Here is a 72,089-nt window from a genome sequence, read left to right as displayed (position 1 = left end):
TTTTAAGATCCAATTTTAAGTGTATCTTTTTTACATGATCATGGTCCCTGAGAATCTAGATTTCTTAAATTCAGTGATTGTATGTGATGAAGTCAGTCCCCAGCTTTTCTGAGTAGGAGCAGATCCTCAGAGTGAATCAATTGTACTCATGCAGGGGTGTTAAACTGTAACAAAAAGACCCCAAAACGCAGCTCATTTTTCTCTTCGGGATGAGTAGTTGGGCTCTGTCCAGGCCAGCAGTCACCCAGGCTGACTGGACAGCCCTGGTGTCCTCCTGGGTGTCCTCACTGCACCTATTTAGGCTGGGTGGCTAGGGGTTTCCAGTTGGCAGGAAAGGAGAAAATAGAATGTGGAGGAAACACATCTATTTGTTTAAGGGCTATAGCACAGAAGGCACACATGACTTCCCCTCATGTTCCACTGGCAGAAACATAGCTGCATGGCCACCCAACTGCCAGCCCCGTGCTCAGCTAGTTCCCCTAGCGAGAAGAAGGGAGAACACATATTGCATATACTGATGTGCACCCACCAATCTCAGCCACACACATTCAAACCCCTTCTCTAAAGAGACAGGAAATGCACAGGTCCTTGCACTTAAAGATTCTACATTCTAGTAGGAGGAGGAAGACCTCCAACTAGAGGAAAGGGAATTTTAAAAAAATTAGGATTAAAATATCTAAAAAAAAGGAAAGGGAATTTTAAGATTGGAAAGAAGGTTGAGGGGTGCCTGTGTGGCTCAGTAGGTTAAGCATCTGAGCCTTTAGCTCAGGTCATAATCTCAGGGTCTTGGGATCAAGCCCTGCATGGGGCTTCCTGATCAGCGGGGAGACTGTTTCTCCCTCTGCCCCTCCCCCTGCTCATGGTTTCCCTGTCTCTCTCTCTCTCTCAAATAAATAAATAAAAGATTTAAATAAAGAAAGAAAGAAGGTCGATGAGACAGTGGCAGAGAGGGACTAGGGGTGGTTGGCACCAATCATGTAGGTCATAATAGTAATGTCTAGGTCATTATTGTATGCCTCCTCCCCCATTCCAGGTCTCCTACACTGCATCCATACCTAGTGGTCCACAGGACATTGATGAGAAGGATCACCAGTCCTTACATCAGGATATGCTATTTCAAGGTGTACGTAAAGTCTCGTTAACCTTTTGTCTGTCAGCTTTCCTGCCTTAGCAACAGTCCGGATATTTGAATTGACTTTGACTGTTAATAAAAACTGGCAGCTTTCTTTCAGGATCAGAATTTTGCATTCATCCCAAATGAACAGTGCTAGCAAACAACTAGCGATTATTAAGTGCCTGATGTGACAAGATTTTGATGTCTTAATTTAGTTCCCAGTGGGAGGATACGTGTCACCCAAGCTGCCTAGTACCACAAAGGGAGAAATGAGCTGTATATGGAGCCTCTAGGTGACAGTCTCGGGACAGTCAACACACCCAGCAGAAGACAGGGGTCCTGCATTATATGCAAGGCATTAAGGGAAAAGAGCTAGAGAAAAGAAAAAAAAAAAGGAATGCTTATAAACTTAAAGAAGATTGACTCCTTATCACAGAGGATAATTTCAAGCTTTCTACCTGGTTTAGAGATGTAATGTGTATGAGGGATTGCCTGAAAGCCACATCATCCAACCCATTTTAAAAATACAATTTAGGGGGTGCCTGAATGGTTCAATTGGTTAAGCATCTGACTTCAGCTCAGGTCATGATCCCAGCCTTCTGGGATCAAGCCCCACATGGGACTCTGCTCAGTGGGGAGTCTGCTTCTCCCTCTCCCTGCCTCTCCCCCTGTTGGGTTCTCTCCCCCCACCCCCATGTCAATAAATAAAGAAAATCTTAAAAAAAATTTAGATATTACTAATTTTTTGGTTTCCTAGACTGTAAAAAAATTCAAACCATGTTTTCCAGGTCTGCAGAGAATTGTTTCTACTGCATTGTGCCCTTGCATCGTGCTATTTGTCTTCTCCTAGGAATGGTCAGAAATAGCTTTAAGGTTCATTATTGTGTCTGCTGCAGAGATTTTGTTAAGGATACAGTGTTTGACATTAATCAGAACTCCCACAAAAGCTATTCCCTTCAAAGCTTAGGGCCAGGGCTTAGTGCCAGGAGAAATTTTGCACACCCTAAAGATCTGGTATGTTTTCTTCTTGTAACATTGAGAATCATATGACTGATTTCCCCTTTATGCTTTGGCAACCAGGAAGCTCAGTACCAAATTCACGGTTTGTTTAGTAAGTGCATAGAACCTAAGTGACCTGCCATCTAATATTGTTCTTTGCTTTTTGCTCTCAGAACTCACCTTTTCTAATTTATATATGTTTTGGTCTAGATTATGATTTGCACATAGAAAGACACATACACATCACATGCACATGTACCTTTCTTATATGAAATGAGAAAGGAAATATGGATAAATGAAGAAGGAAACTAATGCACATTAAAATTTGAATTATTCACATCATTCTATATTTACTTCCAATTTTAGCCTTCCATGCACTTATTTCCACATAATTATATTCAAATAATCACAGATGTAAGATAGAATAGGGAACAAGATTAGAAGTTATCTTTTTAAAGGCACCTGTCTCTTCATCACTCTATACTTGTGGAATTTCTACTGCCTTCCAGCAGGTGATTCTCCTATGTTCAAATACCTCCATTGAAGGCAAGCTTACCATCTGCCAATGTGACTCATTTCTGGAAAGTTCTGATCATTAGAAATTTTCCATATGTTGAGCCATATCACTTCACCTTTGATTCTACCCTGATGGGCCACATAGTAAATGTTAATTCTCTATCCATAGCTGGTAGCTTTTGGAGTAGGCTATTATATCCTGCACAATCTTTTTTTTTCTTTTTTTTTTTTTTTGACCAGATACTCCAAATACTCTGCAGATGATAAAACCATAAATCCTTTTATTAGTTGTCCTGGTCACTCTCCTCTAAACACAAACCCTATTCTGCTTATTTCCCTTTTAAAGTTAGTTTAACAGAACTAAACTCAAAACTGTCCAAAACGACGCATCCTTGTCCTTCATTCTAAATACATTCTAAATACATGTTAGCTCTCTGTGGAGTGAAATTGTAACAATGACTCATGGTGGGCTTTCTGTGAGCCAAAGTCCCTAAATCTTTTCCCTAAATGCTAGGGTAAGTTACTTTTTCTTCAACCTGTTTTTGGGCAATTCATCTTTTTGAATGTAAGTGAAAGGTCTAACATGCCCCAAAACTTTCTTTTTGGTATGTATAAACCATAACTTAGAACTGGGCAAAATTATTTTAGATTTTTGTCCCATAATCCAAGATATTTGCTCCCCTTTTTGGCTTTTTGCCATTCACAAATTTGATGGTCTGAGCTTCTATATCACCAGCTGATGCAGGGATAAAAAGCTTACAGTGAGCAGCCAGGATCCCTGGTATATGTTAGCAGGGACTTTCCTCTAGGTAAACACTTCTACTTTTAAAATAGCATAAGGAACAACATGGAGGACATTAGGAGAAGGAAGGGAAAAGTGAATTGGGGTAAATCGGTGAGGGAGACGAAGAGTGAGAGACCGTGAATCCTGAGAAACATACTGAGGGTTTTGGAGGGGAGGGGGTTGGGGGCATGGGGACACGGTGGTGGATACTAAGGAGGGCACGTATTGCACGGAGCACTGGGTGTGGGGCATAAACAATGAATTTTGGAACACTGAAAAAAATAAAATAAAGAAATACTTGAAAATATAATCTATTTTTAAAAAATAGCATTCTGTCTGAGCTATTTATTATTCGTCATTAATCTTCACACTAGCATCCAAGATAAAATTTAGTAATCATGTAGCGAGGACAAATGATGTGTCAAGCATAGTATTACGAGCTCTTACATGCATTTGAAGATTCAGTTCTTCACTGAATCTCTAAGACGAAAATGTTAGATAAAACAAGGCCAACACTCTCATGCCAGACTCCTGGTTTGCTGATTTGTATGGAAACTGGAAAAAGTTAAGTTCTAAGATTGGTGATGATGAACTTAATATGTAATACTCGATGTCTATTGATACTAAACGAAACTGATGGGGGCGGGGGTGCCTGGGTGGCTCAGTTGGTTAAGAGTCTGCCTCTGGCTCAAGTCATGATCTCAGGGTCCTGGCATTGAGCCCTGAGTTGGACTCCCTAGTCAGTGGGGAGTCTGCTTCTCTCTCTCCCTCTGTGCTCTCTCTCTCACTCTCGCTCTCTCAATTAAATAAAAATCTTTTCTTAAAAAATGAAATTGATTGGGAATGCCAAAAATAGTGAACTCTCCTTAGACATAAGCCTTCAGATATCATGTTCATCTGGAAAGAAGAGTAGGATTAAAGAGGATATGAATCGCTAGAAAAAAACCCAGGAAGATTGTCTCAAGAAGGCGAGATGTATTAGAAATTTTACATATTTTTTTCATCTTTGAGGAAAGAATCCACCTTATGACATGTAAGTTAATTTCCCAACTCAGGCTTTTAAAATATTTTAGAGACAGAAATGCATTATCTACACAAATCGGGGATCATCTCTAAGCTCTCCCTTGCTACTCAGCTAGTTTCTGATGGAGCCACGATCACGCGTCCGCTCTTTTCTCTAACAATGAAGCCCTCATTGCTCCGTCTTGCCTAAGAAGCTAATGTGATAGGCTTTTAAAAATGCCTTGTTGAGTCCCAAGGCACCACTTTGTGTTTCACTTTTTTCTTAGTTAACATGAGGTCATACAGACATTTCCAGAATCAGCTCAGTCTGCGAGCTCACCATTGTCTCTCTTTATGAAGTATTCCATCTGAGTTAATCGACCACTGTTTATTTAGCCATTCCCCTATTGTTGGCCATTTGGGTTCTTTCCAATTGCTAATTATTATAAATGGGCTTTGAGGACTGGTAAGTGCTAGACAGATGGAAGGCTTTATCATTATTCTTTTGTTATCACACTCCCAGGATGCAGGCATTTTTCTGTCTTCCTGACCTTCTTCTTCCTAATGGCATTCTTATAAAAGCATCAACAATCTGAAAACACATGCTTTCTTAAATCAACCGAGGCTGCACTCTTTATTTCTTTTTCTCTTCGAGGTTGATAGAGAAGTCCAAAAATTGTAGATCTGCATCTGTTATTCTTCATGGAGTTGCTAATCAAATGCCACATTTTCCCTTCCCATCTTTACTTTGGTTCACTTTCAAGTAAATTCATTTCAGTTCCCCAGCCATCCATCATTTTTTTTTTAAAGTGTAAAAGTATAACTTTTAAAAGTAAAAAGCAAGGAAAAATAGAAGTTCGGTGGCTTAAAATTCTGAAGTAAATGCCCAGGAAAGCAAAATATGAACATTTGGATTTCAAACATAAGACTTACTTTCAAAACTCTATTACGTTGAGTACATAATTTACTGTTTAAAAGTTGGAAGAATATTTAAAATTAAGTAAAGGAGAACAAAAAAGTAGAGTCATTGCTACTAAGATCTTGGTGGATTCCCTTCTAGTTTTCTTTTTCTCTGCACGATTTCTTTCTTCCTTTCTCTCTTTCTTTTCTTTTCTTTCCTTTCCCTTTCTTTCTTTCTTAGATTTTATTCATTCATTTGAGAGAGAGAGAGAGGAGACAGAGAGAGCACAAGCAGGGGGAGAAGCAGAGGGAGAAGGAGAAGCAGACTCCCCAGTGAACTGGGAGCCTGACATGGGGCTGGATCCCAAGATCTAGAGATCATGACCTGAGCTGAAGTCAGACGCTTAACCATCCGAACCACCCAGGCGCCCCAAGATTTCTTTCTTTACATAGTTATTTGCAAAGTTTTAGAAGTTTAATTCCTTCAGAAAGTTTTTAGGCTGTGCAAAGAGTGGAAAGAACACAGGCTGGAGCCAGGACCATTTAGGTGGAATTGTTTCTTAGGGCCAATCCTGCACTGATCTCATTTTACCTGAGTGACCATGGGCAAGTCCTATCAACCCATGACTCTAAAAATATGGTGGCTTCCTGAATAGAATCTCTTGGGAAGATTGTTACAAATTTATATTCCTGTGTCCTACAGCAGCCTTAATGAATTGGAAACAGAAGTGAGAACTGCTGCCTACCCTTTTTGGAAGATTTTTTTTTTTTTTTTAAATAAAAAAGGGTGTGGGGTTTGGGCTAGGTTATCCAGGGTAGGAGCTCTTGTCAGAGGGCTCCCTGGAATGGGGAGGTGAACTTCAGGAATCTAGGAATTTGTTTGTAAGATTTTTTCCTTTGACGTGTATGCATTTTGTGGATGGAAGGTCTGTAGCTTTAAACTTGTATAGATTTATCAAAAAACTCCTTACTCAGCAAGATGTCTGAGCCTTTATCGATCTAAGACCTCTTCCAGAAATTTCTGTCATGGTCATCTGATGGCTGCAAGAAGTACCATGTTGTTCCCGTGAACAAGTAACAATCATTTTTTATTTAACACCTGCTATTTACCAGGCACTGTTTTAGGCACTTTTTTTTTTTCTCTCCAAAGAAAGGGAGTGGGGAAGGCAGAGGAAGAGGGAGAGAAAGAATCATTTTCTTTTCTTTCTTTCTTTTTTTTTTTTTTGGAGAGAAAGAATCTTAAGCAGGCTTTGCACCCTGGAGATACAGACACGGGGCTCAATCTCACAACCTTCAGATTATGACCTGAGCAAAAACAAAGATTTGGAAGCTTAACCAACTGAGCTACCCAGACACCCCAGCTTTAAGCACTTTTGGCCAATTATCTAATTTCAGTCCACTGGACAATGCTATGAAAAAGGTCCTGTCATTCTTCCTCTTTTAAGAATGACCAGACAGGAGATGCCTGGGTGGCTCAGTGGGTTAAGTCTCTGCCTTCTGCTCAGGTCATGATCCCAGGGTCCTGGGATTGAGTCCCACATAGGGCTCCTTGCTTGGTGGGGAGCCTGCCTTTGCCTGTGCCTGCTGCTTCCTTTACAAATATATAAATAAAATCTTAAAAAAAAAAAAAAGAATGACCAAACAGGTGACGGGAACTCAGCTCACTTCTGCATGATCACACAGCTAATAGACGGTATAATTATGATTCAAAACCACATTGGCTGCTTTTCGAGCCTACACGAATAACAGCAATCCCCCTTATCAGCAGGGGATATGTTCCAAGACCTCCAGTAGATGCCAGAGACCCTGGATGATACGGATTCCTATTTATACTGTTTTTCCTGCACATACATATGTATGATAAAGTTTAATTTATGAATCAGACACAGGAAGAGATTAACACTAATAACTAAATAATAAAATAACACAATTATAATAATATACTGCATATTGTTACAAGAATATGATTTTGCTATCTTTCCCTGAAAGTATCTTATCTGTACAGCACTCACCCTTCTTGTGATGATGTGGAATCATAAAATGCCTACATGAGGAGATGAGGTAAGGAGAATGACATAGATGGGACCTGGCATTAGGCTACTACTGACCTTCTGATGTGTCTTGAGGATCATCTGTTGCCTGACCACAGCTGACCACAGATAACTGAAACCATGGAAAGCCAGGTAGTGGATTGGGTGGGGGCAGGGGGGAACCACTGTACTAAGAGTACTAGGTACTTAGCACTATGTATTGAGAATACTAAGGGTATTAGTACTAATATCATTTCCAATAATACTGTCAGTAATGAATAATGGTAATTAATGCTAACAAAACTCGTCATATCACTACTAATAGTACCATCTACAGTAGAGCTAATGGAACTGAAAGTGTGTACCAGCTGCGTGACCCTGACCAAGGGGACTCCTCCGTTTCTTCTGAGAACCTCTGGGAATCTGCATTCCTTCATTTGCTCCCTGGGGACTGTAAATGGCACCTGTCTCCTGGGGCCGCTGGGAGGAGCGGGTGAACCGATGTCTGCAGAGAATTAGCCGCCAACTAGTATTACCGGATAGTTTTTTTTTTTTTTAAACCATGGCAAAATATATATAACATCAACTGTACCATGGTAACCATTTATAAATGCACAGTTCAATGGCATTAAACCATTCACGTTGTCGTATATTTACAGAACAGATTTTGTTTGTGTTTTCTAGACTGTTAGAATCCTTAGCACAACATCGGGCACGTTGCAAGTATTCAACAACCTTCATTCAGCTCTTGGCCTTCCCTGACTTGGGGCCCCTCCCCAGCCTGAAGCCTCAAAATTCTACCAAGCTGCAGAGATTTTGGTGCACATTCTTTGGTGCAGGGGGAGGCAGAATGAGGGGAGTCTCTAAGTGACTGCGGGCACGTGACCTAACCTCTTTCTGCCTCAGTTTCTTCATCTGTAAAATGGGGATTGGAGTGGCAGGTCCTAAATAAAGTTGCTGTGGCCACTGTTACCTGAGGGAAGCTCTCAGAATGGCTCCAGCCCCGTCAAGCACTCAGTAAATGTGGGGACAACTTTTATTATTTTTAGGATCGCCTCTGTTCCTGGGAAGAGCCTGCTGGCACGGGGGCAGAGGAACTGGAGGCTGGCGCTGGCTCTAGATGGCAGCCTGCCCTTGCTCCCTCCCCGCCGCCCGACAGTGGGCGCTCAGGGGCGACAGCAGTGGTGTGAGGAGGAGGAGTGAGGCCTTCAGGCGCCCACGGAGCTCTTTGTTCCATAAAAAGCTTCGACTCAGGCTGTCATAGTGGCCTGGGTATTTCTGTGTCTCTTCAGCTTCTATTTTGAGTGCAGAATTGGCGTGGGAATGTTTTCCTTTATTTCAAGCCCTAAGTAGTTGTTGGGTAACAGCTGTTTTTAAAGATAATCTTTGAGGCACAGAGATGTTGCTGAAAAAACAAATTTCCTGAATTCAGAAAAGTCTTCCCTGTTTGATTTGCCTGATTTTACTTTTCTCCAGGTCTTTACTCACGCTGTTGCTTCTTCCAGGATTCTTTTTCTACCCCGGCTCCTGCTGTTCTGCTCCTGTCAAAATCAGCCTTGTTAAAAAAAAAAAAAAAAAAAAAAATCTGCCTTGTTGTTTTGCTGCCAGTTCCTCTGGTTTCCTCACAGTATTTTACTCTGTGGGCCTGGTGTTGCCCTGGGACTCTGGTGTTGGTTCATTCTGAAGGAGTCTGTCCCCATCTGCATCGCTGGTTCTGGAAGACCCAAAGGCCTTGTTTGATTCATGACCACTTCCCTCACTGTCATTAGGGAGAAAACTATAGTGAATGTTTCCCTTTCTCAGTTCAACATCCAGACACCCTGTTTGGGTTGATGGGGGGAATCCTAAATAGGTGGGTGCAAGGGTCCCGCCTCTTGCACAGAAGCCAGATGAGGAATGAAGAAATCCCTATTCCTTGTCCTCTGACTGGGAGAACCCAGGCAAGACCTTGGCCAAGATTAAGAGTCCTCACCGCTGCCCAAGCCTGATTCTGCAGCCTTCCTCACAGCTTTCTAAACTACCAGAGACTCCAGAAAATTCATTCTCTGTTTAAGTTTACTTAATCCTGGCTTTCGTTGTTTATCGCCAGGAATTCTCACTAGTATAGCATCATAAACCCAATGAAAACTTCAGGGATGTTTATAAACTTCAGTTTGCTGAAATCCCACATAATGACCATCTGTTGTCTGTGTCTCCTCCACATTCTGGTACCTTCTGGCACTGGCAGCCTGATTTTTCCATCTTTCATTTCCAAACCATTATCCCCACTGAGTCCATGTGGTTCGAGTGGAGTTGACTCCACTCCTGGCTGCAGGTGGTGGTGGTGGGGGGGTGTCTGTCTGGCCCAGACAGCGCACCCTCTGGCTGTCTTGACTGGTTCAGGGATGGGTGTGTGACTTCATCCAGGCCAATGAGATTCGGCCCCAGGACTTCCGCCAGAACCACTGAGAAAGAGATGGGTCTCTTTGCTGGGATTGCTAGCCTCATGGTCCAGAAGGCTGGGGTTCCCGGGGACCGCCAGGAGGGTGGATCAACCTGAAAGCCCCTGAGGGTAAGCCGGTGCAGAGGAAAGCAAAGCTGAGAAATCCTGATGACGCTGTTTGAGGAGCTGGAGTGAAGAGAGCCCGAGCTGTAACATTAACACCTACCATGTCTTAAATACTATGTACTAGCCCTGGTGCGAGCATTTCCCATGTTCTAACCATTTCTGTAGGCTGCCAGCACAAAGGACTATGGACTGGGCAGTTTAAAACCACAGGCATGTGTTGATGCCCTAGCTCTGGAGGGTAAAGGTTCAGATTCAAGGTGTTGTCGCCAATTTATATGTTGAACTGTTAACCCCCATGGTGACTGTATTCGGAGATGGCGTTTGGGAGGAAGTCATTATAGTTAGTTCAGTGAGATCATTGGGTTGGGCCTTGATTTGATAGCATTAGTGTCCATATTATGAGAAGAGACACAAGAGAGCTCTCTAGCTTTCTTTCTGCCACATGAGGACCTACTCAGAGGCTGGCTTTTGGCAAGCCAGGGGGAAAACTCTCACCAGAAACTGACCCTTTTGGACCTTGCTGGACTCCTATCCTCCAAACTGCCAGAAATTAAATTCTGCCGTTCTAGCTACCCAGTCTATGGCAGCCCACCCAGACTACTAATGCTACTTCTGACACCTACAGGAGCCCTTCCTTGCCTCTTACAGGTTCTGGTAGCCCCAGGTGTCCGCTGGCTGGCAGCTGAGGTGCTTCAGTTGGAGCCCTTGGTGCCCTCCCTTGTGTCTCCCTGTGTATTTTACAACCCCCCACCCCCCATAAGGATAGCAGTCACATTGGATAAAGAGTCTACTCTCCTCCAGCAGGATCTCATCTTGACTGATGACACGTGCAAAGATCCTGTTTCTACATGAAGTCACATTCTGAGACACCGAGGGTTAGTGCTTCACTGTATCTATTTTGAGAGGGCATAATTCAACCCATAGCACACATGTTGACTTACTCAGTCCCCACATCTATGAAGTAGGCATGATTTTTATCATCATGCCCTCACCCAGATGAGGGGGGTGAGGCACAGAGAAGTTAAGTAACATGCCCAAAGTCCTACAGGGAGGAAGGATGTGAGGAGAGTCTGGAGTCAGACAAAGTGGTGACAAAACCTCCACATTTAGCTACTGCACAATTTAGCCTGGAGACATGATCCAATCAATTCCCTAATTTGCTTAGGCCAGTTTGCATTCGGTTTCAGGTCCTCATAATGACTCCTTCTTCCTACCATTGGTCTGACCCTTTCCTGTGTCCAAGTTCTTATGAAGAGCTTAGCTTCAGAACTCACACAGGCCCGCCCCTTGGGGTCTACTCTAGCTTCTACAATTACTTCTTCCTCTTCCTTCCCCCTCCTTCCTCCCCATCAATACTCTGTGCATCAGCTGCTAGCTCTCAGCTGGATTAGAAGGAAGCCAAAGGAGTAAATCGATACAGAGTGAGGTGTGATTTATAGATTGTAATTTTCCTAGGAGCTTTTAGCTTTTAGATGCAAGTTGTTAACCCGTTGAGTATCTGTCTGCAAGTTCAGATCTGAAGATAAGGAGATGGATGTGTTCAGGCCAAAGCAAAGGGAGATCTTTCAGGGCTGACATTGTCTTTATTCCTTTAACAATTCCAACAATTCCAAACAGATGGCATGTGTGGGAGTGTAGTGTGAGGGGCCTCTTGTTGGGGTATAGTTATTGACCTCTTTTGGAGAGTGGCGATCTTAATGTACCTTTAGAGTCTTATATAGATGAAAATTGTTTTTCTTTCTTTCTTTCTTTTTTTTTTAAATGTTATTTATTTATTTGACACAGAGAGAGAGCACAAGCAGGTAGAGTGGCAGGCATGCGTAGAGGGAGAAGCAGGCTCTCCACTGAGCAGGGAGCCTGATGTGGGGTTCAATTCCAGGACCTGGGATCATGACCTGAGATGAAAGCAGCTGCTTAACATACGAGCCACCCAGGAGCCCCCGAAAATTGTTTCTTTAGTCAATTCAAGATTTTGTCTTTTTTATTTTTCCATAAAATCTCTTCCCTTGGAATTCCTGTTGCCTCATATCAGTCTTTAAAACCTTACTTATAATTCAAACACAATTCACATGTCTTATACAATAGAGGATACATTTTCCTCTAACATCTATGATTACTGTGATCAGCATTAAACAAACACAGTCAGATTTAGATGCTTTTCTGTTTTTTTTTTTTGTTGTTGTTGAAAATCTCATCTTATGGAAACAAGGGCGGGTCTGAAACTTACCCCCTCTTAACTTTTTAATCTTCTTAACTGAAGCTGGTCTGACACACTAGTTAAAGATGCATAGAGTCAGAGGGACTTGGATTGGAATTTCCGCTTGATATTTATTTGTCTGGGACCTTAGGCAGATGAGCTAACCCTGATCCTAGTCATAACGTGGAAGTATTTCCAAATTGCTCTGAGGATTAAAAGATATAGTGATTCTGAAGCTCTTAATTCGACACATAATAAGCTTCAAAAATGCTATTATTTTTATCTTTATACCCATCTTTCAACAGAATAGAGTAGCTTTCATGCAGTTTAGTGCTCAGCAAATGTGGAAATTCTACTGGTTTGAGTACAAAATTCCCAGGCCAACAGGGACAGTAAATTTTTAGATACTTGTGCCCTGAAGGGGAGGGTTATATCAACTTCAATTTGCATGTATAAGTGTTCATTTCCCAGTGATCCCGTGAACTGATATAAGACATGGTCCTCTCTGAGGCTACAATACTTACCTTTTGTTAAGTGAGGGAGGAGAAAAATGCAAAGAACAATGTTCTTGACTAGGCAAAAAGAGGGATTTGGTGTGCAAATAGACAGGCTTGCTTTAAATAGGAACATGAGCCCGAGAGGGATCATAGGAATATATGGACAGAGAATCCAGCAGGCAGGTAAGACTGGGTGGAGGAAAAGTGTGAAAGTGCCTCTTATTTTTTTCTGTGAAATAACCAGATTCTCTAGGTGTGAGTAGGATGAGGCAGCAGTGTTAGAGTTTGGAGGAGGGAGGGAGGGGATGGACTAGCTGGCTAAGACAGTGGATGGACTGCAGAATGTGGTTTGGTAGCCAGGTAGCAACTGGGGCTTTGGGATGGCGATAGGATCAAGGGAAACCAGCCAACATGGCAACTTATTTATTTATTTATTTGTTTAGGTTGGTTGAATGGATAACACTGCAGAGAGGCCAGTGGGTTGGACTGAATTAGAGCTACGCTTTAAACAAGAGAATATGACACAGCAAGAGAAGGACAAAGGAGTCAAGATGTGTTCCCAGAGGATTGCAATGAGGAGTGAGTTAAGCTAAGGGAGGAAGGAAATGAGACATGGGAGACAGTGAAAATGTGGTAGGATAAATAGGATAAATTGTTTGACTTAGAATAATTCACAATTAATATCTATTTTGGAGATTATTTTATTGCCTGTGTATTCCATAAGACCATATGCTTCATGAGAACAATGACCATGCTGTTTTTTGCTGAACATTGTATCCTGGGCTTGAATCAGTGATTGACTCAAAGAAGCACCTAGTGATATTATTTGAATACAAGAATGAACAGTACTTTCTATTTATTGAAGAGTTACTATGTGATAGGTATTTTTTGTTAAGCACTTTGTAAACATTTATGCTTCATAATAACACTGTGATGCAGGTATCATTATATGTCCTTTTGTAAATAAGGAAATAAGATTAGAAGAATGGTTAATGGACTTTCCAAATGCCCTCTAGCTGGCTGGAATCCAAATGAATTTGTCTGCAGAGTCTATGACCCTATTACTGATGCCTGATTGCCTGCCATGTCCTTCTACAGTTAAAAATGTTTTCTCCCTGGTAAGAAAATTGGCCATCACTTCCCTACCTTAAGATGTGAACCCTCCCATCTCTCCCCTTGTGATGTCCCTTCTTCCTCTTCGACCACAACTAAGGATTTATTTTTTATTTTTTAATTTCAGCATAACAGTATTCATTATTTTTGCACCACACCCAGTGCTCCATGCAATCCGTGCCCTCTATAATACCCACCACCTGGTTCTCCGACCTCCCCCCCCCGCCCCGCCCCTTCAAAACCCTCAGATTGTTTTTCAGAGTCCATAGTCTCTCATGGTTCACCTCCCCTTCCAATTTCCCCCAACTCCCTTCTCCTCTCTAACTCCCCTTGTCCTCCATGCTATTTGTTATGCTCCACAAATAAGTGAGACCATATGATAATTGACTCTCTCTGCTTGACTTATTTCACTCAGCATAATCTCTTCCAGTTCTGTCCATGTTGCTACTCAAACTCAACACACACAAAACAGACAATCATATCACAAAAAATGGGCAGAAGATATGGACAGACAGTTCTCCAATCAAGACATACAAATGGCTATCAGACACATGAAAAAATGTTCATCATCATTAGCCCTCAGGGAGATTCAAATTAAAACTACATTGAGATATCACCTTACACCAGTTAGAATGGCCAAAATTAGCAAGACAGGAAACAACAGGTGTTGGAGGGGATGTAGAGAAAGGGGAACCCTCTTACACTGTTGGTGGGAATGCAAGTTGGTGCAGCCACTTTGGAGAACAGTGTGGAGATTCCTCAAGAAATTAAAAATAGAACTTCCCTATGACCCTGCAATTGCACTCCTGGGTATTTACCCCAAAGATACAGATGTAGTGAAAAGAAGGGCCATCTGTACAACTAAGGATTTTAATACCAGTTCTACAAGATTGTTGTGAAGATCCCATTAACGTATGCATATAAATGGATGCAAAATTCCTTTTCGGATTTTTATTCTTTTTACCAAGTAAAGAGGTGATTATGATTTTTTCCTTTACCACTTCAGGTTGCTTATTCCTTTAATCCCTTCAAGTCCCATAATCTATTACTCTCTCTTCTTCCTCTGCCACATGGTAACATCTAGCCATTTGTCAAAATTTAGAATGCAGGCATAACTTCTCTGTAAAGATCCTAGGCCAGAGAAAGAAAGGTACTGTTTGGGTCAATTTGTCTTGGCCAGAGGGAAAATAGCTTGAAGTTAAAGAGTCGTGTGCTGACTTGAACATTCCTAGAGCAGCACTGTAGACATTCCCTTTGAAGACGATGGGATGTCATCTCATTTTGCAGGAGATGGTCTTTCCCAAGCCCAGGAAATGCACTGATGCAGGAGCCTGTAGTTGGCAACCTTCCTGGTCTGTGGCTCAGTGCTCCTGGACCTGCCAGGAGAGAGTGCTTGCACCACCTGCACGTTTGCTTCCTCATTTTGTGTGGGCTGTGCCTTTGTATCCAGCACAAGGACGTGGAGAGCATTCTAGGATGCAGATTTTGAATTCTTTTCTTTTTTAAAAAATCATTTATTTATTTATTTGAGAGAGAGAGAGAGAGGAGAAGGGCAAGGGGAGAGGAAAAGAGAGAATCTCAAGCAGACTCCCCACTGTTAAGTGCAGAGTCTGATGTGGGGCTTGATCACAGGATCCTGAGATCATGACCTGGGCTGAAACCAAGAGTCAGCCACCTAACTGACTGAGCCATCCAGGTGTCCCTGAACACTTTTCAATATAGTGCTTCAGGCAGACATTATGAATCATTAGAATTAGTAGGTGAGAGGGAACTCATTTAAAATCTATACTTGTTTTCCATTTACTGTGTAACAATTACTGCAAAATTGGCAGCTTATAAACACATATATTTATTACCTCAGTTTCTGTGAGTCAGAAGTCTGGGCATGGCCTATCTGGGCCCTCTGCTCAAGGTCCCACAAAGTTGCAATCCAAGGGTCGGCTGGGCTGCGTTCCTTTCTAGAGCTCAGATGCTCCTTCATGCTCATTTAGTTGTTGGCTAAATTCACTTCTTTGCAGTTGTGGGACTGGGATCCCTGGTTTTTTTGTTTTCTTTTGTTTTGTTTTTTTTCTGGCTGTCAGCTCTAAAGGATTCACTGAGATTCTTGTCATATGGCTGTGTCCCAGACTTGATCACTACCACGGAAAACTCTGTTCTGGATATGCAGGAAGATCTTTTCAAGAAAGACTCAGTCCCCCTTTTTAAGGACTTTAATCTGGATTAAGTCAGATAATCTCCCTTTCAATTAACTGAAAAATCAACTAATTTGAGACCTTAATGACATCTTTAAAAAACCCTTCACTTTTTCCTTAGAACTTAACGGACTGATGGGAGTGAGATCCCTCACATACATAGATCCCACCTGCACTTGTGGGGGAGGGGAGTGGGTTATACAGGGAATCTTGGGAGTCCACCCTAGAATCCCACCTATTTCACCATCCCTGATCCAGCCCAAGTTCTTTCCTATACGGATGAGAAAACTAAGCCTGAGAGAGGCAGTAATTTGCCCATGAACATGGGATGTCTGGGCGCCCAGCTGAAATTAAGGCTCCAGGTCTTCAGCTTCCTACTCCAGTAGGAGTAGGACTACCCTTCTTGGTCATTGTTGAACTATAGCTGAACCTCTTTATTCACGTCTGTACAGTCTCTGACCTTGAGGCAACAACCTTCGTGTTTTAGTCATTTTTGGGTCTCCCCCTTCACCCCAACTCCCCCAGTCCCTAAGAGACAGATACACACACACACAAAATGTTTTAGGGTTGATTAGACTAAAAATCCACTGGAATTTGAAGGCTGAAGTGAGCTGTCTAATGCCTAATACCAAACCAATGAGGGAATCAGACACAGAGAGAAGCCTTAGAGGACTTTGATGGAATATTAATAGAGTCCCTGCCAGTGACAATTGTGTCTCTTCTAGCAGCAGCTGTGACCTTTTAGAGTTAAGAGTCACCATGGGGACCCTTCCTAAGGGCTGGACCCCCTGCTTTTCACCAACTGAAGCCACTTACCAGTGATGGTCATGCTGGGGCTGATGTAAGAACATGATGAATAGGTGAAAAGTTTGTTAAAAATGTCAGCTAATGACCCCAAATGATCTCCTGGGAAGCAGTGGGGTTCATAAGCTTTCACTCAGCAGCTGTTTTAGGGCATTTGAATGGACTTTGTTTTTCTTTTTATAGTCCAGGCTTCTTAATATGAAATGTGTGTTTGTCTGAAATGTAGTGCCAGCAAACAGAATCCTGTGGGAGCTCTATATATAATATATAAAACATATATGTTAGAGATATAAATGTTAAAATATAGAAGTATTTTATCACAACTTCCCGGGGACTACATTTTTAATGGGGAAAAAACCTTTCTGAGGTTTGGATACCTATACAATTTCTTGGAGTGTATTTCATGGCAATGATCAAATTCTGACTTCCTCTAGACCAGCATATTGCCTGAACAATCGTAGACTTTTAAAGAATAACAAAGGCCTAGAAGTGATTTGTAGAGTGAGGGACAGATATAGGGTGAGGAGGAAAAGTTTTTTTTTTTTTTTTTTTTTTTTTTTTTTTGTAAATGTAGGATTCTGAAAAGCACTTTGATTGGTCATTATATGAGTTTTCTCTTATTGTATAACAACCCCAAACTTAGTGGCTTCAAGGAAAGGCAGTTATTATCCTATTCTTTCCTCCGATCAAGAATCTAGATGTGGTTTAGCTGACTGTTGGCTAGATCTGTGGTCTGTGGTCTTATTTCAAGGCTCTCCTGGAGGAAGATCCTGTTATAAGCTTACTCAGATGGCTGCTGGCAGATGAGACATCAGTTCTTGAGGGCTGTTGACCAGAGACACGAGTGCTTTCCATAGGGCAACCCCTTCCTCTTCTCTCTGAGTCAACCCCTTCCTCTTCCAATGTGCCATGATGGAAGCAGAGTCTCATAATTCACAATGTCTCATGCTTGCTTCAGGGAAATAACTCAGAGCTCTTATGTCAAAGAGGAATTACAAAGGCTTATACCAAAAAAAATTCTTTAATATGTTTGTTGTCCTCTGTGTTATAAAGGTATTAAAGTCTGAAAGGCTGGCTTCTCTAAGTCTGGTGTTCCTTAATTTTTCTACTTAATTTTTTCCTTAATTATTTTATGTGAAGGCAGCCAGGTTCACAGATGGTTTCAGAAAGGCCCCATGGCCCACTGGATTAAAAGCAAAATACTCACATTTTCATTACTCTATTAAATCTGTTGTGTTAAAACACAAGTTCTAGATGGCTTCTGTCAAAATGCAAATAACAATCCCATATGAGAAATTTATTCATTAATCACCAAAGCAGTTAATGTCAGGCTGGTTGTTTGCAGGAGATAGAGAGCCATCAGCTGAGCCATCACAGTGTAAGGGACACATGAGTATCTGGGCACCTGAGGGCAGAGAAAGGAGGAGGTCAACAGTGGAGGCCAGAGCAAAAATCCTAAAGGTTAGAACTAGAGAGGCTAAAGAATTTAAGTTTTGGGGGCACCTGTGTGGCTCAGTGGGTTAGGCCTCTGCCTTCAGCTCAGGTCATGATCTCAGGGTCCTGGGATTGAGCCCCACATCGGGCTCTCTGCTACTTGTGCCTGCCTCTCTGCCTACTTGTGATCGATCTCTCTCCGTGTGAAATAAATAAATAAAATCTAAAAAAAATTAAAAAAAAAAGAATTTAAGTTTTGTTTTATTTCATTTATTTTGTTTTTTGGTAGGCAAGGAACCTCTGTGGAGAGCTATGTTGGTGTATATCACTGACAGCAGCAGCTGGAACCCAGGGCTCTTAAAGATGAAACGAGACCAGCTCCCACTGTGCTGGTAGCAGAATCAAGACCAGAGCTCAGGACCTTCGTGGATCCTTCTCAGAATCAACCTACTCCCTGACCTTTGCCCTCTTGCCCTTTGCCCACACCTTTACGTGGCTGATTTTAATCTACCTTGTATTAAAATGACATGGGTAGGAATCTCTCTTTCCCCAATGAAGTGGACATCTATCACTTGTGGTCTAGTGTTTAATCTCTCTTCTTTTGGTAAATTTCCAACCACTCAGTTTTGTAGTTGGGAATGGTTGGCTGCATCTCTAGTGCCAGGGGCATGAGCTAATCATCCCTGCCCTCTGCAACTGTCTCAGAGAAGGGTACACCATCTCATCTGAGCCAGTGAGCTCTGAGCAGATATTTTCTGGAATTCATGGAAAGAAATGCTTTCTGTTTACCACTGGATTTGGTTGTGTGAGGCTTGGAGCTGCAGAAGACATTTTGTATCAGGAGGGAGACCAGTTAGAGGCTGAAGGTAACCCAGGGAGGAGGCAGAGCTAAATGATGCAAAGTAACCAACTCTGTATGTTGTTACTTGAGCCTTTGGATCAAACTGCAACTGAATCCCATTAAATCCTTGGATAATCACCCAAGTAATCTTCCTCTCAAAAAACAAAGAATGAATGCTCATCTAACATCTGCAAAACTGAAAATGCTAAAGGCCTCCCTCCAACCAATGATAGTCTCTTACAAAGGCAAATTTCATTCTTCAAACCAGATGGCAGAAACTTTTTTATACTCTAAAAATGGTAGCTCTTTCGAGCTTAAGAAAATCTTAAGACAGAGGCTCCAGGAGGAATTATATAAGAAGAGTTTTCACAGTGTATTTGACTACATTTTTTCTCAAAGATTCTTCCTAACAAGTTTTGACAGGTTATTACAGTCCCCATATTACAAATGAGAACATGGAAACCCTGTGAAATTTAGAGATAGGACTCCAGACACTAATGGCCTGGGGCCTGTGCCCCAGTGCAGACAGTGATTTAGTTGCATTAGTCAGACTGACTCTGCTTGCACGGTTGTTATGAACAGTTGTTGAGAAAACATAGACTCCAGAAGCTCTTACGCCTGGCTCAGTTGGAGAATTTCACCTGGTGAAAATGTTCTTCTAATGAGTTTTCTCAACTTTGGCAGACATCTAGAAGACTAGCCAGATGTTCCCTTTATAGATGGTTCATGTTAGCTTCTTGAATCATTTCTCCAAGTACTCAAGACTCTTCCTAATGGATACTTTCAGGAATTAAATTATGAATTCCTTTTTTGAAAGGCCCTTTCTTTGTTCCCTATGTTTGAATATGGTTGAATCATATCCCCTTTTGCATTTTCAGCTAAGTTCTGCCCTGGATGTGCCAGTAATGCTAGGCTGTAAGCTGCATGAAGGGAGAGGCCATGTCTAGCTTCCTCATTTTTATGTCCTAACTCAGCTCAAATTATGACACCAAGCATGCATCCCAAAAGCATTTGTTGAAGTATTTTTGAAAATTGAAGGGAATGCCAAGCAAGACTGAAAATTGAGTGGAGTTGATCAAGTAAGATTTATATAATATCATCAAAGACACCAGATTTCAAGGGGTGTTGAGAATCAGAGATGCAATCATTAGTAATGGAAAGAAAACAGAATAAGAAACAAAAAGGACACCTGAGAGGCTCAGATGAGTAAGTGTCTGTCCTTGGCTCGACAAATAAATAAATACAGTATAAAAAAGAATAAAAAACAACAAAAATCCCCAGTTGTAAATGCCCATCTTGATTTGTGATTCTGTACCTAAGGGATTTGGAAAGCCATAGGACCATTCTGAATATCATTTTCTTTGTCTATAAAAGGGGCCAATGACAGAATGGATTCAGAGTTATTATATCATATAAGGTGGTGTATGCAAAAGTACTTCGCATAGTTTTGGGCCCTCAATATTATTCTGGTGTAGAAATTAAGGCAAGGAAATGATATTTATAAGGTAAGTTGAAAGAGAACAGTTGATTTAGAAACTAAGCAAATAGAGGGCTCTACCTCAATCAATTGACTTTGGTTTCTTGGGCGATCTGGTACGTTCACAAGGTGATGTCAAATTAAAGAGCATGCATCTCTGAAAAACCTTCTTTGTTTAGCTCAGCTGGACCACAGTATCCCCTCCACTGACAATAAGAGTCGTAGGAGACAATGGTGGTGGAGGCAAGGTTACACTATACTCCAATCTTCTTGACTGAAGAAGCTCTGTTGAGATAGCCTTCTTAACCTGAAGAAACCCCAAACAGGCTGACTTTGCAGACCCCAGGACCATGCTGACTCTGAGCTCTTGAACTCAGGTGAATAAGTATGTGGATCAAGTACAGAGCTGGGATCTATAGCCCCAGGATTGTTGGATGCTGGAATATGTGAAATAGATTCAGTGTAAGTAGCTGCTTGGGCTTCTCTGAGCCAGGGCATAGCTGCCTTCCACCATCCAGCCACTTAGGTCTGGGAATCAGGAAGCCATTGGCCATCTTAGTTCCCGAAACACAGCTGGGACCATTCCTGGTGCTCATAAAGAGTTTCTGGGACTTTCTGAGTGTGCATGTGGGGAAGGAGTCTGGGAAAAGAGGAGGCACACAAATCACATTTCTGAAGTCCTAGTTGAATCTTAAAACAGTTATTCTCAAACTCTAAAGATTACATAGGGGCATCCATAAAAGTCTTCCGTGACTCAGGAGGGGATGGGTGTCTTGGGTTTTATATAACCTTGGGCTTCTGTGACACAAGATAGGAATGGGTTGTGGCATAATTTAGTAGATACAATCTTAGGTTGTGGAGAGAGATGAGCCTAGATTCCAATATAGGCTGCATCTTTCACTATTAGTGCAATTCTAGGTGTCTCTGAAGCCCAATTTTCTCCTTTATTAATTAGGCATGTGTGTAAGCCTTGGTTATTAAACACACGCTATGTACCAGGGTCTGTAGTAAGCTTTTTACTTACATACCAGATTTAATTGAATGTATGAACCTCATGCAGTTGTACTGAGGATTAAATAAAGTCAAGCATGTAGAGTACGTTTTCTAGGCCCATTGTAACTAGTCATTAAATAAATCGTTGCTATAATTATCATGAAGGTGTACTTAAGCTTGAAATTGAGTGTTTTTTTTTTTTAAATAATAAGCTTTCACCTTCTTATACTCTTCCTTATGCATAAGTCATATCCTTGAGGATTTATTGGTGCTCGGTTAGTTCTCTATGGTCCTGATCTGTGAACCAGAGGACACTTCTTTTTAAAGGGTGCAGGTCCAAATTGCCACCCGGAGATTTATCAAGAAAAGAAAAGGGAAGGGGCGCCTGGGTGGCTCAGTGGGTTGAGCCGCTGCCTTCGGCTCAGGTCATGATCTCAGGGTCCTGGGATCGAGTCCCGCATCAGGCTCTCTGCTCAGCGGGGAGCCTGCTTCCTCCTCTCTCTCTTTCTGCCTGCCTCTCTGCCTACTTGTGATCTCTCTCTGTCAAATAAATAAATAAAATCTTTAAAAAAAAAAAAGAAAAGAAAAGGGAATAAAGGATTGATCTGGTTTTGTTTTGGGTCTAGATGTTTAGGCCTAGATTCTTAGTGCCCTGAACAGTTGAGTGGAATTTACTATATTGGTGTTATGGGTTGAATTGTGCCCGTTCAAAATTCATGTGTTGAAGCCCTAAATCTCACTACCTCAGAACGGGACCTTATTTGGAGAGAAAGTCTTTACAGGGATATTTTAATTAAATTAAAATGATGTCATATTCTAATTGGTGTCCTTAAAGAACAGGGGAAATTTGGAGACAGACACATAGATACAGAGAACACTATGTAAACATGAAGACATCCATCTATAAGCCAAAGAGAGATGCCTGGAACAGCTCCTTTATCTTATAGCCCTCAGAAGGAACCAGTCTTGCCTAACGCTGGATTTCAGACATTTAGCCTCCAGAAATGTGAGACATTAAATTCCACTTTGGTGGTATTCTGTTAAACAGCCTTACCAAGGAGTAAGATAGTAACTTTTTGGTTATTCTAAGACCATAGGTAGTATCCTGTTGGAGGTAAGATCAGGGAGAGCTGATAGGTAGGAATGACCAACCATTCCTGGAACTGAAGTGGACCCCATCTGGAATTGACTTCTGCTCTTTGGTCAGCCTGAGCTGGACTACAGAAAATGTTTATAAAGTTTACTTTCCTTAGGTGAGGAAGAAAGCTGACTCATACTGAAGCTAGTAAATAATGATGATAATAAGTGTTTTCAAGGACCAAAAATTCACCAAAGTAGGTAGATTGTGTGAAATGGCTAGCGTGAGTCATCAGATACTTTTTTAAAGAAAGCAGGACATTTAACATCCACGAAAACTATAACAGAGTAAACAACATGCTCTCTATAGGGAATCTTTAAGGTACTTGTGTTAATGACTGAATAGAATATTGATTATTCATATACAAATGTGGTATTCTGTTTAGAGCTGAACATATTCTTCAAATGGTGTTTTCTGGTAAGTAATCCAATAGTCTATCCACTTTAGTTACTTTTATAAATGCATTTAGCCAGGGGCCCCTGGATGGCTCAGTCAGTTAAGTGGCTGCCTTCGGCTAGGGTCATGATCCCAGAGTCCTGGGATTGAGCCCCACATTGGGCTCCCTGCTCATCAGGGAGTCTGCTTCTCCCTCTCCCTCTGCCTGTTGCTCTGCCTACTTCTACTCTCTATCTCTCTGTCAAATAAATAAATAAAATCTTAAAAAAATGCATTTAACCAGCTCTTTCTATTTAGTTATTTAATTTATTAAATTTTTATTTATTTTTTAAAATTTCTTTTCAGTGTTCCAGAATTCATTGTTTATGCACCACACCCAGTGCTCCATGCAATATAGCCAACTCTTTTTAAAAGACAGGTATTTTTCAAACTGTTCTATAGGAAATATAAGTTCTAAGCTTTGAAAGTATATTTTCTTTATTATATTTAAAAGATAGATTGGCAGTCACTACTAATTTTATAATAATTTTATTACCCTGTCAAATGTACAGTGGATTTTAAGATAATCCCAACACTGGGAATATTAAAACATGAAAGAAATGTACATTTTAGAATTGAGGCAATACACGGAATGGCCCATAGATTACAAAGGGTCCTGTGGCACAACACATTTAGGAAATATTCCATACTCTTTCTGTCTTAGAGATTCAAACACTTCTACATACTATGCTTCTGGAAAGTCCAGTGGTAAACAAATATAATATTAACTTAGAATTTTTACTACTTGACCTTGGAATACTTTTCATGTTGAGCTTCTTGTGAGAGTAAGTTCTCTGGACTCCATTTTGGGAAATACTGGGTTAGGGCAAATTTTGTCTGCATTGACATAGTGCTTGTCTGCATTGACACAGCCATCAGATTTTGTGATGCTGGAGTGAGAGAAGCTTTCTATTGTTTTGCCAGCCCATGCCACTGACTGGGTAGGATGCTGTTAGGCCTGATGTTAGAAGCCTTTGGTATGGCAGCTTGCTACTGGCCATTGGCCAGCTGGAGGTGTCCTCTGTCTCTGTCTATGGGGTCATTAATGGCTTCAGATCTTGGCAGAGGGCATGTGGGCATAAGATAACAAGATAAGATGAGAGCTGTATACTTCCAGGATCTGGGGAACGTTTTCTATTGTTGACTACCCCTGGAAAATTTGCGCTGCTCACCGTTCATGTGTGTTTGTTTAATATTTTCTTTTGCACCCCAGTCGACCTCACATGACTTTATGGAGTCTTGCCTGCTTTCCCAGGGCACAAAAATTTCCCTTTTCTACTTTTAACTTTTCTTAAGTTGCAAGTTGACATTGCTTTTCTCAGATTAATATTGCATTGGCTGGTTTTCAAATACTCTTTGAAAGATGTTGCTGTAGCATATTGATTGCAGATTTCTCTTATTTTTTCTAAAGATCAGTCATTAGCAAGAGAGGCTTGTTCATCAGGCAGAAGGGCTGTGTTGCCTCTCCAGTTAAATCCATCTTTGTGAAAATTTGATAACCTTTCATGTAATTTAGGGATTTTGGAATCTCAACATGTTTCTGAGACTGTTGGAGAAATTGCTTTGAGCAAAAAGATTCTCCTTCTTTTTTTTTCTTCTCTTTTTAAAGATTTTATTTATTTATTTGTCAGAGAGAGTGGGTACACAAGAAGGGGAAGTGGCAAACAAAGAGAGAAGAAATCTTCTTGCTCAAGGAGCCCTACTCAGACCTGATCCCAGGACTCTGCGATCATAACCTGATCAGATAGTTAACCAATTGAGTCACCCGGGTGTCCCATGAGCAAAAAGTTTCTTGTAAAAACCTTTTGCTTGAATGTTTTCTTTTGCCTAATGTTAAGAAATGAAATGGATGCATTCCTGGAAAACCATAAACTACCAAAATTGAACCAGGAAGAAATCAACAACCTGAATAGACTGATATCTAGTAACGAGATTGAAGCAGTAATCAAAAACCTCCCAAAAAACAAAAGCCCAGGACCTGACAGATTCCCTGGGGAATTCTACCAAACTTTCAAAGAAGAAATAACACCTATTCTCCTGAAGCTGTTTCAAAAAATTGAAGCAGAAGGAAAACTTCTGGACTCTTTCTATGAAGCCAGCATTACCCTGATTTCCAAACCAGGCAAAGACCCTACCAAAAAGGAGAATTTCAGACCAATGTCACTGATGAATATTGCTAAGATTCTCAACAAGATTCTAGCCAACAGTATCCAAAAGCACATTAAAAAGATTATCCACCATGATCAGGTGGGATTCATCCCTGGGCTATAAGGATGGGTCAACATTCGCAAATCAATCATTGTGATACAACAAGTTAATATGAGAAGAGAGAAGCAGCACATGGTCCTCTCAACTGATGCAGAAAAAGCATCTGACAAAATCCAGCATCTGTTCCTGATTAAAATGCTTCAAAGTATAGGGATAGAGGGAACATTCCTGAACCTCATCAAATCTATCTATTAAAGACCCACAGCAAATATCATCCTCAATGGGAAAAAGCTTGCAGCCTTCCCGTTGAGACCAGGAACAAGACAAGGATGCCCACTTTCACCACTCTTGTTCAACATAGTATTAGAAGTCCTAGCAACAGCAATCAGACAACAAAGAGAAATAAAAGGTATCCAAATTGGTAATGAAGAAGTCAAACTCTCTCTCTTCAGAGATGACATGATTCTTTATATGGAAAACCCAAAAGACTCCACCCCCAAACTACTAGAACTCGTACAGCAATTCAGCAACGTGGCAGGATACAAAGTCAATGTGCAGAAATCAGTGGCTTTCTTATACACTAACAATGAAAATACAGAAAGGGAAATTAGAAAATCGATTCCATTTACTATAGCACGAAGAACCATAAGATACCTGGGAATAAACCTAACAAAAGAGGTAAAGGATCTGTACTTGAGGAACTACAGAACACTCATGAAAGAAAGTGAAGAAGACACAAAAAGATGGAAGACCATTCCATGCTCTTGGATTGGAAGAATAAACATTGTTAAAATGTCTATACTGCCTAGAGCAATCTATACTTTTAATGCCATTCCGATAAAAATTCCACTGGTATTCTTCAAAGAGCTAGAGCAAATAATCCAAAAATTTGTATGGAATCAGAAGAGACCCCGAATCGCTAAGGAAATGTTAAAAAACAAAACTAAAACTGGGAGCATCACGTTACCTGATTTCAAGCTTTACTACAAAGCTGTGATCACCAAGACAGCATGGTACTGGCATAAAAACAGACACAGAACAGTGTAGAGAGCCCAGATATGGACCCTCAACTCTATGGTCAATTAATCTTCAACAAAACAGGAAAAAATATACAGTGGAAAAAAGACAGTCTTTTCAATAAATGGTGCTGGGAAAACTGGACAGCTATATGTAGAAGAATGAAACTTGACCATTCTCTTACACCGTACACAAAGATAAACTCAAAATGGATAAAAGACCTCAACATGAGACAGGAATCCATCAGAATCCTAGAGGAGAACACAGGCAATAATCTCTTCTATATCAGCCACAGCAACTTCTTTCAAGATATGTCTCCAAAGGCAAAGGAAACAAAAGTGAAAATAAACTTTTGGGACTTCATCAAAATCAAAAACTTCTGCACAGCAAAGGAAACAGTCAAAAAAAGAAAGAGGCAACCCACGGAATGGGAGAAGATATTTGCAAATGACAGTACAGAAAAAAGGTTGATATCCAGGATCTATAATGAACTCCTCAAACTCAACACACACAAAACAGGCAAACATATCAAAAAATGGGCAGAAGATATGAACAGACACTTCTCCAATCAAGACATACAAATGGCTATCAGACACATGAAAAAATGTTCATCATTACTAGCCCTCAGAGAGATTCAAGTTAAAACCTTATTGAGATATCACCTTACACCAGTTAGAATGGCCAAAATTAACAAAACAGGAAACAAAATGTGTTGGAGAGGATGTAGAGAAAGGGGAACCCTCTTACACTGTTGGTGGGAATGCAAGTTGGTGCAGCCACTTTGGAGAACAGTGTGGAGATTCCTCAAGAAATTACAAATAGAGCTTCCCTATGACCCTGCAATTGCACTACTGGGTATTTACCCCAAAGATACAGATGTTGTGAAAAGAAGGGCCATCTGTACCCCAATGTTTATAGCAGCAATGGCCACGGTCGCCAAACTGTGCAAAGAACCAAGATGCCCTTCAACGGACGAATGGATAAGGAAGATGTGGTCCATATACACTATGGAGTATTATGCCTCCATCAGAAAGGATGAATACCCAACTTTTGTAGCAACATGAACGGGACCAGAAGAGATTATGCTGAGTGAAATAAGTCAAGCAGAGAGAGTCAATTATCATATGGTTTCACTTATTTTGGAGCATAACAAATATCATGGAGGACAAGGGGTGTTAGAGAATAGAAGGGAGTTGAGGTAAATTGGAAGGGGAGGTGAACCATGAGAGACTATGGACTCTGAAAAACAATCTGAGGGGTTTGAAGTGGTGGGGGGGGTGGGAGGTTGGGGTACCAGGTGGTGGGTATTATAGAGGGCACGGCATGCATGGAGCACTGGGTGTGGTGAAAAAATAATGAATACTGTTTTTCTGAAAATAAATAAATTAATTTAATTAAAAATAAAAAAAAGAAACTAAGTCCAGTTCATAAACATTTCTTTGCTATCATGCATCTATCACTTCTTGTTTCTTGGGCTGTAGATGAAGGGTTCAACATGGGAATCACAATGCTGTAAAACATGGTGGTCACTTACATATTTTCCTAGGATTTGTTAGAATCAAGCTGTAAATACACATGACAGATGGTTTTATGGACATTTGCCGGCTATTAGGTGGGATCACCAGCTGGGAAGTCTTCTCCTCCCTGAAGACATCCTCAGGACAGCAGCCAGGATATATGTGTAGGAGAATATGATGACCAAACATGACAATCAATGCAACACTCAAGTTTAACTCCATCACAATCAATGCAATACTCAAGTTAAACTCCATCAAGACAGTGATTGCCATGTTGATATGTATATGGGAGCATGAAGTCACTGGGAGCTCAGAACAGACAAAGTGATTGATACAATCACAAAGTGATTGATACACACACACACACACACACACCACACATATTTATTTGTGTGAAGAATGCAGTCTCTGGAATTAAATTAAAAACCTGGCTCCACCATTTAGTTGTGTGGCTTGAAAAAATTGTTCAATTGCTCTGAGTTACATGATGTGAAAATAGGGATTATAGGATTTTTACAATCTGAAAATGGGGATTATTTTGTTAAAGATCAGTGAGATAATATGTGGACAAATAGAAAGCCTATACTAATGAGAACTAATAATAACTGTGATTCTCTTTCCAGGATTATAATAAACTTTCTTACATAAAAGAACATTCATGGTGTTCCTGGATGGCTGAGTAGGTTAAGTGTCTACCTTTGGCTCAGGTCATGATCCTAGAGTCCCAGGATTGAGTCCCACACTGGGCTCCTGCTCAGTGGGGAGTCTGCTTCTTCCTGTCACTCACTCATTCTCTCTCAAATAAATAAATAAAATCTTAAAAAAAAATCATTCGTGACATTTGTCCATGGAATGATGCTGTTGCAAAATTCGATTCTTCCACAAAATGATTTTCAAGAAACTTACTCCAAGTGTTTGATTTTTTACAGCTTTCCCTTTATAATTCTTAGAGCAAAGATCTCATTTTGCCTACCCATTTCTCTGCTTCCCTTTGTGCTCACATCTGCCAGAAAATATGAAAACTCACAAGGATCAAAGAAGCACACTCCTTACCTTTTTTTTTAAATTTCTTTTCAGCATAACAGAATTCATTGTTTTTGCACCACACCCAGTGCTCCATGCAGTCCGTGCCCTCCTTAATACCCTCCACCTGGTTCCCCCAACCTCCCACCCCCGCCGCCCCTTCAAAACCCTCGGATTGTTTTTCAGAGTCCGTAGTCTCTCATGATTCACCTCCCCTTCCAGTTTCCCTCAACTCCCATCTCCTCTCCATCTCCCTATGTCCTCCATGCTATTTGTTATGCTCCACAAATAAGTGAAACCATATGATAATTGACTCTCTCTGCTTGACTTATTTCACTCAGCATAATCTCTTCCAGTCCTGTCCATGTTGATACAAAAGTTGGGTAGTCATCCTTTCTGATGGAGGCATAATACTCCATAGTGTATATGGACCACATCTTTCTTATCCATTCGTCTGTTGAAGGGCATCTTGGTTCTTTGCACAGTTTGGCGACCGTGGCCATTGCTGCTATGAACATTGGGGTACAGATGGCCCTTCTTTTCACAACATCTGTATCTTTGGGGTAAATACCCAGGATCGCAATTGCAGGGTCATAGGGAAGCTCTATTTGTAATTTCTTGAGGAATCTCCACACTGTTCTCCAAAGAGGCTGCACCAACTTGCATTCCCACCAACAGTGTAAGAGGGTTCCCCTTTCTCTACATCCTCTCCAACACATTTTGTTTCCTGTTTTGTTAATTTTGGCCACTCTAACTGGTATAAGGTAGTATCTCAATGTGGTTTTAATTTGAATCTCCCTGATGGCTACTGATGATGAACATTTTTTCATGCATCTATTAGCCATTTGTATGTCTTGATTGGAGAAGTGTCTGTTCATATCTTCTGCCCATTTTTTGATATGATTATCTTACCTTTTATTCTTTTAAAAATTGCTGGATTAGGTGCTAGTGTGGACTGAGGCTACCCCAATGAAGTTTTTGAAGTTTATGATTGAGTTTTGCAGAATAATTTGTCTCATATAGGAAGATTATATTCACTTATTAATGGGTATTTCACATTAAAATCACCTTTATAGATTGGCATCTGACAAAAAGGTTTTGTTTTATCGTGGGTTAAAATTTCTTGAATAAAAATTATAAAATCTCTATTTAGATAGTCCATAAAATGCTTTTTCCCTATAAAATGCTTTAAACTTTTTCTAGGAACAAGGCAGGGAATAGATGAAATGAAGGAATGAAGTCAGCAATTATGGTTTTAAAGTTGTTTTGATCCCTGTGTCACTTACTAGAAAAGAGAAGAATTGAAAAAAAAAGGTCATTGTATATTTCTACAGTTTTAGGCATAGATAGTACATATTTTTATTGAAGAAAAAAAAGAGTCTGCATAGAGGAAAAAAAGTGATCTCTGTGAAAGGTGAAAAGGAATAATGAGAAAATTCTAAAGGAAAGTGGTTGAAATCACATTGGTAGAATTTTTTTTATAGTTCTAGGAACTGGTGAAGTCCAAAGCTGGGGCTCTTTGGAGACCTTTCTTATTTTTATGATGATTTAAATTCTCACCTGCTGTTATAGGAATTGCTAAACTTCTGAATGTGGCCACACTCATAAACACTTATCTGTTGGGCTCTGCCCACCAGCTTTAAAGCAAAAACTTCTGAAGTTGCCCAGAGATAAGAAAACAATATGTTCCTTTGTTTAATCATTTTAGGTCTTATCTTTGTTAATATCAATAAAGTTAGAACTGATTCTCTATCATTAAGATAAAGTCAGAACATGACTTTGGTATATAAAGTAAAGCAAATGAAGTTATGTTATTATTGATGTCTCTGATTCCCTCAAATTCCTTGACACATAGGTACTCACAGCTAAATAACCTTTTAGCAACAAAATAAATGACAGTTCAACTTCAGGTCAAACTTTATGCAGGGTGCTTCTTTGAGGAGAGTTTGTAATATTAGTGAATATTTGGTTTCTTTCTACAAGCAGTTTTGAATCTTGTGGGGAGAGAGCAAGATGGTATGCAGAGATAACTAAACTTGCTTTAGATATGGTGGAACAATTACAGAACTTTGATATGGTGGAACAATGACAGAACTTTGTAAATCATCTTAATTTATCTTTAGTAATTTTGAAATTAAGATATCTGGACAGTAACTTATATAAAGGATGACTTATATAAACTTATATAAAAGTATATATATACACACACACATATATATATACATACATATATATTTATACAAAGGTAACTTATATAAAAGGTGATTTAACATTTTAAGGGGACTTTTTGAGTGCATTGCAAAATGAGAAGGACTCACTGTGTGTGTCTGTTAAGGAAAGGGTGGATATGAAATTATTTGGTCTGTTATACAAGCATTTTTTCTTTCAGTTCTTAAAGATATTTCTCCTCTGTCTTCCGACTTGAATTGTTTCTGAGAAATCTGTTTTATGCTTACTTATGTTCTGCTATCCTAATGTGTCTTTTTTTTCCTTGAATGGTTTTAAGATTTTCCCTTTGTTCCTGGTTTTGAGTCATTTGATTTTGATATGTCTTGGTATCATTTTTGCATGGAGGCTTTTTTTTTTTTTTTTTTTGGTGTGTGTATCTTGAATTTGTGGGCCTCTGGTTTTCATCAAATTTACAAAATTCTTAGAATTATCTGTCAAAAATTTTTTATATCAACCTTTTTTTTTCTGTCCTTTAGGGACTCCAATTACACAGGTGTAAATTTTCTTGAAGTTGTTCCATAACTCACTGATGTGCTGTGTATTTTTCTTTTGATTCATTTTTCTTGGATGCTTTCTATTGCTGTATCTTCTGGATCACTAGTCATGTCTTTTGGAATGTCTGATCCAGTTAATCCCACCCATTTTACAATCAGACACTGCAGTCTTTACCTGATCTTCCAAACCCCTACTTAACATTTTGGGGATATATTGAGTACAATTACAATATTTGTTTTAATGTTCCTGATGGCTATTTCCAACATCATTGGGGGTGGTCAGTTTTGACCATTGATTTTTCTATCATTATGGTTATATTTTCCTGCTTTTTGCATGAATGGTAATTTCTGATTGGATGCTGGATATTGTGAATTTTACCATGTTCAGTGATAGCTATTTTTGTATTCTTACAAATGTTCTTGAGCTTTGTTTGTAACATTGACTTGGAAAGAATAGGATACTTTTTTTTATCACCCAAGTTTTTATTTAAATTCAAGTTAGTTAACATATAGTGTAGTATTGGTTTCAGGAGTAGAATGTAATGATTTGTCACATATGCATTGAGTGCTCATTACAAAAAGTGCTCTCCTTAATGCCCATCACCCTAAATTAACTCCTCTTCCCCAAATAGTATAAGAGTTTTGAGTCTTGCTTTGTTGATTTGTTACTTGGAACAGGAGCACTGTTTAGTTTAGGGTTAATTATTCCCACTACTGAAGAAAGTTCTTTCTGTGTGATCTATCAAATGCACCATGACTCCTGAAAGTTCTCCAGTCTGGCTGGTGAGACCACACCATTCCCAGCCTCGTGGGAGCATCAGGTGCTGTTATCTATAATATTTTCAGCATTTCCTTCTGTAACCTCAAATTCTTTCCTCCTGTCTTAGTACTGACAGTACTCAGCTACATAACTAAGGGGGACCCTCTGCACATCTAGGGTTTTCTCTCTGTGCAACAACTTTTTTTAGTATCCTGTCCTGCAAATTCCAGTTACCTTTGTCTCTCCAGATTTTCAGATCCATTTACTTTAGGAAGTACACTAACCTTTCTGCACTGTGGTCTGGAAACTTTCTTAAGGCAGAAACCTGAGGGAAATTTTTAGAGCTCATTTGTTTCTTGTCTTTCAAGAATCATTGTCCCTTATTGCCTGGATGTGTCTTAAAACTATTATTTTATAGATTTTGTCCACTTTTTCATGTTCAAGTAGAAAGATAAATCCAATCCCTGTTACTCCATCTTTGCCAAATTGGAAATTCTGGGAGGTGCTTTTAACTGGATAAATAATGCAAGCATTTTGAAGTTGCCCAAACTATATTATGTCCCAGCCACCTTGAAGTTTTATTTTATATTACCTACAAAGAAAAATAGATAGATTTTCAGTGGGAAAGATCTAGATTTGAATCTTAAAACTACTATTCAATTGTACATGATCTTGGGCAACAGCTGTAGCTTCACTCAACTTCAGTTTAATCTTTAATAAAATGAGATGGAAAAATTTATTTTAAACCCAGGGGATTCTATGCATTACCCTTTTTGATATCAAAATATAAGCAGTAGGTAGGTTGATGCTAAGATAGATGAGAGTTAATCTGTAGTTTGTACTTCCATGAAATACCTAAAAATAATAAGATAGATCTATACATATTCTTGGGAAAAATGTTAATAGCATACTCTTAAGGAGCAAAACATTTTGCAGAAAAACATGTAGGATGTGAAGTGATTTTTAATTAAAACTCTGGGTGTGTGTGCATTTATGTAAAAAACACCATCTGGAAGAATATATGACAAACTTAAGTAAGTTGAAGAGTAGAAATAAGGGTAACAGAGGCTCCCTCTTTTTAACTTTAAAACTAGCTATATTTAAGAAAATGGACACATAATTTCTTTGGAGATATGAAAATTAATAACAGAATATAGCCAGATTCAAGAGAGATAAGAGATGCATGTGGCACAGTTCACACCATCAATGTGCAATAGTCAACAAGCACCAGTGACACTTACGTGTCAGGCAAAGTTAGGCTTCTTTCACCTGTTGCTGTGAGGAAGACCACCTCACACTTCAGAGGGACCGAGTGTGGAATAAGAGGAAACTGAGAAGGACTTTTGTAGGATTTAGGCCTGTGCTGGGTGATTCTAAGAAGAATTTAGGAAGCAGAGACAAATTTTGTTTTGAGTGTTACCAGGAATTTGGTGATTAGATATTTTCACAATTTGTATCTAAAAAGAGAGAAATTAAAGTGTTTAGGGAGGGAGGGTTTGCTCATTTCAGTTGGATAGCGGAATGTTTAGCTACTTTTTTAGTTGTCAAGGGTTCTTGTTCCTTTTTTTGTTTCAGACATCAACACAGAATGGTGTTTTCTCAGACTTGGAGTGGCCTTGTCTTATTATTGTTTATATTCTATAAAAGTTGTTCAAGTTCAGTTGGGAATACTATGGCTAACATGTCAGCTGTCATCTCCCTGGTCATTTTATAACTTCTCAATACAATCAATAATTTTATATGGAGAGAAAAATTATTGATTGTATTGAGAAGTTATAAAATGACCAGGGAGATGACAGCTGACATATTAGCCATAGTATTCCCAATAAAATAAAATCTTTAAAAATATACATACTTAAAGATTTTATTTATTTATTTAAGAGAGAGAGAAGGAGAGGGGGAGGGAGAAGCAGACTCCCTACTGAGCAGGGAGTCTGACATGAGGTTCAATCCCAGGACTCTGGGATCATGACATGAGCTGAAGGCAGATTCTTCACTGACTGAGCCACCCAGGCACCCCTCTCCATTTATATTTTTTACTTTGCTAAAGATAAGATGACTCTACCCAACCTTGGAGTTAATTATATTGGCATGTTTGCTCTAATCCTGTAGATTTTACTATGGTTCCCATCTGTCAAAATAATGCACAGCAGAAGAGGAAAAAAGCAATTTGATATATTTACAGGGGATTTGTCTTTAGATTTTTTTTCTTTCAGACTAGTCCAGGCTAATTTTTCACCAAGTGATTTCTCCACAGAGAGAGTTTATCGCTGAGGTCTATGGGGGTCATACTTGTTCCCTTGAGCATCTGTGACTGTAGATGCTGAGACAGGATCAAAGAAAACAACCTTCAATTCATTAGCATTCTGCTGAAGGAGAGAGGAGTTTCCCAAAGGGGAAAATTTTCATGTTGAAAGCCTTGGGAGACTTTTTATTGACTCTGTGTATGTATGTGTGTGGGGTGTGTGTGTGTGTGTGTGTGTGTGTGTGTGTGTGTGGTATGTGTGTGTAATGAGGACATTTTTATGTCTGCCACCCCCATGTTGAAATAATCCTTGTTAATACTCATTTACTATTCACATTTATTGAGAGTTTATTAGTGCCAGGTACTATGATTTCTATTCATTAGCTTACCTATCTATTACTAACAAACAGGCAAACAAACAAACAAACAAATCTCATGAGATAGGCACTATTATGGGAAGCAAGGTTTCAAAGCCCAACTAACCTGTAAATGGACACTGCTAGTGAATGGTAGGGTTGGATATCAATGACATACTAAACCATTCAAAATCCTGTGCTCTTAATTACTATTTTCTTGTGGGCAATGTAATTAAAGAAACACTCTGCATATATAGATAATTACAGATATTTGGCTCTGACTAATGATACTGAATCAATACCCCCAATGCCAGGCTATAATTATTTGTACTTTAAAAACTTTCCCTGATCACCTGAATGCTGCTGTCCACAGACTGGTATTTAAAGACCACTAGTGTAGGGTACATACTCACATAACTTCCAGTTAGAAAGCTGTCCCTACTATTGTATTTTATCACCGTTTCTTCATTCAATATTTATAGAATACCTACTGTGTCTAAGTCTCTATACCAGATGTTAAAGGCTCTTAGAAAGATGATGTATCTCAACTACCTTATAAATGACAGAGGGTCTTATAGGTAAATAAATGATGTAGAGAGGAAGTGATAATTAATAAATGATATTTATTGCTGCAAATAAAGTGCTATGGGTATTCAGTGGAAGAAGGAATTACCTCCAGGGTTAAAAAGTTGGTGAGGAAACAAGTACTCAGCAGGGAAAACTTCAGGGAGAGACTGATTCTTGAAATAGCAGTACAATTTGGGCATACAAAGATGTGTTGTTTTACATGGTATCTACACTGATTAACTGTAAAGACTTAGTGGCTTTGAAGAAATAAGCTGCCATGTTATGAGAGCAGTTATGGAGAGGGCCACATGGAAAAGAACAGTGGATAGACTCTAAGAGCTGGGAGCAACCTCTGGCTGATGGCCGACAGGAAGGCAAGAATTGTCTTACAACTGCAAGGAGATAAATTGTGCCAATAAAATGAGGGAGCTTGGAAGAAGATCCATCCCCACTTGATCCTCCAGATGAATTCCTGGTGCTAGTTGACACCTTATTGTAGCATCTCAGAGGGTGCAGTTAAACAGTGTCTACATTTTTGACTCCTTAAAAACTATAATATAATAATCATGTTTTTAAGTTCTTAAATTTGTAGAAATTTGTTATGCAAACAGTTGGAATTTCAACAATACATATTTATTTCCCTATTGAGGAATACTCACTTTCTTGCTCTTGTCTTCCCAACAAAACTTCAATAAATATCTTTATAACCATAGATCAATTTGCAAGTCTGAATTTTTGAATTAAAGAGTTTTTCTTTGTTTTAAAAATTTATCGCTAGATTCCTTCTAGGGTGAAGTGACACTTCAATTTCCGATTAACAGTAGGTGACAGCATAAATTTCCTTACATCACAAAAATTAATAGGTGTTATCATTCTTTTTCAGTTTTTGCCCGTTACATGAGTAGAAACTGTTTATCTCATTGTTACTTTAATTTACAGCTCAGTATTAGAAACACTGAGCAACTTTTCCTAGATTGTTCGTCTCTTTGGTATTGATTTCTTTTTTTTTTTTTCAATGGTATTGATTTCTTAAAAATTGGCACTGTTAGCCTAGTTTGCAAGAGAATTAGAAATTGATGATCAAACTAGAAACACTTCTTTCTAATCCCTTTTAGGGCTTCCTTTACATCTTGGTTTCTCAGGCTGTAGATGAGGGGGTTTAACATAGGGATAATAATTCCATAAAACACAGAAGCCATTTTTTCTTGCTCTTGAGACTCCTTGGTCCCATGGTGCAGGTACATGTAAGACAGAGTCCCATAAAAGATGATGACAGCTGTCAGGTGAGAGGCACATGTGGAGAAGGCTTTTTTCCTCCCTGCAGCAGTTGATATCTTCAGGATGGCAGCCAGGATATATATGTAGGAAAAGAGGACAACCAGCACAGTGAACATCAAGTTAAACCCCACAAAGATAGTTAGTAGCATGATGTTGAAGTCAATGTTGGAGCATGAGAGGGCAAGAAGTGGGGGTTCATCGCAGAAAAAGTGGTTAATTTTATTGGATTTGCAGAAGTTCAATGAGAAAGTAAAACTTGTGTTTACAGAGGCATTCAGGAAGCCTAGGAAGTATGAACCAACCAGGAGTTGAAGGCAGACTGCCTGCGACATGACCATTGGATAGCGGAGTGGGTTGCAGATGGCCACATAGCGGTCCACTGCCATTGCGGCCAGGATGTAGCAGTCAATTGTTGCAAAGGCACCATAGACTAGTAATTGCACCATACATCCTGTGAATGAGATGGATTGCTGTGTGTCGACAAAGTTTTGCAGCATCTTGGGAGTGATAGCGGAGGTGTAGCAGAGATCAACAAATGCCAAGTGTTGGAGGAAGAAGTACATTGGGGTGTGAAGGCAAGAATCACTCTTGATGAGTAGGATCATCCCCATATTCCCCACCAGGGTGACCAGATAGATCACTAGAAATACAGTGAAGAGGATATACCAAGACTTGTGTTGACCAGCAAATCCGAGGAGAATGAATTCAGTTACTTCAGTGCCATTGTTTTGTTCCATGGCTGGCAAAGATTAAGTATCAGCTGAAAAGTTTCCAGGAAAGAAGAGCAGAGAAATCTAAGACCATGTGATCCTTTAATTTTGGAATTGGCAATGATATAATGATGTAATATTTGGTTTCACAGTGGAGTCAGAGGATATTTTCTGTGACCTAATGGACTTGGATTTTAAAGGGTAACATGCAGGTGGCTGAACCTTGCGAATGCAACTTAAAGAACTTCATCTACAGTTTGGGGAAATCACCTTGGACCAGAAGCTATGTTCTCAATGTGCAAACTGATTGGCATTTAAAAAATCTATCAATCAAGGAACATACAAAATATTTCTATTTATGTTTACTTTCTTTATGCACCATATATTTTTTATTAAAATACCACAATACATCTAAATACAAATTACTTTATCTGAAAATCTTGACTCATTCATAGAATTCCACATAGAATAGATCCCCACATAGAATCCCACTTTACTTCCTATCCTCATCTGTCTTGTCTTTCCTTGCTAACAATGTAGCAGCCATCGTGGACTCCTCATGTTCTTTGCTGTACTCCACTTCTGGTCTTTGCAGCACTTTTCTCTCTGTGACTTAAGTACTCTCTGGTCCATTTTCCATCCCTATGAGCATTTCCATTGCTAACTCTTACTCTTTATTCTGGCCTCAGTTTGACTAACCCTTCTTCAGGTATTGTTTTGACCACTCAAATGAGCTATATGTGCCAAACCAAAAGCTTGGTCTTTTAGTCTTATATCAGTTTAACACTGATAATTATTTGTAAGATTATTTATACATCTTTGTTTAATTTCTACTTTTCTTATGAGTTGTAGGTTCCATGAAAATAGTAGTTGGGGCACAGGCCTGCCTCTGAAAATAGTAGTTAATTGAATACATGAATAAATTAATTAACGAAAGAGGGAATGAATAAAAAGATTTATGAAATGTAGAAAAACAGCTAAAGTTACAGAAAGATTTTTTTCACAATTAATGCACAGTATTTTGTTTTCTTTTAAGAAGGTATATTCATTTTTTTTTAATTGCCTCTGATTCAAAGAATCATGACAGGTTAACTCTATGAACAGAAAACGAAGGGGCGCTTGACTCTTGGTTTTGGCTGAGGTCATGATCTCATGGTCATGAGATCGAGCCTCACATAGGGGTCATACTAGGTGTGGAGACTGCTTGGGATTCTCTCTTCTTTCTCTGCCCACTCCCCCTACTCATGCTCTCTCTCTCTAAATAAATAAAATCTTAAAAAAAATCCTAAAACACAGAGCAAAGATTAAAAAGAAGTTAAACACTCATGCCTTCTTTGGTTTATTTATTTAAAAGTAGTTAGTGTTTGTCTACTCTGAGCAAGGCACAGTATAGATGCTCACAAATCATTGCCTGATGCCTGTGCATTTAGGATTACTATTTCTTCTTAGAAGTTTAATCTTTTTATCATTAGGCAGTGTCCCTCTCTGGGCCTGATAGGTAATTTTTTCCCCTGCCGGTGAAATCTATTCCTTCTGATATTCATATAGCTACTCTGTCCTTCTCATGATTAGTGTTTGCCTCGTGTTATCTTCATCCTCCTCTTACTTTAAACCTACAAATATCATACACTTGAAGTGAGTTTCTTGCATAACTGCAGAATGTTTTTCTATGCACTCTGCCCAACTCTTTCTTTTAGTTGATTTTAAAAGAAGGCATCTTAGAACATTGGGAAAAGAGGGACAGCATGGGAAGAGCAAACATATGAATAAGCACAGGAGATTGCCTTCTCTTCAGCTTTCTGAGTTATGTTTGACAGTTGAAGCAAAAATTCTGACCCCATCTAATATAGTTCTCAATGAGTGGAGGAAATACGTCAGGCGAATATATTATAAATGGGGAAAGCAAAGGAAGGCAAAGGGAAAGAAGGTTTCCACATTTAACTCAAACGATAAAATGTATCTGACAAAGGACTAGAGTCCTTTACATACTAGAGTATATACTTGCGACCTCAATATTGAAGAAAACTATCAAAAAATTAGGAAATGGGTAAAAGATATGAACAAACAATTCATCAAGGAGGACCTAGATGGTGAATCACATAGATGGTGAATAAGCATCTGACAAGATGTCCTACATCATTGGGCATTAGGTACACACAAAGTAAGAACACAAGAAGGTTATCACTGCATGCCCATCAGAATGGCTAAAATAAAAACCAGTGACAATACCAAATACTGGCGAACATGCAGAGTGGCTGGATTTCTACTGCACTGTTCAGGGGAATGTAAAGGGGTACACTCTGGAAATTGTTTGGCAGTTTCTTGAAGAACTAAACACACACTTGGCATACCACCCAGTACTTACCCAGTACGTACACTCCTGGGCAATTATGTTTGCCCACAATTTTCACCCACGTAAAAGCCTGTACATAATTTTTTTTTGAACATACAGCTTATGTTTGTTTGTTTATTTATTTATTTATTTATATAAACATATAATATATTTTTATCCCCAGGGGTACAGGTCTGTGAATCACCAGATTTACACACTTCACAGCACTCACCATAGCACATACCCTCCCCAATGTCCCTAACCCCACCCCTTCCTCTCCCAACCCCCCTCCCCCCAGCAACCCTCAGTTTGTTTTGTGAGATTAAGAGTCACTTATGGTTTGTCTCCCTCCCAATCCCATCTTGTTTCATTTATTCTTCTCCTACTCCCTTTACCCCCCATGTTGCTTCTCCACTTCCTCATATCAGGGAGATCATATCTGTACATAATTTTTGATAACAGCTTCATTTATAAGAGTTGAAAAGTGTAAATAACCAAAATGTCCTCCAACAGATGACTGGTTAAAGAAACAGTGATACATCTATACTGTGGGGTATTACTCAGCAATAAAGAGGAACAAATTACTGATACTCACAACAGTTTGGATGGATCACAAAGGCATTATGCTGAGTGAATAGAACCAACTCAAAAGGTGACATAGTGCAGATATCCTTTTACCTACTGTTTTCCAAATGACAACATTATGGAGACTAGTGATTGCCAGGGGTCTGGTGGGGGAGGAGGGGTGTGGCTACAAGGGGTTGCAGGAGGGAGGTTTGTATGGAATCAGACATTTGTGGTGGCATAGGTCTGCATCTTGATTGTGGTGATGGTTGCACAAATCTGTATGTGGGATAAAACAACACAGAGCTGCATACACACATTGTCACACACATTTGGTTTGATATTGTAGTATAATTATGTAAGACGTAACCACAGGAGGAACATGGGTAAAGGATACATGGTACCTTTGTGTACTATCTTTGTACCTCTTTGAACTGTCTTCCTGTGAATGCTAATGACTTAAAAATAAAAATTAAAAAAAAGGAAAACTAAGAAAAAAAAATAAAGTCTGCTTTGCAGTTCTGTGAGGATCAAGTAAGCAAATTTATGTAATCTTCCCAGCAAAGGGCCATGCATTGAATGGAGTGCTCATCAAACGGCCATAGTAAAATATACAAAGAATACATTAAAGACATACAATATTGATCAACTGATCTATCAATTGATTCTTTCAACTATTTGTTCATTCATGTCTTTTCCCAGGCAACACTCAGCTTCCTCATTCCATTTCCATGACCTCACCAGTGATGAGATGATTCCTCCTGGTCTTGGGGTAGAATGGGAGAACTCTGGCTCTGACCCTTTCTCTCTGTCACTTCATGCATACACTTCACTCATATACTGTGATGAGAAAGATGCTGAAAATCAAGAATTACTTCACTTACACTGGAGTTGCCTCCAGATTCTTTTCTGTATTCTGCAACTTGTGCAAATTGATTTCACACTGAGTTTTCTTTGTGGGATTCCTTCCAGTCGGGGATTTTATAGCTGGGACCTAAAGATCGACACTGGCTCTCTTGGGAATCTGAGGTTCTAGGGCTGAGACACAATTGGAAAAAAAAAAATTCAGTAGTTATTTTTTGCTGAAGAAAAGCTTGGATCTCCAGAGGGGACAAATTTGTTTTTGCATTACTGCCATTAGAGACTTCCTTTTTTTTTTTTTTTTTTTTTTAAGAGTTGTCTTGCTTCTGACAAATTACGTTTTTCCTGCTTCCCTCCCTCCCTCTCTGCTTCCTTCCCTCCTCCCCTTCCTTCTTTTCTTGCTTCTTCCCTTCCTGCCTCCATCCCTCTAGCTTCTCTGCCTTCCATTTTTGGGGGTTTCTATAACAAAGCATCCCCATGGTAAAAATATCATAAGTACAAAATCACATGCTTAGAGTAAAAACCACAGACTTCCTCTATCTCTCAATTCCAACTTCCGGTTTTCCTCCCTGGAGGTCAATACTGTTAACATCTTCTTTTTCCCCCAGATATAAACCTTGCATTGTATTTGGTAAACATTAATGTTTATATGCTTTCTTTCTTCCCCACAATCATGACAGCATATTCTTCACATGGTTTTTCCGCTTGCCTTTCACTTAATATTTCTAGGTGATCTGTATGGAAAGAGAAATTTCCCCCTTTACAATGGATGTATTCCATTTTGTTGAGCAGCTGTGTTCCTTAATCTGTATATCAGACTCCTCCCCACCCTCACTGGTAAACAATATGGTTTCTAATCTTTACTAATAAAGACAATGTGATAATAACTATATTAATGTGCATAAATTTGAATATACCTACAGGAATCTCGGAGTCAAAAGGCATGATGTGGTCGGTTCTGGTAGATAGTTCCCATCTGCTTCTGGAGGGTTGTTCTATCTGTTTAAATCCGTTGTAGCAAATCTGGAGTGAGTACTTCTTCAAATCCTCTCTAACACAATGTTAAGAAACTTCTATTATACATTATCATTATGATAAATGAAAAATAATATAATTTAGTTTTGTTTGCCTTTCCCCCCCATAAGTCAGGTTGATTATCTTTCCATATTGCTACAAAAAATTAGTATTTATTTCTCTGTGAATGATGTGTTCATATAGGTTGCCGTCTTAAAAAAAGTTTTTTGCTTGCTTTTGTATTGCTATTTTTTTAAAAAGATTTTCTTATTTATTTGACACAGAGATCACAAGTAGGTAGAGCAGCAGGCAAAGAGAGAGGGGGAAGCAGGCTCCCTGCTTAGCAGATAGCCCGATGCGGGGCTTGATCCCAGGACTCTGAGATCATGACCTGAGCTGAAGGCAGAAGCTTAACCCACTGAGTCACCAGGTACCCCTGTATTGCTATTTTTAAAAAAGGTTTTATTTATTTGAGAGAGAGAGAGAATGAGAAGGGGGAGGAGCAGAGGGAGAGGAAAAAGCAGACTCATTGCTGATGTGTGGGACTTTATCCCAGGACCCTGAGGTCATGACCTGAGTTGAAGTCAGATGCTTAACTGACTGAGCCACCCAGGCGCCCCTCATATTGCTATTTTGGGTCAAATACCATTCTCTACAACACCCACAAACATTTTCTTTCTCAATATTAAGTATATTACTTTTCAGTACATTTTGCTGTGCAGAAAACTTTGATTTTTTAATGCAGAAAATTTACTGTGTGTTTTGTTTTGTATTTATACAGGGTTTCTTCACTTTAAAGGCTTAAAAATTTAGTGTTTTCTTTAAGTTTAATTTTTACATTTAAATCATTGAGCCACTTAAAATTTATTTTTGTGTAGATAAGTTTCCAGCTTTAAGCCATACCAAAGTCTAGTCATTATTTCTATACTATTTGTTACATAATCCATATATGCCCAATGTCTACAATATTACCATTATCACATAATAAATTATCTTATGGATTTGGACCTATTCCTGGATTTTCATCTCTATTGTATTGATCTTCCTATCTCTTCATGTTTTAGGAGAAGCCAAAAAATTTTTTTTTTTTTTTTTAAAGATTTTATTTATTTATTTGAGAGAGAGACAGTGAGAGAGAGAATGAGTGAGGAGAAGGTCAGAGAGCGAAGCAGACTCCCCATGGAGCTGGGAGCCTGATGTGGGACTCGATCCCGGGACTCCAGGATCACGCCCTGAGCCGAAGGCAGTCGTCCAACCAACTGCGCCACCCAGGCGTCCCGAAGCCAAAAAATTTTTTTTGATCTCAGTGATTTTCTTCTGCTGTTATTGACAGAGACATTAATATAATATTGATTATGCATTTCTTCTTAATAAAGTTTCTCTTTTTAATGTTGGGTATATGAAAAGAGGGTTTCTCAAAATACACAAAAACAACATCATAGATACTCTTTTCAGATTCTTTCTCTGTAAGAAACACATGAATTAGAAGCTTATCTATTGTTAATTTGACATGTTTTTCCAATATCTTTCAGATGCTGATGATATAGCTAAGGAATGACTTTGTATCTCACAATCTTTTGTGACATCTGTTGCTGAAATAAGAGAGAACTGTTGGTTTGCTGTTGAATGATGTTGAGTTAGAAATCAAAGTCCAAACTAGAAGGACTTCTTTCCAATCCCTTTTAGGGCTTCCTTTACATCTTGGTTTCTCAGGCTGTAGATGAGGGGGTTTAACATGGGGATTATAATGCCATAAAACACGGAAGCCACTTTTTCCTGCTCTTGAGACTCCTTGGTCCCATGGTGCAGGTACATATAAGAAAGAGTCCCATAGAACACAGTGACAGCTGTCAGGTGAGAGGCACATGTGGAGAAGGCTTTTTTCCTCCCTGCAGCAGTTGATATCTTCAGGATGGCAGCCAGGATATATATGTAGGAAAAGAGGACAACCAGCACAGTGAACATCAAGTTAAACCCCACAAAGATAGTTAGTAGCATGATGTTGAAGTCAATGTTGGAGCATGAGAGGGCAAGAAGTGGGGGTTCATCGCAGAAAAAGTGGTTAATTTTATTGGATTTGCAGAAGTTCAATGAGAAAGTAAAACTTGTGTTTACAGAGGCATTCAGGAAGCCTAGGAAGTATGAACCAACCAGGAGTTGAAGGCAGACTGCCTGCGACATGACCATTGGATAGCGGAGTGGGTTGCAGATGGCCACATAGCGGTCCACTGCCATTGCGGCCAGGATGTAGCAGTCAATTGTTGCAAAGGCACCATAGACTAGTAATTGCACCATACATCCTGTGAATGAGATGGATTGCTGTGTGTCGACAAAGTTTTGCAGCATCTTGGGAGTGATAGCGGAGGTGTAGCAGAGATCAACAAATGCCAAGTGTTGGAGGAAGAAGTACATTGGGGTGTGAAGGCAAGAATCACTCTTGATGAGTAGGATCATCCCCATATTCCCCACCAGGGTGACCAGATAGATCACTAGAAATACAGTGAAGAGGATATACCAAGACTTGTGTTGACCAGCAAATCCGAGGAGAATGAATTCAGTTACTTCAGTGCCATTGTTTTGTTCCATGGCTGGCAAAGATTAAGTATCAGCTGAAAAGTTGCTAGGAAAGAAGAGCAAGGAAAGCTAAGGCCATGTGATCCTTTAACTAATTCTGAAATTGGCAATGATTTAATATTTGGTTTCACAGTGGAGTCAGTGGATATTTCTGTGGGATAATTGACTCTGCATTTAAAGTCCATATACCTTAACATCTGACTTAGAAAATTTAGATCTATACTTTGGGGGAAATTGCCAGGGATCATTTTCTTTGTTCTCAGGGTACAAACTGCCTTCTAAATTATATTAAGAATTTAAGCTTTTCTTATATGTATTTCTTAAATATATCAATTAGAGAACATATAAAAACATACTTTTAAAAATTAAGCTTTCTTCTATGCTGTGTACATTTTAATTCACAAATCCCAATTTACATAAATATGAATTATTATCTGTGAAAATCTTGAGTTACCCATGCATTTCTGTATGATCTTGCTCTAATTTATTTCTGTATTCTCATCGTATTCTTTCTGCATCCTTAGCAATTCTGCTCTGGCCACGGTGAACTTATGCCCAAGTAGAGTCTTGTATGCAAGTGTTTATCAAGTTATCTATGCTAAAGGGCCATTTTTTTGGTAAAATTTATGTTGTGGACCAATATTTTTGTTTATAGCAATAAAAAATTCTCAGCATTGTCAAAATTCTGTAATTTTTTTAGATGCTCAATCTCACTTTCAATAGTTACCATGTCATAGAGTGGAAACAGAGAGTCCAGTGACTGGTCCTGGTCCAGGCACCACACACTGAGTAACACTACTCTGTGGTATCCATACACCATAATTTGCCTATCTGCTTTCCTAGCAATGGAAAGTAGGTTGCCTACTACTTGTTTTCACTACAAATACTTCACTGTGAAATTTTTTTTCTGGGGACAAACATTTGAATCTTAGGGTATGCATACATTTAACTTAACCACATTTTTCCAGATCACATTGCATAACAGATGTACAAGTGTGTATTTCTCTTAATTGTACATCAGGGTCCTCATACCCTTCCTTTTTTGTGAACATCATTGGTATTTTGTTAACATTTTTTATACCAGAAAAATAGTTTTAAAGTGACATTTCCATGTTTTTCAAAAGCTAAATACGATTTTTATTGCTTCCCAATGCAAGATGTTTCTAGTACAATCTCTTCCCTTCAGACATTTCCATTTTAATGTTTTTTTCCTAACCAGAAATGAATTTGATCATTATATAATATTTTTCTTAGAATTTTGGAGTCATTTTTTCTCAGTATCTCTGTGAGTTAATTCATGGAGGGATGCTTCTTTTTTATATATAGATTTGAAAACTTTGTTATTGACAAAGATTTTCTCACATTCCATTATCTATTAACTTTGTCTATAGTATTCTTCATAGAATTATAGGTTGCCCTCTTAAAAAAAGTTTTTTGCTTGCTTTTGTATTGCTATTTTTTTAAAAAGATTTTCTTATTTATTTGACACAGAGATCACAAGTAGGTAGAGCAGCAGGCAAAGAGAGAGGGGGAAGAGACCAAAAATCTTTAAATTTAAAATAATTATTCATCATTTTTTTTTTTTTTTTTGCCTTTTGGTTTGTTCTTTTGAAAAAAAAATTGAATAAAGCCCATTCTTGCCTCTGTTCATTCACCCAGGAGAGTCAAACATAATAATAAAACCTAATTTCCATTTTATACTTGTTTGCTGCTACATGGTATTTGTTGAACCATATTTATTTCATCCATATAATTTGAAAAAGTTATTTTGTTTTTACTTGATATTTCTTATTTGAAATAAGATTAAGTGGATAAAGGGTGATAATAGTTGGTGTGTGTGTGTGTGTGTGTGTATACACATGAAATATTTAAATATTTTTAAAACATTAAATGATTTTACTTGCAATTTTAAAATTTACTCACACAAACACTTGTCCCTGTTATGTTATAGGAAAGTCCTATCAAACATTTCAGAACAACTAATTCTAATATTATAGAAACTGTTTCTGAAAATCACTGCAAAGAATATTCTCCAATTCATGTCAATATAACATTGGAACCAAAATAAGTAAAATATGAGAAAAGAAAATTGGAACCAAACTTATTTGTGAATTTAGATGCAAAACTTAGATGTTTGCATCTAATGTTCAATGAATACACATTCCTTGAACAAATCCATCCATGTATTAAAAAAAATAATTTCTAGGTTCTCAAAAAGGCTCTTGATAATAGCTATTCTCTTCCTTTTCCAGGATTTGAACAAATTGGTAAAGAAAAAATAGTGTCTGTATGGGGACCATACAACCTTTGGACACCAGGGGGGAAATTTTAAGCTTATTAATTTATTTTTTTAGTAATCTCTACATCCAATGTGGGGCTCCAACCCAACAGCTACGAGATCAAGAGTCCCATGCCCCATCGACTGAGCCAGCCAGGCAGGCCAAAAAATTATTAGTCAAGTTATTTGCTGCCAATGAATGCCATAAGCAGAGAGTTTTCCCACCCAGTCTTCACGGCAGTGACAGGAGCACGCCATCTTGCATGTGGTGGAAACGTGCATCTGGAATGCAGGGAGTATGGGATTCCGTGGGCTGGCTGCTGCCAAGAATAAGGGCAGAGCAAAGCATTCCAGGACGTTCTGTTTTACCAATCAGATATATCATGCCACCTTTTTAGGAACTTAGTGGATAAAAAGGAGAGAGTCTATGATTATATAAACAGATTTTTTATAAAATCATCAGAAGGAGGGAAAAGGTATTTTCCATTGACGTCCGTCAATCAAGACGTATTTGTATCCATCTAGGGAATGAAAGCATTTTTTAATCCTGAAAATTTTATTGATATAATTTGCCATATTAATATATTCTTTTTAAAAATTTTTAAATTTATTTTCAGCATAACAGTATTCATTATTTTTGCACCACACCACATGCAGTGCTCCATGCAATCCGTGCCCTCTATTATACCCACCACCTGGTACCCCAACCTCCCCCCCCCTTCAAGCCCCTCAGATTGTTTTTCAGAGTCCATAGTCTCTCATGATTCACCTCCCCTTCCAATTTCCCCCAACTCCCTTCTCCTCTCTAACTCCCCATGACCTCCATGCTATTTGTTATGCTCCACAAATAAGTGAAACCATATGATAATTGACTCTCTCTGCTTGACTATTTCACTCAGCATAATCTATTTTCTCAATAGATACAGGACAATTATTTCAATAAATGCATGTGGTCAATAAATTTTCATGGTCACAGGTAGGTAACACATTGCTGAACTAAATATTATATTTACTCTTAAATTATGAGATGCAATGCCTATAAATTAAAGAACAAGACAAAGATGCTTTTTATGACTGAATCTGTTTAGTATTTTTCTGGAAACCAGGACAAGATGCAGAAGACATGAAAGGTAAAATGAAAATGAGAAAGAAACACAGCTCTCACTATTTTTAGATAATTTAATTGTCTCTATAAAAAATCCTGTAGACTTGACAGATAAATTCTTAGCGAGACTAATGAAGTTACTCAATAGTAGTTTAATATACAGGGGCACCTGGCCGGCTCAGTTGGTTAAGTGTCTTCCTTCAGCTTAGGTCATGATCCCAGTGTCTTGGACTTTAGTCCCACATCAGGCTCCTTGCTCAGAGGGGAGCCTGCTTCTTCCTCTGCCTGCTGCTCCCCCTGCTTGTGCTCTCTCTTTCTCTGACAAATAAATAAAATCTTTAAAAAAGGAGGAAAAAATATAGTAGTTTAATATACAAAAATCAAGTACATTTCTGTTCACCAGAAATAATTAAAAAATGTTATTTAAAATTCTATTTACAACATCTAAGAATGTTGTACATCTAAGACGTACATCTAAGAATGTTCGTGACCTTATTGAGATGATATAACTTTATTTAAAGGCTTAAAGAAGACCCAAACACAGACCAGGATCATGGAGAGGAACTCAATATTATAAACATTACATTTCCCCCCATATTAATCTATAAATTCCATGTAATTCCAACCAAATTTTGAAAGAATTTTACATACAACTTAATCCAGTTATTCTTATATTTATATGGGAGAGAAAATATCTAAAAAAGTTAAGACAAGTTTTAAATTTTTATTTATTTTTTTAAAATAATTTTTAAATAAACATATATTGTCTTATTAGCCCCAGGGGTACAGGTCTGTGAATTGCCAGGTTTACACACTTCACAGCACTCACCATAGCACATATCCTCCCTAATGTCCATAACCCCACCACTGTCTCCTTACCCATCTCCCAAGACAAGTTTTTTAAAGGACAACAAGATGAGAACTTATTCTCTCAGATATCAGAACCTATTAAGAAGTGGTAATAATAAAGACTTTATGGTATGGTATGATATGAGGACAAATGGATAGATGGACTTGATAAAAATACCTAATAAATAAGTCCACAGGTCTGTTGGAAGCTTGATGTATGAAACCAAGAGCATGTACTTGAGTGAAAAATGGTCCAATAAATGGGAGCTATAAATGTTTATACACATGAGAATGATATTGTATTTGTACTTTACATTTTACAAAAATAATTTCCAAGTGGATTAAAGATTTGAATTGTAAGGCTTGGAGAATAAAACAACAAAATATCCATGCTTGAGATATACAGAAAAATATTTAAACAGGACGTGAATGAACAAAAAATAAAACATCGAAAATGGAACCATATCTAAATTAAAAATGCCAACATTATAAAAGAGAAAAGACTAAATAATGACTAGAATTCACTTAGGTAAATTTGTTTGCAGTACATATAAATGTTAAGGGATTATCATCCAGTATAAACAAAGAATTTCTATAAATTATCCCACGGGAAAAATCTACAAAATATATAGTTGGGGTAATTATGGAAAGAAAACCTAAATGGTCAACAAAAATAGGAAAATACAACTCTCTCTGATGACTTCCCATTCAGTTTTCCATCCCTTCCCCTATGATCCTTGCATCATTTTTTATAGTCCACATATAAGTGAAACCATATGATAATTGTCTTTCTCTGATTGATTTATATCACTCAGCATAATGGGAAGTCATCAGAGAGAGAGAGAAAAGCCAATGAGAGACTCTTAAACTGAGGATTTCTGGAGGGGAGGTGGGTGGGTGGGGTTAGGTAATTGAGTGATGGGCATTAAGGAGGGCACGTGCTGTGATGAGCAGTGGGTGCTACTTGCAGCTGATGAGTTGTTGAACTCTGCATCCAAAGCTAATGATGTACCACTATATGTAGGCTAACTGAATTTAAATAAAAAGAATAAATAAAATCTGAACATTCTCTTTAGTAAGAGAATGTCTTTTTAAGAAAGAAAATACACACAACTCACTAGTAATCTGCTAATTGTGTATTAATTCTGTATTGAAATATAGTTTTGCATTTCTCAGTTTAAAATGCCAAGTTTTGGTGAAGCTATGGAGTCATATATTGCTGCTGAGAAGGTAAATTAGCAAAATCATGTTGGAGGCAACTTCGGAAATATTAGTAGAATTAAATATACGCCTTCCAAAATTTCCATCATAGGTTCATATTCTAGAGAAGTTCTTGACCACATAATCAAGGAGGTATATATATATATATATATATATATATATATACACACACACATATAAGATATATATATGGTATAACATATATTACCTAAGATATGTTATACATATTATATAATATATATTATATAATATCATATACAACTTACATTTTTAACTATATATATGTATGTATATAAATATATTCATACACACACAAGAAGCATTGTTGATCATAGAAAAAATAAAAACTATTAAGTAAATCAGTGAAAATTTAGTAAATTGGTGTCACAACATCCACAGTGATATATTTCTCAAATGGATTGCTAAGTAATAAGAAGGAAGTTGTAGAAGTTAGATGGTGGCTCCATGGATGGTTGTTACATTATCTTAAATATATTTTCATGCACCTTAAGTACTATGCAATAACAGAAGTCTCTCACAAAGGAAAAGCCACATCCCCAACACATCAGTAGAAAGCTCCTGTACCTTGATACCAGTAATGTCAGGCAGAGCTGTAGATCTGAGATGAGATAGCTCTAGATCAGACTGTGCCTTTAATGGTGGGGACTATAACACACTAAACCTGTTGTTAATGGTTCTTGGGCAATCTGGTTCTTCCAAATATCATGAGGAATAAACAGGGTGGCTTAACTCTGTAGTGATGGAAAAAGAAATAATCCTTTTCAATATTTAGTGAGGGGTAGGGGTTGAAGAGCAGGCTTTTCAAGGAGTTTCCACCAGTACATAAATGTACTAGTTGGAGGAAGTTAGAATTGGTCATGGGTCCATTCTTGATAGTGTAATGACATTGACCATTTCTGGTTAATCCTCATGAATTTAAATAAAACATATGACATATTGGGGGACAATTTTCATAGCAATTTTCAAGAGCTATGAAAAACCAGAAAAAGGGACTCACCCCTACCAAAGGCATTTGAGTAATATGAACATAATTAACCCATACAGAACCCTGGTGCTTCTGAAGCATCCTTTATATTCAGTACTATGTGGTAGAAAGGAAATAGGCTGACCTGGGTTTGAATTGTGGTCACACCATAGAGACAAAGTGTGTATGTAACTCTCTTGGCCCCAGTTCCATTGTCTATAAGATGGGATCACAGAATTGCTTAGAAGGTCATAATTTTTATTGTAACAGTGTAACATTTTTGTAAAACAAATATTTGGAAATAGAGCTAAATAAATCAATAGATTCATATTGTGGGATTAATACACTGTCCAAAAAGTGTGAAGAAAATATGGGCTCTTATAGAAAGGTGCTCCTGTCATATTGTTAAATGAACAAAGCAATCTGCAGAGTAAGACGTAAAGCATGGACACTTAAAAAAAAAAAAAGATTTATTTATTTATTTGAGCATGGAGCAGGGGTGGGGGGAGAGGGTGAGGGAGAGAGAGAATCTCCAACAGACTTCCACTGAGCAAGGAGCCCCACATGGCTAGATCCCAAGATCCTGAGATATGACCTGAGCCAAAATCAAGAGTCAGACACTTGAGGCACCAGGATGGCTCAGTCATTAAGCTTCTGCCTTTGTTTCAGGTCATGATCCCAGGTCCTGGGACCGAGCCCCACCTTGGGCTCCCTGCTCAGCACGGAGACTGCTTCTTCCTCTCCCACCCCACCCCTGCTTGTGTTCCCACTCTTGCTGTCTCTCTCTCTGTCAAATAAATAAATAAAATCTTAAAAAAAAAAAAAAAGAGTCAGACACTTAACTGACCAAGTGCCCCAACTATGGACCCTGTTAAAAATTAAACATTTATTCACATCCATTCTCTCTTTTTCTCACTTTCTTTATCCATGAAAAAGCTCAAGAAGGATTCATAACAAATGTTTAGTGGTTATCCCTGGGCATGGGAGTGGAGAGAGAAAGTCTTTAAACTTAAAAACTTCAGCACCTTTTCTTTTTGAAATAGTTTTAACTGTTTTTAAGAAGGAAGAGGAAGGGGCACCTGGGTGTCTCAGTGGGTTAAGCCTCTGCCTTCGGCTCAGGTCATGATCTCAGGTCCTGGAATCAAGCCCTGCATCAGGCTCTCTGCTCAGGAGGGAGTCTGCTTCCTCCTCTCTCTCTGCCTGCCTCTCTGCCTACTTGTGATCTCTGTCTGTCAAATAAATAAACAAAATCTTAAAAAGGAAGAGGAAGAGAAAGAAGTAAAGGCTGCTTGTAATGATGGACAAAGTGAGGTGATTTATGTAAAATTCCCAGGACAGGGTCTGGCATTGAATGGTTACTCAGAATTGGTCATAATAGCCCATGCAAATAATGTATGAAAATAGCTTTCATTTATTTATTCTTTTAATCTTTTAATCTTCAGATCCCTTCCTCCACTGCCATTAGATCACCAGGGATGAAGGGCTTATCCATGGTCTTGGGTGAAACATTTCTAGCACTCAGTGGGATGATATGTGGCTGATTTTGAAAAATGGGATTTGCTTTGTTTTACTTACACCAGAGTTGCCTCCAGATTCTCCTTCTGCAGCCGGTGCTGGCTGATTGCCTCCAGGGTCTTTCTGTGTGCTTTCTTCTAATTGGGAAGTTTATAGCTAGGGCCTAAGGGATCAATATTAGCTCCCTCAAGAACCTGAGATTCCAGGGGCTGAGTTGGATTGGAATAAACAACAGTTATAGTTATTTTCTGCTGAAAACTTTTAAGCTTTCTAGAAAGGATAAATTTAATTCATGTTACTGGCATTAGGGATGTGTGTGTGTGTGTGTTGCCTTGTTATAAAACAACTCTTTAAAATTTTTTTTTGTTATAAATCAGGTTGAACAATTTTTTGAAAAAGATTTATTTATTTGAGACTGAGTGTGGCGAGAGGGAGCGGGAGAGAATCTCCAAGATGACTCCCCACTGAGTGCGGAGCCAGAGGTGGGGCTCAATCTTAGGACCCAAGAGATCATGACCTGAGTAGAAACTAAGAGTCAATAATCAACTGAACCCTGCAGGCACCCCAGGTTGAACAATTTTTTAATATGTCTAAGAATCTGTGTTTAGATCCAGAAAGTTGACCTTGTCACCATAATCAGCAGAAAACATGGTTATCTGAAAAAAAAAAAAATCAAAGCTAGTCTTAATTTAGGGGCATAGGCCCATAATGTGACAAAGAGGGTTACTACTATTTAAACATATATATTTTTTATTATTATTATGTTCAGTTAGCCAACATACAGTACAGCATTAGTTTTTGATGTGGTGTTCAATGATTCATTAGTTGTGTATAACACCCAGTGCTCATCACAATACGGGTTGTGATGAGCCTCTTTAATACCCATCACCTGGTTACCCCATCCACTCAACTCCCTCCCTTATGCCACCCTCAGTTTGTTTCCTGGAGTCCAGAGTCTCTTATAGTTTGTCTCCCTCTCTGAGTTCTTTCCACTTAGTTTTTTCTTCCTTCCCCTGTGGTTTTCTGTGCTATTCCTTATGTTCCACATATGAGTGAAACCATATGGTAACTGTCTTTCTCTGCTTGACTTATTTGGCTTAGCATAAGACCCTCCAGTTCCATCCGTGTCCATGCAAATGGTAGATATTCATCCTTTCTGATGACTGAGTAACATGCCATTGTGCATATGAACCACATCTTTATCCATTTATCTGTTGAAGGGCATCTCGACTCCTTCCACCATTTGGCTATTGTGGGCATTGCTGCTATGAACATTGGGTACAGGTGCCCCTTCTTTTCACTGCATCTGTATCTTTGGAGTAAATGCCTGGTGGTGCAATTGTGCATTGTAGGGTAGTTCTAATTTTAACATCTTGAGGAACACCCATACGGTTTTCCAGAGTGGCTGTACCAGCTTGCATTCCACCAACAGTGTAAGAGGGTTCCCCTTTCTTCACATCCTCTCCAACATTTGTTGTTTTCGGTCTTGTTAATTTTGGCCATTCTAACTGGTGTAAGGTGGTATCTCACTGTGGTTTTGATGTGTATTCCCCTGATGGCTAGTGATGATGGTGAATCGATATTCGATATTACTTGTTGCATGACAAATGTCTCAGTTAGGAATGTGTTCTACTCCTGGTAGAAAAAAACCCCACAATTTACTTTGGCTTACAAAAACAGGGACTTATTTTTCCTTTATAACAACAGTTTGGAGGTTTTGACTTGTACTTTCCTTTTTTTAACATAGAAAAAGTAACAATGTTTGTCTGGAATTATTTAATTTCATTTGACATGGTTGATCTCAAATTTTTAAGTATCCTATTTTTGCTGATTTGAGTTCTAACAAAATAAAAATATAGTAGATAAAATAATCGTCATAATTGTCATGTAACATATTTATTTATTTATTTTCATTGTAACAGTATTCGTTGTTTTTGCACCACACCCAATGCTCCATGTAGTCTGTGCCCTTCCTAATACCCACCACCTGGTTTCCCCAACCTCCCACCCCGCCGCCCCTTCAAAACCTTCAGATTGTTTTTCAGAGTACATAGTCTCTGATGGTTCACCTCCCCTTCCAATTTCTCCCAACTCCCTTCTCCTCTCCATCTCCCCTTGTCCTCCATGCTATTTGTTATGTTCCACAAATAAGTGAAACCATATGGTAATTGACTCTCTTTGCTTGACTTATTTCACTCAGCATAATCTCTTCCAGTCCCGCCCATGTTGCTACAAAAGTTGGGTATTCATCCTTTCTGATGGAGGCATAATACTCCATAGTGTATATGGACCACATCTTCCTTATCCATTCATCCGCTGAAGGGCATCTTGACTAATTGAGTTTCTATCATAATGTTTTAGAGACAGTTGCCAGACCTGAAACACCCTTTAAATCATGGGCTGTTGATGATTTATGAAACAATAAGGTGTAGCTGGCGACTGATGAAACAATGTATGATTATCGGCCTTTTGGCTAAGATCAAGTGTGATTATGCATCAGACCATTACTACTCTATATGGGGAAAGGGAAGTTTTTCTTTTGGATAAGTGCTAACAATCCCTTACCATTCCCTGTCACAGCCCAGATCAACCATTTCTTCCTTCATATAAATTTCACAGATTTCATTGCTTATGTCCATGTGTCACATAACTTATTTCCTTTTGGGATTTCTTTCACCTTGGTAATTGAATGCAGAGTACTCTGTGACTCTCCATTTTGCACCCTATTTCCAACTTGGCCATTTAGACTTCCCAAAATGTACCAAGTTTTGTTTCATCATCTTTCCCCTCCAGCTTTACTGAGGTATACATCTTTTTTTTTTTTTTAAAGATTTTATTTATTTATTTGACAGAGAGAAATCACAAGTAGATGGAGAGGCAGGCAGAGAGAGAGAGAGGGAAGCAGGCTCCCTGCTGAGCAGAGAGCCCGATGCGGGACTCAGTCCCAGGACCCCGAGATCATGACCTGAGCTGAAGGCAGCGGCTTAACCCACTGAACCACCCAGGTGCCCCCTGAAATGTACATCTTGATATTTTGACATAAGTATTCATTGTAAAACGATCACCACAATCAAACTCATTGACACATCCATCACTTTATATGATTACAATTTTCCTTCTTCTGCCTCCTTAGCAAATTTCTAATATACAATATAGTATTTTAACAATAGACACCATATTGTACATTAGTCTCTGATTTTCCAGGGTCTCAGGGCACCCTCTGTCTACTTTGCTAATGACTCTTTAGCAACTGATCCTGATCCTGGTCTCTGAAGGTACTCGGACCTTCCCTTTATAGAAGGTCTCCTCCTTTACAAAGGTGGAGTCTTTGCTGGGAAGACTCGGGTCATCCCGCATCGACTCCAGGTTAATTTTTTCTCTTCTTTCAGGATGGATGCAAAATATAATATTTGAAAAATATTTCTTCTTCTCTTGTTGTTTTCTGTTTCTTTCTGCGATTACTTAACAATACATTTTCTGACAGATCATTAGTCTGTCTGGTGTTATTTTCATGTGAAACTTGATTTTTCATGGAACTAGCATGGCCTCTTTAGAGTCATGTGGTGGTTCCCATTATTTGTCCTCAATCTACTTACTTAAGCACTTCTGGTAGCAGCTTATCTTCCTGATTCAAAGGGCTCTTGGACTCCCTTCAACTTCTCATTGAATTCCTATGGTTTAAAGTTATTTTTCTAGATTAAAATGATTGATGCCCTTTCATAAGTGAATTGTTTAGGCTTTTGGATTAATCTACATTCTAGTTTTTCTATCTTAAGTAGGGAGAGATATAGAAAATATTTCTGGAAGTTTCCTTACCTTATGCAAGAAAGAGATGGATTTGGAATGAAGAGGGTAACTAATGACAAACATAAGTCATAATCACAGGAGAAATAAGTGTTTTCAAGTACTAGAGAATGTAACTAATATAGAACTATTAAGTAGGAAGTATAGCCAGAGTCATAAGGGACTTTACAAAATAGTGCATTTATTTTGCACTCATGCTTATACAATAATTGGAATAGAACATATGCAAAGTTTCTTTGTAAATAATTTAGGGAAGTCATTTAAGTGAAAGGAAAATAATGAACTTCAATTTTAATATTGATTATATACAAAACTGAGGTTTTCTAGTCTTTAAGGACACATCTGAAATATATTTGAAGCAACTAATTACTTTATGAAGTCTGTACATACTTTTTAATATTTTAAATAATCTCAATAAAATATGGAAAGTCTGAGACATATTTCTCAAACTCTATTCAGGGGGTAATTAGTTCCAAGAGATGTTACCATATTTCTTGCATCTTAAGAACTTACCTATTGAAAAGCATTGGCTTAAGACATGAATGTGTTCCCAACTTTAGAAACATTACACAATGGTCAAATATCCCTACTTGATGCTCTGATGTGCTGAATTTTAAAAACTTGGGTCTAGCCTAGAAGAACTTTTTCTTCATCACTTTTAGAGTTTCTTTTACCTCCTTATTTCTCAGGCTATATAGACCCGGGGGTTCAAAATGGGTATCACAATGCCATAAAAGAGAGGCCACTTTCATATTCTCCTAAAAATTGTTAGCCTGAGGCTGTAAGTACATATATGATAGGGTTGTACAGGAACTAATTACTGCTATCAGGTGGGAGGCACATGTGGTGAAGACTTTTTTCTTTCCTGCAGCAGAAGACATCTTCAGGATGGCAGCCATGATATACATGTAGGAAAAGATGACAACAAACACAGTGAACATCAAGTTAAATCCTACAAAGACAAGGAGCATGATGTTGATGTCAATGTTAGAGCATGAAAGAGCAAGAACTGGGGGGACTTCAAAGAAAAAGTGATTGATGGTATTGGATTTGCAGAAATACAGTGAAAATGTAAAACCTGTATGCGCAGAAACATTTATTGAACCCATGACATATGAACCAGCTACCAATAGGGGGCAGGGTCTTCGGGACATGATTGTGAGATAGTGAAGTGGGTTACTGAAGGCTACATAATGGTCCGCTGCCATAGCAGCCAGGATGTAGCAGTCAGGGTACAAATGTTGCATAAACTAATAATTGCATTACACAGCCCTCAAATGATATAGACTTATTTTGTAATACAAAGTTTTGCAGTTTCTTGGAAGTGATAGCAGAGGAATAACAAATATCAACAAAGGCCAAATGTTGTAGGAAAAAGTACATAGATGTTTGAAATCTGGAATCTGTCTTGATGAGTAGGATCATTCCATAGTGGTCACACAGATGATCAGAAATACAATGAAAAGGATGTATCAAAACTTGTATAGGGCACCAAATCCCGGAAGAAAGAATTCAGTCACTTCAGTGCTATTTTCTTTTGTCATGGCTACTAAAGTCTAGAAAGGACCAAGAAGAAGATGACCAAGAACAGAAAGAAAATCTTTGCAACTTCTTAAAAGAAGTTTCTTATATTTCAGCCACCTGTTTTTGAGTTCACTTTTTAAAATTTTAATTTAAAAATTTTTAAAAAATTTTCAGCATTACAGTATTTCTTGTTTTTGCACCACACCCAGTGTTCCATGCAATCCATACCCTCTCTAATACCCACCATCTGGTTCCCCCAAACTCCCACCCCCTGCACCTTCAAACACCTCAGATTGTTTTTCAGAGTCCATAGTCTCTCATGGTTCACCTCCACTTCCAATTTCCCTCAACTCCCTTCTCCTCTCCATCTCCCCTTGTCCTCCATGCTATTTGTTATGCTCCACAAATAAGTGAAACCATATGATAACTGACTCTCTCTGCTTGACTTATTTCACTCAGCATAATCTCTTCCAGTCCCGTCCATGTTGCTACAAAAGTTGGGTATTCATCCTTTTTGATGGAGGCATAATACTGCATAGTGTATATGGACCACATGTTCCTTATCCATTCGTCCGTTGAAGGGCATCTTGGTTCTTTCCACAGTTTGGCGACCGTGGCCATTGCTGTTATGAACACTGGGGTACAGATGGCCCTTATTTTCACTACGTCTGTATCTTTTGGGTAAATACCCAGTAGTGCAATTGCAGCGTCATAGGGAAGCTCTATTTTTAATTTCTTGAGGAATCTCCACATTGTTCTCCAAAGTGGCTGCACCAACTTGCATTTCCACCAACAGTGGAAGAGGGTTCCCCTTTCTCCACATCCCCTCCAACACATGTTGTTTCCTGTCTTGCTAATTTTGGCCATTCTAACTGGTGTAAGGTGGTATCTCAATGTGGTTTTAATTTGAATCTCCCTGGTGGCTAGTGATGATGAACATTTTTTCGTGTGTCTGATAGCCATTTGTATGTCTTGATTGGAGAAGTGTCTGTTCATATCTTCTGCCCATTTTTTGATATGATTGTCTGTTTTCTGTGTGTTGAGTTTGAGGAATTCTTTATAGATCCTGGATATTAACCTTTTGTCTGTACTGTCATTTGCAAATATCTTCTCCCATTCCGGGGGTTGCCTCTTTGTTCTTTTGACTGTTTCCTTTGCTGTGCAGAAGCTTTTGATTTTGATGAAGTCCCAAAAGTTTATTTTCGCTTTTGTTTCCTTTGCCTTTGGAGACATATCTTGAAAGAAGTTGCTGTGGCTGATATCGAAGAGGTTACTGCCTATGTTCTCCTCTAGGATTCTGATAGATTCCTGTCTCACGTTGAGGTCTTTTATCCATTTTGAGTTTATCTTTGTGTACGGTGTAAGAGAATGGTCAAGTTTCATTCTTCCACATATAGCTGTCCAGTTTTCCCAGCACCATTTATTGAAGAGACTGTCTTTTTTCCACTATATATTTTTTCCTGTTTTGTTGAAGATTATTTGACTATAGAGTTGAGGGTCCATATCTGGGCTCTCTACTCTGTTCCACTGGTCTATGTCTGTTTTTATGCCAGTACCATGCTGTCTTGGTGATCACAGCTTTGTAGTAAAGCTTGAAATCAGGTAACGTGATGCCCCCCGTTTTATTTTTGTTTTTCAACATTTCCTTAGCGATTCGGGCTCTCTTCTGATTCCATACAAATTTTGGATTATTTGCTCCAGCTCTTTGAAAAATACCAGTGGGATTTTGATTGGAATGGCATTAAAAGTATAGATTGCTCTAGGCAGTATAGACATCTTAACAATGTTTATTCTTCTGACCCAAGAGCATGGAATGAGTTCACTTCTTATGGCAAACACTCACAAAAAAGATATATTGTTTTCTATATTTCTACTACTTCCCTGATAAGTAATCACCAGATAAAAAGTGGTATGTGAGCCAGGGATTCATTTTCAAAAATGAAGATCTCATAGAAGATCCACTTCTAATATGTGTGATTCTAAGAAACATATATTAACACATGTTTCCACTGTATTAAACTGGTATCTGTATTTGCTGGCAACAATATTCAAATATGATTTTGCACCTTTCTTTACTTGCAGGTTTTTCTCAGCCATTTATCCATCTAATCCTGGTCAAGCTCCTGAAATTAGAAGCATGAATTAGAGAAATTTTCTGAGATCTGGTCATGGTTTACACATGTTTGACTTCAGAATGTCTTTCTACAACTATCCTTAGCATACAACTCCCATCTTTTCATGCCAGAAAGTCCTCTCATTTTATATATGTACACACATGCATATACATGTGCATATATAGAAGGAAGGACAACAGAATCACTCATGTTTTAATGCCAAAAATTGTTCTCTTGGATCTAATCATCATGGAGCAACTTGAAAAAATCTGGATGATAGGAAATCCTACAAATTAACTGGCTTAGACACTTCAAAAATATCAATTTCATAAAAAGCAGACAAATATAATACAAAGCAGGAGACTGTTCTTGATTTAATAAGAGTGGAAAGACATTGCTACTAAATTCAATACACAATCTTTAACTGGCTCCTGGATCTGCAAATACAACATCTGCTAAAGATATTGCGGGATAAGTGGGGGAAATTAGAATAGTGAATATATATAATGTAATTTCATCAATATCAAATTTCTTTGGTGGGAAAAGGTGGTTATAATAGAGATTTTCTTTGTTTGCAAAAGGTACATGCCAGATATCTCTCATCTGTCCATTTGTCTGTGTAGAGATAAAGCGAAAGGGAAAGAAAAAGAATTGGTTAATGTAGGTGAAGTGTATCCCAGTGCTCACTGAACCATCATTTTAACTATTATGAAGGTTTTACATTTATATGTAAGAAGTTAATGAAAAACATCGATAAAACACTGTCATACAAAAACAAATGGAGAGAGTTTACCACCAAATGTTGCGTCCTAAATATGTTTGTAAGGACTGTTGCTCAGAAGAGAGTTATATGATCCTTAAAAAAGTTTCAGAAACAAGAAGAAATGGGAAGCTTAGAAATTGGTAAACAGGTCAAAAAATAAGAGTAAATAGAGGTAGCATAAAATATTAATAATATTTTCCATTGAGAAAAGGTCAAGAAACTGAAAAATCAGCTGATACTGATAGATTAGAGGGTTCATTAGATGTAAGCTCTAAAATTCTTATAACTTTTTTAAAAAAAGATTTAATTTATTTATTTGACAGAGAGAGATCACAAGTAGGCAGAGAGGCAGGCAGAGAGAAAGGGGGGAGCAGGCTCCCCACTGTCCAGAGAGCCCGATGTGGGGCTCTAGCCCAGGGCTCCAGGACCCTGAGATCATGACCTGAGCCAAAGGCAGAGACGACCTACTGAGCCACCCAGGTGTCCAAGGCCTACATTTCTTTACCCGAATTTTAAAGTCATAATGCTGAGGAAAGTGCTTCTTGATGAATTACAGTAACATATAATACTGGTGCTTCTATGGTATTGGTGATATTTTACATTCATAGATATCTGGTGATTACCTGTGTTTGTTGTATATTCTGTATGTCTTGTTTTAATTATTAAGAAGGTCTTGTGTATGTTTTACACGCCCTAAGTTGCCTTTCAAGTGCAGTTTATAGGAATACTAAACTAACTCTCAGCAAGTCAAAATGCTGCCAGTTTTTTTTTTTTAATTAAAGCCACACCTCCTTTACAAGACATTAGAGAAATGAGAGTATTACCATTTGAAGGGTTAAAAGAGGTCAGTCCAAAGGAAAAATCCAACATCTCAGGTGTTGAAAACAATGGTCAGAGATTTTGGATCTAAATTGGTAAGCAAATTACATCCAGTCCTCAAGTTCAATTTTTATGTTGGTTCTCTGTGACAAAAGTTAAAGTTAATAGTGTTCAAAGGAGATACGAACCATATGCTGTTTGACTTTAGTTCAGCAAACTAATCTCATTTTATCACAGGATATAGAAAACTTCCCTAAAATAAGTGGCTTTACAATTGGTTCTAGAACTGTATTTGGGATTGTATAAGAAAGAGATATGTATGGCCAGGGAAAGCAGCTCCAAGCAGAGGAAGTGTTTGAACAAATGCATGGTGATGTTGGCCCACAAGCTAAAGGAAAGACACAATAGGGAGTCCATTACATACAAATAAGGAGTGTTGCTCTAATTAGGAATAATTTCTATATTAAATTACTATGGAATTTTTATGTACATCTTTCAAAGATATTTTCCCTCCCAATATTATTGACATAAAATTGTATACGTTTAAGATGTGATTGTGAGGATTTGATACACATGTATATTGCAAAATACTAGTTAACATATCCTTCACCTCACATTATTATCATGTTGTTGTTATGGTGAGAATATTTAAAATCTACTCTTACAACAACTCTGACAATACAGTATTGTTAACTAGCATCACCACACTGTACATCAGATCCCTGGAACTTATTCCTTTTCTAACTGAAAATTTGTTCCCTTTGACCAACATGTCCCCATTTCCTCCATCCTCTGGCCCCCAGCAACTACTGCTCTACTTGAAGATATTCTTAAATAAAGTAAAGTTGTATGTAGATCTAACTTGATCCATTCCCACAGTGTCGGCTGGTAACCAAGATGAACTATTTTAGCTTCAAAACTTTTACTGTGCATTGACAGCATTCAAGTGTTTTAGGAACTGAATGTCGAAAATGCTCCCAACTCACTCCATCAGTATATCTTGCTACTCTGTTTCAACTTTTGATCTTCCGGAGTCTGCAAAGAACCAGAGATAAAATTCCTGGTATATTCCTCTGACTTCTAGGCTTGGATTTTCCTTCGGGATACTGCACCAAGGGTCTGCTTAGAAAAACACTTGCTATAAGGTGTTATTTTTGCTTTTGCTACAAATGGGGGAGGGCAGTTTTTTTGAGGGCTGTTGGATTAAGATCTATTCCCATAAGAATCTCAAACACTGGGGGCTGAGTTGAGGGCATAGTGTTGAACTTCTCAGCTGAGACCATTAAAATTTTCTTTTTTCAAGTTTCTATCCTTTAGGCAATTTGCATCTTGTTTACTCCTATGAGTTTGGGGACCATCTGTTCCAACCTGGGGCCAATCTTGGTTTTGGAAATCCGCTTTTGCCTGCTGGATCTTTCTACTCTAAACTTTAGTTTCTCTGTGTATAAAATAGGAAGTTGTGGTTCCCTCAGAAGGAGCCACATCTGTGTTGTGTTGGAAGAGCAAGTAAGGGAATGCATATGCGTATATCTTGAACAATGAAGGACTTTGCCACGAGAGAGGTTATCAGGATTATCATTGCTAGAAGTCTTCTCCTAATCAAAGTGCCCCTTCTTCTCATTGCAGTGCCTGTTATCATTGTCATTTACCTTGCTGACTCTCTGGGATGTTGCACAGACAGGCAAGATCCTCAGTGGAAGCTCTGTCTGCAACCTCAGTGAAGACGTTCACATGCCCTTCTAATTTGATTATCTCCATGCCTCATTTCATTAGTCCCGTGGCATCATTAAAAGAAAGTTCACAGGTGTTATCCTATAGTTCTAGACCATCACTTCAGAGAGCTCTTTAGGACACTTCCCCGAGTGCAAGTGCCTAATGAGTGATTCTGCAGAGTTGAATTCTTCTCTTCCAGAGATAGAGGTCCTGGCAGGAACTGTGACTGAAGAGCAATAGGTTGTTCTAAATTCCTGCTTTTTCGCCTCTTCTTCTCATATTTGGTGTCCAGTGGTTATCATGCCATATTAAGAGTCTGTCTCTCCAAACCACAAGAGACTCTTAATCTCACAAAACAAACTGAGGGTTGCTGGGGTGCGGGGAGGTGGATAGGGAGAGGGTGGATGGGTTATGGACACTGGAGAGGGCATGTGCTATAGTGAGTTCTGTGAAGTGTGTAATGGTTTGCAGACCTGTACCCCTGGGGCAAATAATACATTATATGTTAATTAAAAAAAAAGAGGCTGTCTCTCTTGGCCTTCTTCCTAGGAAAATGGATGAAGTGATAGGGCTGGCTGGCATAGGGATTTAAAGCATGAACTCTCAGAGTCAGTTGGCCTGGGTCCAAATCCTGACTTTCTCCCTAACTGGGTAAACATGAGCAAATTACCTAACCTCTTGGAGACTTTGGACTTCAGGTTTCATGGATTTAAGGATGGAATCATGCATTCAGTAATTTAATCCATGTTTATTGAAGTGCTCAAAAAATTTGAATCTGTTGCCTGGTTACCTACTAAGTAACAGATCTTGTTCTAGTCGTTCTTTGATGGAACAAATGCTGACTGTGCTAGAAGGATAATCCAGAATAACACATGAATGGGTGTGAATGAAAGAGGCATACTCTCTGGTGGGGAAATCTTCCCCTTCTACTTTATGGTGGTGACTACTGAGAACACCAAACCAACACTGGTAATACTAATAATACATATTTAATGTTGGCCATTAGGAAACATTGGGCTCAAAGATTTTACACCGATTGTCTTGTTGAGTCTGTGCACAAACTTATGGCATAAGCACTGTTATTATCTGCATTTTATAGATAAAGGAACTGCCTCTCAGAGATGTGAATTGAGTCAGCCATGACTGCAGGGGTAGTACAATATGCATATGGAATTCAAGTAAGTCACTTTGAATCCAGAATTTAAGATCTAAGTCACCAGGTCTGAGCCAGAACCAAAGTTGAAAAAGAAACCAAATGGCAAAATCCTGTCTTTTTGAGGAAAAACATAAATTCAGTGATTTTATGTGAAATGTGCAATGTCAATGCAATAGACATTATTACACTTGTCATATGGGATGCCTTGCACTAGGCACCAGGATCACATAGGAAATAGGAACATATGGATATGATTTTCATGGAAGTTGCATCCTAGTGTGTGTGCAGAGCAGAGTAAGCACAGAGAAACCCATTAAAAGGCAAGACAATTTCCAACAGGGGTAAATGCTTTAAGCAAAATAAAATGCTGAATAATCCATGGAATAAACACATGAATGGGTGTGGAGTGATGTGTCTGATAAGAGGTCCCACCTTAGTCTGGAGAGGCCTCCTTATAGAGATGGAAGGGAAAGTATAGTGCACAATCCTTAAAGTGGGAACTGGAATGAACCTGGTCTGTTGGTGTGTTCCAAGGACAAGAAAGTGGGCTGGAAGGACTGAAGGGGACATGTTACACATGGGGTCAGAAACCTGGGCAAATGCCTTATGACACAGAGACTTCAGGAGTTTGAATGTTATCCTGGTGTGATAAGGAGTCATCATAGTAGAGTATCATTGTGGGAGAAGTGGCATTAGACATATTTCTTTGGACAGATTATTCCTGCTGTCGATTAGACTTACATAAGAGCAAGAATGGAAGTTGAAAGGTCTTTGATGAGGCTCATGCCATCTTTCTTTTGAAAGATAACAGGGGCTTGAATTAGAATAGTATAAGGGATACAGAGACAATGATATTTAGTTGCATTGTTTTGAAGAGGTAGTTTACAGGAAAATTGCTTTTGGTTTGAATTTAGGAAGTGAAAGAGAGAGAAAACCAAGCTGGGATCCTAGATGCTGTTCTGATCAACTGTGTGAATGATGGGGCCATTTAACTGGGAAGGAGAAGACAGAAGAAGTAGGTCAAAATAAAGTACAGATAAAGCAGATAAGACATTGCCACAAAACAAACTCTCAGTATATATGACACATAAAATGGAGTTCAAAAGGCTTTGTGAGAGGCTTGGTCAAAACTGAAAATGGTGAAAAGCAATCCAGAGGGGTCTAAGGAGATAAAGGCTGGATTCCTTCTACCTCATTATAGAACTTCTCACAGAGTAAATGATCCCTGGAGCACTCCTTAGGGGCAGAGGCAAGGGGTCATCCAGCAGTTTGGTGCAAAAGCAAACAGAATCCAAACAACCAGGGCTCCCCTACCTGCTGATCCTTGAGCTGTTTAAACTGACTAAGGAAGGCCAGTTAGAGTCCATTACGATGAGGTCAGCTGAGTCCTTCCTAGCCTCCTGCAGACATGAACAGGTACCCCACAATGAGTCTAGCAACTTTGAGAGAAGAGTAGCTCTTGGGATTAAGATCTATTCCCATAAGTATCTCAAACAGTGGGGGCTGAGTTGAGTGCATGGCATTGAACTTCTCAGCTGGCACCATGAAATTTTTTTTCCCCCCAAGTTTCTATCCTTTAGGGAATTTACATCTTGTTTACTCTGATGAGTTTGAGGACCATCTCCAAATATCTTCCTTTCTGACAGTCTAGCTTGTTATTAAGGCAGCATAAGTAAGGCACATTGATACTCGTCACTCGAAACACTTACCTGTTTCTCACAGCTCCATCCGGCTCCATGTACAAAGAGCGTGAGGCTCACCTGGATGGAGACCTGGCTCTGATTAATTTTGGTCACCTTCTTTGTGTCAGCTGGTAGTAGGCTTTGGCCCTCAATTCCACAAATACCTTTGGATGGGGGCATTTCCTAGGCTTATAATATCATCATGATCATTTAAGATGTTCTATGAACAGGGAAAGGTTAGATTTAGAATGATACCAGCTTTATGGGATTGAAAAATTTCCAAAATGATTGATGCCTCATGGTTCCTATATGGTGAAGGGATTTTGTTACTAAAGATGGAAGAACTCAATTTATTCAATCATTCAACAGATATTCACCGAGTACCTGATTTGATTCTGGTACGTTCTGGGCTCTGATGGTCTCACAGTGAGCAAGAGATAAGTTTTGGACTCTTGATAAGTTCTTGCTTGTCAGGAAGTTTACATTCTGGTAGGTGTAAGATATGAAATACTATTGAAAATTATTAGTAAAAAATTTGAGGGCATGTGAGGACCTGCAGGTACATGATAATCCCTCTGGGTATGAAAATTACTAGAACCAGATGAGATTTTAGCTACCTTCCTGTCTCCCTCCCTAGCTTAATTTATCATGCGAGAAATCCAAGGCAGAGAGGTCAGAGCACAGTAGGCATTGTTGCCAGTGCAGTGGGAATGTGTTCTTGGTCCAGTGCCTAGCAGTACTTGGCTATGGAGATAGGCATCCTGGGTTCAAGTTCTGCCTCCGCTACCTATCACCTGTGTGGCCATGGGCAATTTACTTAACTTCTCTGTGCTTCTGTTTCCTCTCCTATAAAATGAGGATCATAGCATCAATATTTTGGTGAGAATATTTGTAAGTGACTGACACAGAGTAAGTGCTAAGTACATGTTAGCTGGTATTAGAATAATTAATATTGCCTGATCTTCCCAATAATCTATAGCAAAGTGCCTGTCGGGGAGGACAGTGGGGACTGCTTTCCTTCCAGCTCAGCCACAGGAGCAGCACGTTCAGGGCCCGGTAGTGGGAGCTGGTGGGGATGCCATTCTCCAGCAGGAGTCGTCCAAGTCTGCATATGTACTCTGGATAGAAAGATGAGCCCTCAAATGGGAAGGTAAGATTCCTAGATGTGGGGAGGAGGGAGGCCGATTCTGCTGCCTAGACTCCGTTTGCCTTCAGCTTTTCCAACCTCTTTTCCCTGTGGAGGCCCTCCTGTGAGGTCTTCTAGAGCCTGGCAGCCCCTTCCCACACTGTTCACCCCCTAACACCTCTGCCCCTTTCTCTGCAATCCCCGTATTCCCATCTCCCTCCCGCCTCCTCCCTTCCCCCAGGGGCCTTTTCCCTCACATGGCTGCACCCCCCCCTAGCCAGTTTCCCTCCCTGCTGTTGTCATCTATCCTGGCTTCTCCTTGCTCCCCCCTCCACATTACCTGCCTTGACTCCTCAACCTGTAACGTGACAAAGGCAGCTCCTGCATAGATACCCAGCGACACCCTTGTAACCCCTCGCTCCTGCTATTTTTGACAGCCCTGGACTGTCTTAATTTTATCCTTCTTTTTAATTTATATGACTCTTGGCTTCTTTATAAAATTGCCAACTCCTTGAGGGCAGAACAATGGCGTGCCCGCATTCTATGTGCCTGTAGCCTGCCTTAACCACAGCACAGGGTCCCCACAGTTACTTGCTGGGTCCTCTGAAGTTACTTGCTGATCAGAATCCTTCTGCAAAAACTGCTGCCCTGGATAGTGCTGGTGGCTTGGCACCAGGAAATTGCATCCTCTGCAGGACCACTGGGAGATGTGGTGGATGGCTTGAGGTGGAGAAAAGGAGTCCCCAAAGAAGGACTATCTACTGAGCACCCCCTCTGGGCCCGTACCAGAAGACACATAGGCCAAAATCACTGCTCTCAAGGAACTAATGTCATTTTCCCATTCTCCTTCCACTTTATAAATGACAAAGACACACTTAAATTCTTTCACTCATTTAGGATGCACTCTTCCAGGTTTCTGTAATAAAACCTATATTCTAGGGGCGCCTGGGTGGCTCAGTGGGTTAAAGCCTCTGCCTTCAGCTCAGGTCATGATCCCAGGGTCCTGGGATCGAGCCCCACATCGGATTCTCTGCTCAGCAGGGAGCCTGCTTCCCCCTCTCTCTCTGCCTTCCTCTGTGCCTACCTGTGATCTCTGTCAAATAAATAAAATCTTAAAAAACAAAACAAAACCAAAAAAACCCCCTATATTCTAGTGAGATGAGGTGACCAAGAAAGAAGACAATTTCAGATGGCATACATGTTATAAAGGAAAGAAAACAGGTTAGTGGTTAGGGAATGATAGGCAATGGTGGTAGGGGAGGGCACATGGATTCTGTGAAGGAATTGGAGTGGCTAGAAGGTGGCCGAGATGATAAATATGTCCCTCTAGTGCAAATACCGGAGAGATTCCAGGCAGGTAGGACATCAAGTTCAAGGTCGCTGCTGAGAGAGAGAGGAGGAGAGAAAGCAAGGAGAACAGTCAGGGGGCTAGTACCATGGCTCCTGAAAGGTGACCAGTGACAAGCCTGGTTCTGATACTTTAACATACGTTGTATTTTTAAAGCCCAAATACACTGGTCATTTGTGAATAAAAGAGGTAATCCTAGGAAGGGGCAAACTCATGATCACATGGTTAATTAGTAGGTGTGTAACTTCTATTTTATTTTATTTTTTTAATGATTTCGCTTATTTATTTGAGAGAGAGAGTAAGAGAAAGCGAACGGGGGGAGAGGGAGAAAGAGAAGCAGACTCCCCATTGAGCAGGACACCCGATGCGTGGCTCAATCCTATCCCATGACCCTTGGATCATGACCTGAGCCAAAGGCAGATCCTCAACAATCTGAGCCACCCAGGTGTCCCTAGAATGCATAATTGTTAAGAGAACCTTCTTTTGGGGGCTGTGGCGACTGCACCACTCTTGCTAAAAACTTCCCATTGGGCTTACACAGCCTCACACACTCTCTCTCTTTAGCTCTGCCTAGTCCTGCCCCCAATAAATCATGTACTGTAACACGAATTCTTTTAATGTAAATCAGTGTTTGCATTTACAGTGAGAAGGAGACCCAAACTGCTCTTGTGCCACCTTTTCCAGTTGTTTGAACAGAGTTCCAAGTTACAGGTGTTAATAATTTCAGCTACTTGTTTTTTGGGTCACGCTGGATAGGCAGCACTGGTGCAGTGACAGTTGGATTCTGGGAAGCAGTTACCAGGAATGTTTTGAATGCTTGTCTGAAGCATAAAGATTATTGACTGTTTTTGTCACCCGGTAGGGACGTTTTGTGGATTTGATGGTTGTTCTTAATTGGGAGATTTTTTGTTGGTCACATGGAAATGGTGAAGCTCAATTCACCTGAAGCCTAGAGTTTAAAACTTATTTTGGGTAGAATATTTGTCTTTGGCAAATAAACTACTTCCTCAGCACATCGGAAAGGGCTTAAGAGGTATGGAGAATTACTACCCACCCACCGGCTCACCCACTTCCATTCTGGGACAAATGGAGGTGTGTGTCCTGGTAGAAGGAGTGGGGCATCAGGGAGAGGGAGTTGGTAGGACTTTGGGTAGAGGGGGGTGGCTATTTACCGACTGATACAGAAGTGTCTCAGTCTTTTAATACATGATACACCTGCGGGGACTGTTTCCTGTTTCTGCAAGACTAGTAGTGAAATCCAGACATCTTCCTTGAAGTGGTGTAGACAAGAATTCTGGTGTAAACCAGAACTGATATGCTGGGACACCCTGATAGTCTGTGACCTTGATCCCCTCATCTCTCAGTTTAGCTGTGTGGGGCCTGGAGCACAGAGTTTCCTGATGGGTTCTCCTACACAATGAGCGTCCTATACCATTCACCCTTGTGTTTCATATAAACATTGCAATTTTATGTCTGTGCCATTATAGAAAAATGTTTGGGTGGTATGCAAATATAAAATCCTTATCTGTGCTTTTTATGAATGATGGCAAACTTGCAAACATTAGCCAAACCTTCCTTTTAGAATATAGTGCAACATATTTAGGGCACATTCTTCAAGCTGGATATTTTATGTTTTCTAGAGATGAACCGAACTCAACTTTGCAGATGGAAAAAATGTCAATGAAATACAATGGGCTTTCCTCTCTGATGCCTTCTCTCAGTATTAGACTCCTTTTCTAGCCTCTGACATTCCCTTATATTTCCTGCAAGGACTGAGCGAATGCTTTTTTTTTTTTTTTTTTTAAGCTGGTCCATTTTTCTCCCCCCTCCAACTTGACTGAAAGTATCCTTAAGATGCTTTGTCACAGCAATCTCCTCCTCTACTCTCTTTTTCGGTGACCTCTCTGGGGAGTGTGTTTAAGTTCCCTTCCAGGTTTTGCAAGGGCATTTTCTCCAATTACCTGCTAGCCATCCCCACTCAGATTTTCTTTCAGTACCGTAAGCTCCAGGTGTTTAAGAGCAACCCTTCCCTTTTGCTCCATCTTCTACTTTTTGCCCCTTGGTTAATCTCACCACCTACAATGTGAACTTTAGATTGTCTTTGGGCTTCCCTAATGTTTAATAATGTGCCATATTCCATGGTTTTGGTCTCTACAACATGTCTTATTTATTCCTTTCCATTTCATTATTTATCCCACCAGCCAAATTTAGGTTCTCATGATCTCTCACCCAGTTATTGAATTAGTCATTTTGCTGGTCTCCCCTCCTCCATGCCAGTCATCTTCCAATCTTCTCTTTACGTGGTTCCAGAAGGGTCCTTCAAGATCCCAGTTCCAATTACACTGCTCTCCAGCTCAAAGATTCCCTGTGGGTCCATGTAGTGTCCTAAACCAAGCAGAGGTTTTCCAACCTGGCATTTTAGATTTTTTTTTTCAATGTGGACTCAGTGTAACTTTCCAGGCTTATGTACCATAGCTCTAACGAACTAATTTATTAAGGCACTTACTGAGCACCCATGCAATGCCAAACAGTGGGCTGGATTGGTAATAAAATGCGGAGTGACAGCTCCCATGGCATTTTCAGTGTGGTGGATGTACAGACAGGGATAAGTTTTATCAGTCTGGTGAACAGGGCGTTGGAGCTTATCAAGGGAGACTTAATCTGGTTAGTGAAGTCTAGGAAGATGTCCCAGAGAAAACAATGTTTGTACAAATAATAGAAAATTATGTTTGAATGCTGCTGAAAAGCCAAGGTGAAATAGACTTATGAAGAAATGAAGTTGAAATGGAAGTGAAGAGAGAACCTGGCACACTATTCTATAATCTCACGGGCTCCCATTCTATTCTTTGGGCAGTAGCTTGTTCCTGATGTTAGGGCCAATTTAATGTTAAAACCTGTTTAACTATTAGGGCCTGCTTAGCCAGAGTGACTCCATATTGCCTAGGTAGTCATATCGCTGTTTACATCCACAGACTTCATTCAGGGAATAAACGCTCTAGTAGTTCCTGTTATCGGTTCCTGGTCTCAATTCTGGGAGTAAACGCCTTAACAATAGAAGCCACGTACTTTGGTCTGTGGCTATGCCCTATAAAACCAGGCTGTGATATTGGGAGGGGGTTGCTTTCTTTGGAGGGAGCCCTGGACGGTCAGTCTGACTTCTAATGCTTGGCATAGAATAAAGCTTCACATAACTTTCACTTTGTCTCCGTCTCATTCCCCTGGCGGGTCAGTGTAACTTCTAATGCTTGGCATAGAATAAGGCTTTGCATAACTTTCACTTTGTCTCAGTCTCCTTCTTTTGATAACGGACCCCAACACCTGCCT

The 72,089-nt window shown here is 39.2% G+C and overlaps 2 protein-coding genes and 1 pseudogene across 2 annotated transcripts; all 3 read right to left on the bottom strand.

Moving 5' to 3' along the window:
• Positions 1–36,515: 36,515 nt before the first annotated feature.
• On the bottom strand, positions 36,516–37,445 carry LOC122914475 (putative olfactory receptor 5AK3). The gene has a single exon (XM_044261090.1). The coding sequence runs from the start codon at positions 37,443–37,445 to the stop codon at positions 36,516–36,518; it is 930 nt and encodes a 309-aa protein (XP_044117025.1).
• A 6,400-nt stretch (positions 37,446–43,845) lies between these two features.
• LOC122914474 (putative olfactory receptor 5AK3) lies at positions 43,846–44,775 on the bottom strand. Its single transcript, XM_044261089.1, has one exon. The coding sequence runs from the start codon at positions 44,773–44,775 to the stop codon at positions 43,846–43,848; it is 930 nt and encodes a 309-aa protein (XP_044117024.1).
• Positions 44,776–57,152: 12,377 nt separating this feature from the next.
• LOC122914473 lies at positions 57,153–58,064 on the bottom strand (annotated as a pseudogene).
• Positions 58,065–72,089: the final 14,025 nt, after the last annotated feature.

This window comes from Neovison vison, chromosome 7, assembly GCF_020171115.1.
Source record: "Neovison vison isolate M4711 chromosome 7, ASM_NN_V1, whole genome shotgun sequence".
Taxonomy (NCBI): Eukaryota; Metazoa; Chordata; class Mammalia; order Carnivora; family Mustelidae; genus Neogale; species Neogale vison.
Note: the sequence above shows the minus strand (reverse complement) of the source record. Positions and strands in the feature narration are given on the sequence as shown.

What these genes read in the sequence shown, in the direction of transcription:
- LOC122914474 (XM_044261089.1), bottom strand. Translation starts at nt 44,775, where the DNA reads ATGGAACAAAACAATGGCACTGAAGTAACTGAATTCATTCTCCTCGGA.
- LOC122914475 (XM_044261090.1), bottom strand. Translation starts at nt 37,445, where the DNA reads ATGGAACAAAACAATGGCACTGAAGTAACTGAATTCATTCTCCTCGGA.